Consider the following 69,722-nt stretch of genomic DNA (forward strand, 5'->3'; position numbering starts at 1 on the left):
ACATCCCAGCACAACAAAGGGAATCCAACAAAGCTTTTCCTCCACCAAGTTACACAACTTAAAGGATAATACAGGATTAAAACTCAGCCTTTAACTTTTCAAATTTGACAAGCTGTTAGCTCTCCTCCTTTGGGTTCCCCCTCAGGCGCCGTACACGCTCTCGTTGCTGTAGGTCATGTACAGGAAGAGGTCCTCATCGTGGTGCTCCTGCAACACAACAAAACACAATGAAACACTGCTTCTTTGTCTCATTTCGATTCCCTGGTTTAATATTATCCTTCACTGCATTGGAGCGTCTTTGCTCTATCACTGCACAATGTGAATGAAGTGAAACAGCACTATCATCTCACACAAACACCTGGAACACTTGTGGAGTGTGGATGAGCTCCAACTAACATGATCATTGTGGTGGCCTCCACCTGCCTTGAACAGTCCCATGTTTCAACCAACTCAAGCAAGGCTGCAGAGGCCCTTCATGATGCACAGTTGTTTGTGGTTAGCAGAGTTCACAGAAATGAGCCAGAAGATCAGTCTTGTCACACCACACGCAGCCAAATATGGCTGGTGAAAGAGCAGTGAACTCCACTCGCTGCCTGTGGTCCTTCCTTGTGTGTTGATAGTTTACTAACTTATATAGATTAAGTCCTGCCACACATGAGGCTGCATGCTGGAGGATGGAACCATTGGGAAAAAAGCCCTTCCATGCCAACCTCCTTGACCTTTCACAGAGCTGGAGAGCAGAACAATCAGGCTATTGAAGTGCAGTGTCTCTTTCAACCTTGAAAAAGATGATGACATCATGACTGCGCAGCTGGCACCTGCCCCACTTCAGATCATCCTTCCACAATGTTGCAAGGAATTTAGCCTGTTTTTTAACAATGTTTTAATACAAATGTTAATGTTATGGCATTAATGCTTTTGATCTGTGTATCGGTTGTTAGTGTGAGTTAGTGTGTCTAAATACACATTCAAGCGCCCATTTTTTGTGTGTGTATGTGTGTGATATTTAGCTATACTTGTGGGGACCAATACCTGGAAACACACTGTGGTGACATTTTGCTTTGTGGGGTCCTCGTGTGGTTGCGCCTCAGTTTGAGGATAAATACTTGAAAATAACAAGATCATTGTAACTGGGTTCAAGTGTGGCTCTGGTTACCAGGAGTCCTGGTTAAGGTTAGCCATTTGTTTTGGATGGTAAAGTTGATGGTGAGAGGCTGAGGATTACTATACTTGTGAGGACCAATCCTTGTTCCCACAAATATTGTGGGAAATTGTATTGTATAGCCTATATGAAGCCTTATGGATCTGGGGGAACATTTAGCCAGTCCCCACAAGTTGAGGATTAAAACTTGGAAATAACCGGGTCATTACAATTGAATTCAAGTTTGGATCAGAGTCCTGATTAAGGTGAGCCATGTGTTTTGGACGGTGAGGTTTAGGGTGAGAGGCTGGGGAAAGCATTATGTCAATGAGAGGTCCTCACAAAACATAAGAATATTGACTGTGTATGTGTGGGCATGTTTTGCCATGCTTAGTTCCAGGTCTTGACAAACCATCTTCTTGTGAGGACATGATGTCAGTAAAATGTGTTCATTGTATTTGGCTTTAAGTTTGGTTCAGAGTCATGGTTACAGTTAGCCATGTGTTTTGGATGGTTAAGTTAAGGGTGAGAGGCTGTGGAAAGCATTATAGCAATGAGAGGTCCTCATAAGGATAGATATACAAGTGTGTGTGTGTGTGTGTTTGTGTAGACTTGTATAGCTATGTTTCAGTATGTTTCCAAGAATTGAATTGGACTTTTTTTGCCGGTCCCCGTGAAGTTAAGATTAAAACTTTTAGGGTGAGAGGCAATGAAAGGTCCCCACAAAGATAGTGGTATACGAGTGTGAATGGAGGCGAGTGTGTGTGTTTCTGGTGCGATGCTGGATACCTCATACACAGCTGAGAGTGGGGAGCTGGACGGGGGCAGAGAGTTGTTGACGAAGAAGAAGAGAGCTTCCTCTGGTCTCAAAGACACTCGCTGACGAATCAGGAAACACAACTGCCCCACTGAAATAAAAAAAAGGAACAATCAAGGAAAGTCAGAGGACATAACACCCAGTTTCGTTTCATGAGATGAGGAAAAAAAAAAACAAGCAGGAGACAAACACTGAGACGAGGTGCCGAAACCAAAATACTCCTTCTGGTTTTCTTGTCTTTGGAAACATCCTATTTTGAAACAGTCTTGTCTGAGCTGCGCCACTTGGAGGTTTAAGTTTGATCAACTCTTATGGTATTTTGATATCAAATATTTAAATGTGATTGTTATTTAACTACAAAACATGTAATAAACAATGCTTAGGGTTAATACCCAGATGCTCCTCTGCAAAAATGTTTTTAAAAATTATAATTCAGACAATAAATTAGTTTGAACAATACGCTGCTATAAAATAATTTCACCTGTGCAATGTAGTATTTGAGGATGAAGTAAAAACAAATCGCCACTGTACTATCATCTAAAAGAGCAGTCTTTTAGTATAGACAAATAATAAAGCCAAATAATAATTTAATTTATGATTCATTTTGTCATATTTGTAAACAAAAAAAAGTTTTTTGGGATTTGTAAACTTTAATGCAGTTCTCCACATCTATTTTTCACCTGTCAAGTCAGACGGCACCAAGTATTTCTTCTTGTCCAACTCAGGGGCGCGTGACCTCGGCGCCCTCTCCACGATGATCTGGTGAGGAACAGACAACTAAGCTGATGTCGTGATTAAAAAAAAAATAATAATAATTTGAGCAGCCATACTCACTGGTATTTTGTCAGGATGCTTGGCTCGGACTCTCTCTCCTTCTGCTCTCCTCACCTCCAGTGGTACAGAGCGCTGGTAGTGACTCCCCATCTGAAGAGCAGTCAGTCACAAGTTATCAATTAAGTTTAACATGGTCTTGTTTGCCATTACTGCAGCTTAACATTTCTTTAGTATTCTTCTCAGTTACTACATAAAAAACCAAACAGTTATGTAATCAATATATGTGTAAGAAATATCTGTACGGCAATCTCCTAATGCTCTTTTTTTAATAAAAATAGATTTTAAAAACAATAGTAAAATGCAACATACTCATTTTTGTGCCGACAAAAGGTTTAATGCATCTAATGTCACAAAGTTGACGCACTTTAAGTGAAGTGTCAGTATGTAACACGGTAACACAATTTTACACACCTATATTTAAAATAGTTTTCAATCAAATATTTTGGTCACAACAACATTGTGACATTGCGGCGTGTCGTGTATCGTACTCTCGCATCGTGGCTCAAGTATTGTGATGCCGGTCATACAGTCGGGTTCTTGGCAACACAAACCCTTAGTAGTCAAAATGAAAATCTCTCAAGCAATAAATGTTAATGTACAAAGACTTTTAAAATTATTACCTCTGAGCTTAAAGTTGACACCAAAAATTAATGTTTTCAATATAGGTCTATGAAAAAAATAAACACATTTTAAAATACTACCAATTGAAAAGCACAGCATAGCTTGTATTAAATAAATAGCACGTGACAAAAAGTCACCAAAATGCTGACATTATTCAGAAGAAAATACACATGGGATTCATGTCCACAAGATCCAGTTAATGGGAACTAATCATCATTTTACTTTTTACTTCAACTTTTAACTAAATAATAACTAAATATATGTTCCTTAAAAATAAAATGTTATTTTAAGTCCTAAGTGTGTGTTTGACCTAACATGTAATATTTCTTACCCCTCGACAAAATATTACGTTTCGCAGCGACAGGGTTTAAAATAACAAAAATAATAAATATATAAATCACACAGTTGACACAGTGGATTGAGTCCCTATTTTTCCAACCAAAAATGATTCATATTTTTAGATTACTAATTGTAATTGTAAATAATCACACCTGCCAAGCAACGAACTTAGATTGACCGACTGTTGGAGCCAAGTCATAATAAAATAGTTTACTTCACTTTTGTTTGTGTTGATAGTATGACAGCATAGTATTCCTCACAAGCATGAAAATAAATGACAATAAGCGACACAGCCTCAGAGACAAGTCTGCGGTTGGAGCCGAAGTCCACGCTTGTGCTGTACTTTATCTCCAGTTTCACGTCTACAGTCTACATTTGGAGGCAGGGTTGCCTCACTTCCTGTCACGGGGCACCAGCCCACACACCTCAGGAGATGTTGACAGCCCAGCAGCTACTAGCTGGAGCAGTGAAGAGCACAAGCTCTGTTCAGGCATGCACGTCAACCGAGCCTCACTGAAACTGCTGCTGTCGACACAGACAGCAGCAGATAAAACCAGAAACAGCTGTCGCTGTTCGTGGTTACAAGTTCAGCAATACAATATCTGGCCTACACCAGCAGACCAGGCCACGTCACTGGTGGCTCATGGTCCGCCAGCTGGAAACCCACACCGCAGCGCTTCTAGGTGACAGGTTCTCCTTGAAACCCTTGTGTTTTATACACATACCAAGGCAAGCTACTGTTATTTATGACGTGTATGCTCATCATTGACATTTCTGGAAACCGCACCTACCAAATCAAGCTGTACACAACACGACGCGACTTAAATTACCTTTCTTCGTTTCGTTCTCTTTCAGAATAATGCAATAAAAGCTCAGACCTTCTCAAAAATCCATCAAGATTCTGGAAATACTTCAAATCTGTCTTCCGCTCGCGTCGGACTGCTCCACAAAAACAATAACAAACACAGCAGGAACCCGCCTACTTTTGTACCAACCAATGAGAAGGCGGATTTGGATGTCACGGTAGGTAGATGGCCAATTAGAGCGAAGTAAAGGCGTGTCAACGGACTCCTGACTGGTTGTAACGTGCTGTCAATCTAGCGTCAGGTTGCCGTTACACTATACCGATTAATTGTAAAATATTCGAGTATTCAGAATACTCCTCATTTTGTGGTGATAATAAACTTTTGATTTTCTCCAAATATTAAATATTATAAAAATACGAGAACAGTTAACAAACAGTAATAACCGATATTCGCAATAACCAATAGTAAAAACCAATGTTCCGGCAGAAATTATCAGGACTGTTCTATATACTGCGATATCTGTGTAATGTTTGACCAAATGACTACACTATATGTATCGGAAGCGATGTCACAAAATGGAAAGAAAATCATGCAAATGTCAAATGTTATTAGAATATATTGGAGGATCTTGAAATATTCATTCATTCATGTCAACATTTAACTGTAACTGTATTGTACCTACACTTCTAAAATAAGTAACTGTATTTTATAGAGCCATATGTAATACAATGTGCATCCATATTTGTATTGACTTTCTGGTGTCATTTTTTATTTATTTTAATTTTTGCTGTCAAATGTGCCATGGCCTTTTTATTGTGACAAAACCTTACAAGTAATACATGACCTTATTCAGATTAGATGATACAATTGAATAAGGTTAAAAAAGGGCAATGATGTCTGACAAAACTGGTTCGACATGTGTTTTCCCACTAGTGTGAGACAGCGCTTTGATGACGAGACAACTGCTGTCATTCTTGAAAGTGGGACACGTTTTTAGCTAAGAAATTTCCACTGAACCATATGAAAGTGACCTGAAATGAGACCTTCAGGTAAAGTTTTGCATCAACTAATTACGCCATGGAAATATTGCAGAATTTCTTCTTTTTAGAAGCTTTCCAAAGTACTCCTTACTCACACACAGGCCATTGACATAGTTCTTTCTTTGAATCGTGTCTGAAGAATTTATTGAAATCGTAGCACATTATTTTTCTTCTGTACAAGTACAACTTACTATGCAACAATTCGTGTCATAAGCTCATCTTTAACATTCTGTTCAATATACACAGCTACAGTGAAATACAGTCATTGTTGCAAAAAAACAAAACAAAACAACCAAAATCAAAACAGTAATCATTCCACTTACATAATATACATACAGTGTTTAAAAAAAAAAAAAAAAAAAAGTCATGTGATTCTATGTGTGTAGGCAGCTCTCAGAAATACTAGCATTGCACTGAAGTTTTCCAAAGTTGAGACTGGACGCTAACTGTCGTGTCCAATGAAGAGGTCATGTCAGCATGGAAGTGTGTCTGAATATTTTGAACAGCTGGCTCGTGTGCCTGGAGCGTGTTTTCTGCTCATCCACTTCTATGCTTCCGCCGTGGCTGTGGTCAGTTTGAGGGCGTCTGCCAGGTTGCGCTTCAGTACCCTGGCGTTTGTGATGGTCTCTAAGTGTGCTTCAGGTACCCAGCCACGGTGTCGGTCCGACAACCTGGTCCCTTCGACCCAGTCTGGAGACAACACACAGGTTTTTGTTATCACCAAATAACAATAACAATAATATTTATTCATAATAATGAATTCATGAAAAAGGTGAGTGCACTTCTCCCACCATAAACACCTCTGTGGGAAAAATGTACTCACAACATTAAATAAATCCAAAAAGAAAACATGAACACTTAAGATTTGTGCGCATCACAAACACGACAGAAAGTGCAGTCATTGGCAGCACAACCAGACAAACCACAATGTGTTACAGATGTCTACAGAGAGTCTAAACACTAGTGATGAGACAGATATTAAACTTTGTGGGTAGCAAAGAGTAGAGTTTGAATTTGGAGTGGTCTGCATAAATTGTGTTTGAGGCACAAGTCTATTAAAATATTGCACACTTCTCCCCCAAATATGTAAATAGCACGTTGCACTTACGGTCACTGCTCTGTTGGTGCGCCAGGATGATGTCAGCTTTTTCTAAACTCAGCTCATCAGGCTGCTGAGCAACAAAGGCTCTGATACACTGCATCTGTGTGAAATCTGGAGGACAGAGCGCAGACAATGACTTAGCACGGCGCATCATGCAAATAACTTGAGCTGAAAATGGCACGCTTATTTCAAATGTTGTACCTTGTGCACATGAGAAATCCACTTCAGGGTGAGGTCTGGATAGTGCAGATATCCACCGTAGCTTATCGCTCCTGGAGAGAAATAGATGTGTATTCAGCGACACTTCTGAATTCTACAATCTTAGTTATTAACTCAGGAGTTTGTTCATGTGTACTTGGCTTTTAACACAAAATGCTTCAAATATATATATATATATATATATATATATATATATATATATATATATATATATATATATATATATATATTTTTTTTTTTTTTTTTTTAATTTATTTATTTTTTTGACTAATGTATATATACAGTATATATTTAAAAAAAATTCAAATCCAGCGCTGTAGTTTAGGGGTTTGTTAGTTGTCTGAGGAAGGTCGGGATGAGCATGATTCAGTGACTGAAGTTTACATTTGGACAGGAAACATGAAAATATTTAGACTACGTGGACCATTGCTCAGGACAAATCACCGAGTTTACCACAGCATAGTGTCGTCTCCCACTTGTTGCAGGTCGATGACTAGTGCATAGAATTTCCAAATATTTTGAAAATAAGAAAATAGTCTCATGGAATTTATTTCATGAATCATAATACTTTTTGAACCCAAACTTACTTTACTTTAAAGCCAGATTAGACCACATTAGTCAAAATTACTCACGCGATAGACTTTAAATATGACATTAACTAGTATGAATTCAGCTATTTGATATATAGGGAAGTAAAGCAAAGTGTGAATGAGTCAATGAGCCCACGTGTTTCTGCCCTCATGTGAAAAATTTCCATACGAATTACTCATTTGAAAACAGACCAAGTGACGATTGGGCTAATAACCATTGTTGAACCAGTACTGCAACTAGGTGAACACACCTTCCCTTCAGCAGCGATGGAAGAGCTCAACAAAGGACAGAAAATTGTTTGTCATCTTACTGTGTGTCTGTCCTCAGCAGCAGACTTTTGGATGACATGTAGAGTCTGAAGAGGTTCTTCTGGAGAGAGTGAAGCTTGACACGGCAGTTCTCCACGCGCAGCTCTGACACCGGAGCGTGGTCGATCACGGTGAACCTCCCGCCTCTGTGATTCGACAGAGAGAAGAGCTACTGAAACCTCCGCACATCAGTCGACGTTCATGTCAGTCTGAACAACTGACCATTCAATGATAGTGATGGGTTCAGTGTTTCATCAATCACTCACTCTTTTTGTAGTGACAGAAGCAGGTAGTCATTGAAAAGGTGCAAGTAAACAATTCTCTCAGTTTCCTTTAGAGAGAAGTCCATCAGCTCTGTGACCGGACCCTCACGGACCAATCGTCGGTTCGGGTTTATGAGCGGAAGGGTCTACAAAGACAGAGGGAAAACAGACTTATCACACATGCAGCGATCCTGTATTGATAGAAACAGATCAACTGTATCAAGTATCTCTAGCAAAACACGTTTCACTTTAACATTGCCAGTGAAAGAAATGCTCACCCTGCACTCAAAGTCCACTTTGGCACTGAGATTCACCAGCGACTCGATGCTTTTCATTTGGGAGATGCTGTCGTTGCTCTCCTGAATCAGCTGAGGACAAACAGCATGATGACATGTCTGGAAATATTAAATAGCATCAGCACAATGTGAAGAATCTTACCTTCTCAAGCTGCTTCAAAGCGATAATGGCCTGCATGGCTTCTGGCGTGCCGGGAGTTGTTCTTTTCACAATATTCTGCAAACAGATATGCAACAGTTGAGCCAAAAAATGGCAAAAACAAAACAAGGTCGCTCTTCATCTCTCATATTGTTAAACAGTGTACATCCATGTACCCTGTCAATGAAGTCTACAACAGTCACTGTTGCACTGTTATCTACACACCTGGACCAGCAGCTTGATTCTCGTGATTCTCTGGAACGGAAGAACCAGAAAAGAACGTAATGGAAGTCTCTGGCAGACAGGACTCCTCTCCAGTTTCTCCACAATCCTCTTGAAGCCTGGGTTTTCATTCCTGTGATTGATAAAAAAATGCAATATTAATGTGAGAGAATCCATCATCATATTTCAGTTAACAGGCATTAAACTCCAAAATAAATGTTCCAAAATGTGTAATCTGGAAGCAGCCTGGATCTAAATCATTTCGTATAGCAGTGGTGACAGTGGTTTTTTTTTGGCTCTGGTGATATCTGGTGACAGATATATTACGTTACATCATAAATAATAGTCACACCAAATGTAATTATATTGTCAAATCTAGCCCAGAGCCGTCGAGTTTCGCAATCCTGTATTAGATGATTCATTCGGGTGTTGAACTTTAAACGTGCACGTATTGAACTGACGCTCTTCAAACAGAAATGGTTCCAAAACAGAATAAACAATGATGAACGTTTCTGAGGTGTAACAGTGAGTGTGACGCACATGAGTCTCTGGTAGGTGGCGTCCTGGTACGACTGGTTGGTAAGGTACGGCACGTAGACCATTTTGAAGCGTTTGCAGTGCCGAGCGATGATGTCACACACGCTGAAATGCATGATGTCGGACTCGAGGCGCTCCTCCAGCTTCGATAGGAAACTGCAACCACAGGAAAACAGTTCAGCAATGGACAAGCATTAACTTACACAGCAGTAACAGGAAATGTGTGACGGGATTAATGGCTGCCAAAGGCTTCCTCACTTGCAATAGATGAACGACCAGCTACCTTTGCTCAACACCGACTTCATTTACTAAACCACTAAAGTCAGGTTTGTTTTGCAGAATGAAAATGTTTCAGTAATAATGAGTCATAAAGTTGGGGTTCGTATGTTGTGTCATTAGATTTAATCACAAAACTATGAAAGACAAAGATGAACTTCTGAGGCGGCAAAAACAACCCTCACCTGTGACTGATAGCTCGGACGTCAGCCATTCTGGAAAACAACCAGTTCTTATCTTGTGTGCTCAACAGCGCCGCCAGCTGTTTGGACTTGACAAAGTGCTCCACAACGATGTCCAGACTGCGGCAGTAGGACGCTTCAGAGGTCACCACCTCGAACCTCACCTGGGGAAGACAGCGGGTGAGGTATGCAGAGGGTTAGTGTTTGGAACGCTGTGTAAAAGTGACCAAAATAACAGATCACATTCGGAAGTTCAAAAAACATCAGAGTTGTAGCACATACAAAATAATAATCACAGATCTCAAATATAAAAGAATGAGGAGTGAAAAACACAAACTTGTGTGTGTGTGTTGTGCTATAAAATGATGCTTTTCTTTGTAAACCAACTGTGTCTTCTGTAATGTGCGAGAGGAAACAGTTTCACTCAGAACTGTGGTCACCCAGATCACGTTTTATCCCCATAAGACGCCACCCTTTTCTTGTGGTCTCCCCAAGACTCCACAGCTCAGTTGTTCTGTGACACACTTCCTCTGCCAGGGACTTTTTGCTTGCACATTTCAGGCTTGGCAAACACCTGATGTGCCCTCAGACGGCAAGGCAGTGGGTACTCCAGGTGCCAGGAAGCCACTGTACTGCATTTTACTGAGTGTAATTCGAGCAAACTCTATGTAACTGAAGCTGGTTTCCTCGTGTAGTGAGAAGCATCCAAGTCCACCTCAGGCACATTTTCACTGCACGGGGAAATGTTGATTGTGCAATAGCATTTCCTGCTTCCAGAGAAGTGATCTGGGGAAATCCATTTGTCTTTCTCAGAAATGTGAAATTTAAGAAGATAATGGCACAAGCTGATTCATACAGAAAGTTATTTAATAAAGCATTTGCCTGTTGACTGCCCAAAATTCCATTGTTATATTTTCTGGGGCGATGTTTTCTTACAGACTTTAATAGTGACATTGATACGACCTCCTTGGAGATGGGAGATTTCATCACTTACAGTACTTCCTCATGACATTGATGCAAGAGCTGAGACAATCTTTTACCTCTTGCAGGCGTCTCTGATCTTCAGAGATCTCCTCCAGCTCCGTGCTGTTCCGGACCCCTGGCAGGTCTCTCCATAGTGTCGCCGACTGCGTGATGGAGACGATGGACAGTCGGGGGGATGAAGGTCTGCGTTCACCTCTTGGTGGTTCAGGCAAAGGCAAACTTCTAACGCTGCTGATAGAGCCATGATGGGGGAGCCACTGGGGGTGTGGGGCGGTCGGCACAGGAGGGAGAGGTCTGTTGGCCGGAGGGGGTGACGGAGCAGGGGAACGGCTTGTTTCTTCGCTGATGGAGACGACGTCAGATCGAGATTGCCGTAGAATTTCAGAGTTTTGGACCGCTTCGCTGTACTGCTGGTAGAGCTGGGCTGCGTCTGAAATGGAAGGGAGATGAGTTAAAACAAGATAAAGGGATTCACAGAGGAGAGAACATTACAATTCTGATATAGCTTTGTCAGTTCTCTTCCAATTGATGGATGGATGGATGGATGGATGGATAGATAGATAGATAGATAGATAGATAGATAGATAGATAGATAGATAGATAGATAGATAGATAGATAGATAGATAGATAGATAGATAGATAGATAGATAGATAGATAGATAGATAGATAGATAGATAGATAGATAGATAGAAGTGCTTGAGTCCGACATTCCTTTGAAAGAACTTGTGCAACATGGTGGCAGCAGCAGCTGTTTTCCCCTACCCCGGAAGATATGAGAGCCTGCAGGAACCTGTCTGGAGCACGCACATACACCCACACGAACCTGTCACAGGCTTTCCATTTTAGCAATTACTCAAGAGCGTCACTGCCACTGAAGTTTGAACTGATGGCATCAGTTCTTTGAAATCAGTGATTCAAACTGAATACGGAGGAATTATTGATAAGCCCTCAAGTGTTTCCATGAATCACGTGACTGAGACGAAAACAGGTGGTAGCATGTCTTTAAACACAGCATTCAGAAAATGAGATATTGGCATACAGCAAAAGGGACTCACTGAAAAACCTTGAGTTTCTCTTTTTGCGTCCGATGGTGTCCAAAACATTCCTGCAAAACAAACAAAACAACATACATCAATTCACGTTCACATTTAAGTACACATTTTTCCAATGATCATATTTCACCAACCGGACCTGACCTCCACACATCATCATTTATTTTATATTCAGGGAACATTTTGTCATTTGATCCATTATTTTTCATTAAGTTGAAGTAAAGACTTTTAAAGTTTTCGGATGTTTGCCGCATGGATAGCAATTTACAATATCAAAAGAAGAAAGAATTCAACAAGGCAGAGGAATCATTTTCTATGCAAAGTGTCAATAATAAATGTATTAAAAAAGTAATTGATAAGACATTGATCATTCCACTCGTCAACCATGTTGCAGTTATTTAAAAATAAAACAAATAAAGTCGGAAACTAACCATGCAGCAACTCCATAATACTACTGTTGTGTTAAAAAAAAATTTGTCGTGTTTATTGGAGTTTAAACTTTCATTTTCATTTGCAATAAATGCTTATTGGACACCTTGCAGTGTTATTGTTTTAATGATGAAACATGAAGGTAAGCACAAATAGTGAGCTTTGGATAAATGTAGTTCAACTCATCAACTATCATGACACCACAGCACATCAATAAAAGCATGATTTACTCACCTCAGTTCCACTTCTCCCCAACTTTTGCTCGGCTCAACATCATCTGGAATCAGAAAGTATTCCTTTGTGTTTGCGTTGAAAAACAACATTTCTTACAAACTAAAATCCCTATGAGTTGATTCTATTGTCTTGGTTAATAAATAAATAAATATTAAATAAAAATAAAAATATAGTCTTTTCTTCTAAGCAGCTTCTCTAGTATTCTGACTCGCAGACTGAGCAGACACACTTCTTAAGTCTGGGTTTTCCCATCCTCCCATTGACTATTCTCCTCCCACAGCAGGTTACTCAGCATTCTGACGCATATTAGCTGGCAGCTGTTGTCGTTCCTTCAATCAAGAACGCTGCTCGCCAAAACAAGTACTTTCTTTTTAAGTTTCTGAAGACATGTTGTCGCAACCAACAGGCGAAATATAAGACAAAAAATAAAGAGGCAAGAACCTAATGCCAGTAATTTGGTCACCTAATTTATGTTGGGAAGTCTGTTCTTTCAAAACAGTCCCTCCTCAGTTACAATGCTCTGCTGCTTTACCATAAAACCATAAATGAGTTACAACATGGTTTTTGTTTTTTTTTCTAAACCATGACCCTCTGTTTTAACATACACACAGACATAAAATAAAGTTGTTGTTTTTTCAATAAAGCTAGAAACGGACTCTCACCAATCGGTAAGATTAGCAGAAGCCCCAACATGCCAGCAGAACTATAAAGATAAATCCTTCAGCAGCAGTTTCGAAACACAACATGACCTTGTGCGCTGAAATATATGTATTATTTACTGAGAAAACATATCCATAAACGTGGACATCCACTGATCAAATACAGACAACACCAGAGTCTTCTGTGAAAACTGAACCAATGCATGGAATTATAGTTGCTCTGTGGGGATAAACTATTTTTGATTCGACTAGCATTGTTTTGATCCACAGGGATGACTCAACTACACAGCGGGGAAGTTCCATTTGAAGAGTAAATGGCTTATAAACATGTCTAAAGCACGCGATCCTTATCCATATGATGCAATCAATTTGATTTATTAAAAAAACACTTTAAGACTTTGAACCATAATGGGGGGTGAATTCTGCACCATGATCAACCTTGACACCTTGCGCTCGCCCTCCTTTTCTTGACTATGTCTCTGGACTTTCCACTGCATCTCTCTTCCGGTTCCTTTTTTGACGCATCCGTGACAGCCTACTTCTTACTTTCAGTCTCATCCCTTATTAGAAAAATAATTAGTTTTGTGTGTTCATTTTCATTCTCCTACAACATCTAGACCTTTGGACTTTTCATGTGTGTCTTCAAGTCACCATGTCAGATTTTTTTTTTTTGACATGATAAGATGTTTACAACACTCAGACTGTAATGTGTAATGAATAAATGGTGACCAGGAAGCAGAAGTGACCTCACTGAAAGACGACTCAAGTGTGGGGGTTTTGTGTGTGGTGCGTCCACATTCTTTACCTGTTGGAAGGAATATTCTGGTTCTGCGGTCCCTTCCCACACCATCTTCATCCTCAACAAGTGATTCACTCCTTCGTTCGGTTTTACGGATCCCCCTCCGTCTGAACCGAGCTTCAGGACCTAGATCACGGAAACTGAAGTGGCTCCTTGTCATAGCCTCCCCCTCCTGCTCTGTGTTCTCTCCACCATCAAGCTCAGTGCCATCTTCTAAACCAAGGTCACTCTCCACCACCGGCTCCTCCTCTGATTCCTCCTGCTCTTCTTCGACTCTCGACTCGTCACCTGAGAACTCTGACTCGTAATTAAGAATGGGGCAGCTATTAGGCTTATACAATGTGCTGCTCACGGATAAATACATTTCCACCTCTTTCTGCCTGCCGTTCTCTTTCTCGTCAAAGGATTTGACCTCATCGCTATCTGTCACCTCTATATCCACTTTCACCAAATCCTGATGGCTAGAAGGTTCAGTTGTTGCAGGAACCTGAACCTCTGGTGTTCCTCTGTCTGGGAGTGTGTCATCATTAGAATACCCGGGTGTGTCTGCGCGCACATCTCCGAACCGCTCACCATGCATGGCCTGGACTTGGCTACCATGCATGTCTTCTAGGCTCTGACCCATACCTCTCAATCCCTCCAACTCCAGCAATTCCTCGTCCTCCAGCTCTTCTTGCAGATCATCAGATAAAGAGTGGCTGTCCTCTGGCCCTAATTCCGCCTTGTCCGCACTAGACTCTGAGGTCATGCCTTGCTCAGATCGATTGCTCGCTTCTGAGTCTGCGTTGGGATCCTCTGTCTTCTCCTCAGACTTCCCAAGAATCTCCTTTATCACATCTTTGGCCCACTTAAGGTGAGGGGCTTGGGAATGACGTTTGGGCTCTTCAGACAAGCTCCACGCACCACTCATTCTGATCCTGATGGCCTCTTTTTCTTCTGGACTCATGGCCTCAATATCAATCCCTTCTAAGGCAGGAAGTATTTGCTCAAAGTTCAGCTCAGAGTCAGAGTAAGGGTTCGGTGGAAGGGCCTCCATGTTCTTCTCCCTCCACTCTATCAGGAGTCTCTCTGTCTGTGAGTCTCTTTTCATGGAACCAATTTCAGCATGGGGGTTTGCGTCTTGCTTTTGTCTGTCACTTGTGTCCTCAGAAGGCTCTGAAGACATGTTGTAGTCAGTATCTGTTCCTGGATTTTCCAAATCGGTCTGACCAGATTTTGATCGTGGCAGTGTTTGGCCGATAACACAGAAGATATATTTCTGCTTATTCTCGCGACTGTCCCTCTCTACACCCTCGTCCATCTGGGCAGCTCTCTGGTCACCAGCAGAAGAAGGGGAATCATCTCTACTGTTCCAGGAGTCTCGGCAGTCGACAAACTCCTCCTCCTCCTCCTTTTCATCTTCTCCATCTCCTCCACTGGACATGGTCACGAAGCCGTCCTCTCCCGAAACCGTTCTGTCTCGCTCTTGCCTCCAGTCAGAGTCACTTCCATCTTCACTCTCAGACCGTGGCCAGTAATCACTTCCACCCTCTTCTCTGTCACTTTCTTTTGAGTTATCAATCTGCTCTTGACTTCCCTCCATCCCTGCATCACTGCCCGAATGATGCTCTCTGCTGTCCAACTCTCTGCAGAACTCCTCCACATCCTCCCCATCAACACTGACACCCTGTGTCTGGCTTCCTCTCGCCCTCCTTTCCCTACCTGTGTCTCTAGCTTTATCACTCTCATCTGGTTCTTTGTTGACTTGCTGTTGATTACCCCCCTCTAGCATGCTCTCTTCCTGCCTTTCTCTGTCTCTAAATCGCGAATCTTCTTTCTCCATTTTGTCCCTCTTAGGTTCTAACCACATCCTCCGCTGCTCATTCACATTGCCCGGTGCATCTCGCCTCTCTCCTGCTGGTATCTCTCTCCTCCGTTGCTGCTCTTGGCCTCTTTCTACGGCTCTCTCTGGACTTTCATCATAACTGTCCCTCCCCTGTCTGAACCTGATGTCACTATCCATGTCACTGCTCCACTCACTGCTGCTCTGAGCCCTCGGTGGGACCCTCGGACCTTGTTCCTGAACTCTCCCGGACTGATTTCCCCATCTTGGATCAGAGTCTCGAGCTTGCGCTTCCCTGTCTTGCCTCTGGACTTTGTATGTGTCAGCCTCTCTTCTGTCCCCTCTCTCATCCCTTCGAACGCGCTCAGTTCGTCCATATTCCTGTCTTTCCCTTCTCCTGTCCTCCTCCCTGCTTCTTTCACTCCTCTTGTCTCCATCCCTCCGTCTGTCTTCCCTCCCCAGCCCGTCTTCTTCTCTATATCTTGGCCTCTCATAATCAGGCTTTCGCGATGTTTTATAGTCACTGTCCCCTTCACTTCTGCTGTGCTGGTAAATCCGTTCTTTATCTCTTACTCGCTCCCTCCTCTCATCACTGTCGCCATCACTCCTTGTATCTCTGTGCCTTCTTTCCCGATCCCTTCTATCCATGTCATCTCGTCTCTGAGGTGACGGCCTCTTCACCACTTTGCCTTCGTAGTCAGGTCTTGGCTTCTCCCCCTTTCTGGGAGCATCGCGTCCGCTTCTGTCTTGGAAATCCTTGTCTCTCCTCATGTCATTGCGACCAGCAAAGTTTCTGTCGTCTTCTTTGGCTCGACTTCGTCGCTCATCTGTTTGTCTATCGCTATATGTCTCTCTAGGCCGACCGAAGTCCCTCCCCTGGTCACCCATTTCCGATCTTCTCTCTGTCTTATACCTTCTTTCTTCATTTCTAGCTTCTCTCCTGCGCTCTGGGGTGCTTTTTCTCATTCTCGGAAAAGTATCACACTTTTTAAACTCATGTTCTCTGTTAGGTTCCACTGCAACGTTTGACCACGGCCGCCCGTTCCTGCTTCGTTCTCCCTCACGAAATCTTGCCGGGTCTTCCTCTCTCATTCTGGGTACAGGTGCTCCATCTCTTTCATAGGCTCTGTCCCGTGGATCCAATGAGTCTTTGTATCTGGCTTTATCTCTACGTTTGTCCATTTCTTGATCCCTTTGCCACTCTTCTTCTCGACGGCGATCTCGCTCAGTCATTCCTAACCGAGGACTTGGATCCCTGGAGGTTTTTCCCGTCGGCTGATGTTTACGATCTGACATAATCATGCCAGATAGACTGTCAAAAATGGAGCCGCTGGGTCTTTTGGTTCCCATCGTACCATTATTTGTAGCACCTAAAGGAGAGAAAAAACATCACAGTGTTGAGTGACATTTACTTTCAGAAAGGTCAGTGAAAGAGATCACAGTCTGGGAGAAAAAAGGACTTTAATAAAACGTGCATTTTTAACACGTAAACACTTGCCAGTCAATTAACTTTTATTAGATCATTAATGCACTTTTCAGAAGTGATGAATTCATTCTTAAGGATCGGGGAAAATGGATGGCAAAATAGGCATGAGCAGCAACTACTTAATAAAAGGCTCTTATTCTGTTCTTCAGTTAATTTTCACATTACAAGTAGCATCCGACTTACGACTGGGATCAAGCCAAGCCACTCAAAATAGCCGACGCAAGGGTTACAGTTACTACTGTAGTGGTAGCTGCTGGGATACTGTGCTGCCGTAACTGTTGTACGTGATGCCGAGCTGCAAAGTGCTGCGGTGCTACACATTGAATAAAAAAAAAAAAAAAAACGCATCTACTGGCCGTGGTCGTAAATATGGGTGGACGTAAGTAAGTTGAGCAGGTCGTAAGTCGGATGTTGCTTGTATTGGTAAAGGTATAGTGACAAACAGTGCTGCATTGAGGTTAAATATTTAGAGCAAAACAGGAGTAGAATTTTGTTTACAACACATACAATTGTCCACCTGAAATGCATTTAGTAAGTGAGCTGACGTGATGCATGACAATGAGTGTAGGAATCCCGCAATTGAAAGTAGGTTAACAAACACAAACAACTAGTTCTGAGAGCAACGAGTGAATGTAAATTTTAGACCTGACAAAAAAAGCACAAATTAACTGCCATTATCATATAGCATTTCTAATAATAATAATAACAACTGTAGTTGACAGAGAAACTCTTTTTTTTTTTTTTTATATTCGAGGGCCCCCAGGTTCATTGATTGAGGTCAACGGTCAACATTTCTGACCCTGGACAAATGATCTAAATGTAAAACTAAATTCAGAGAGCATGAATACACTTTTTACATTGTGAGAGGGAACACCGTCTAAACCCATAAAACTGGCATATTAAACAGCGTTATGAAGTCCCACTTTGCAAAATCGTGCTGAACTAGTGTAATTACGTAAAGCTTAGAACACATATCTATGTCAATGGAATTTAGCAGAGTAATCAACACTCCCGACCTTTGACCAGAGCGATGGATTAATGTCCTTAAACAAGCCTTTAGAACGACAATATTTGATGCCGCTAAATCTGTATTCACCATTGAGACTTCGGTTTAGTCATTTCCACTGGTTTGACGTAAAGCTGTGTTATAGTTTAATCTGATTTACAGTACACAGTGGAGCAGCAGGCCAAAAGCAAAGGTGACACCCTCCTCCAGTTTTGTAAGTATGCAGCACAGACCTGCAAAGAACTACATACCAAGAAGAGACCTTTCAGGGAGGGAAGGCCTGTTACACATAGGCACGATATTTAACATGTGAGTCACAACTCAAACCAGGTTGGATCAAACCAGAGGCCGCCAACATTTTCACTCTCATGTAGGTTAATATAAAGGAAATAAGAGGCACTCACCTGAATGTTAAGTTGTGGGAGAGCTGGTCTCCCCCGGGCCAGCTCAGCTCAGAAACATGAGATTGCACAACACACCAGAAAGTAGCTTTTGCATTGTCCGGCTGACACCACGATCATAATGGCTGCCAAGAAAACTTGTCCACTGTTTTTTTTCTCTTAAGTCCAAGTTAAAATACAATGTTTACGCCTTCAGCCCTGACTAAGTCTCTCCACACGTCTCCTCCTTCCTCAAATTCCCAAACAAGTCTCAACAGATTGACACTTATCTCTCCTCCTCCTCCTTCTATTCCTCCTCCTCCTACTCTCTCCTGTCCTGTCTGCTCCTCCACAGCTCTAATAAATCACTCCTCAACGTGTCCACTACCGCTGTCCGTTTGCTTCCCGTCCACAGCGTGAGTAAACCATATGAAACTCATCTAGAGAAACCACTTGGCTCGATCAAGAGTCCTGCCCCATTCTTCTTTCTGGAAACACAGGAAGTACACCTCCTTGGTGTCTGTGACTCTGAGCTGCCATTGGCTGACATGAAGTAGCCGGGTGTGTCTCACACTCACACTCAGCCAGGTAAAGTGATAAGAGAAAGGAGAGTTGGGGGAGGGGAAGAACAGTCCTATCAAACGTTCTCTGTCCTCTTGAGCAACTGGGAAAATAAACCACCCCTCAAATTTAATCAGCAAACCAGATGACATCATCATTCTGGACACACTTATTACTTAGGAGTGCCTTCAGGTCAGGATATAATAGTAATAATTCATCGAAATGGAGCTATGGTTTTGAACAAAAATAAATAAAGGGTTTCCTGACAAAGAATGCTGCATTTTTGGATGTTGCATGTCGAATCTTCTGTCTTTCATACAAAGTTATATCTAAATTATGATGATAGATGAAGGTGACAAGTGTGTTTTATAAAAGAAAATATCCATCAATAAATAGAATGATCAATGTGAAACCCTGCTACGCTCTCACATGTGTATCAAACTGTCGTCCTTTTCATCACTGAAAGGTCAGCTATTTATAAAAATGGAGGAGAGAAATATTGTCACTTATGTTTATATAATACATGTGATTTTTATTTTATTATTTTAGGGAGCCACTTTAAGTAATGGGGATGAGACATTCCTGTGGCCATAGTGTAGCTGCACCTTTCCTGGTTCTTGAGATATAGCTGTGAGCCCCAACTGTCTGGAGACTTTTCAGCGGAATTTGATAAGGTGAGATGTACTTTGCAGTAAATGAAATACATTTAGATGGACTTAAATAATAAGGAAGAATAAGAAAAGACTTTTATTGATTAAATGAAACTTCACTGAAGATTTCAATGGAAGGTCAATATTCATCCAGCAGGTCTTTTGGAAAACATGGCCTGGTCTGATGATCCATTGTTGATATGCACAACTTTTATTTACAGTTTAATTACAGTGAAAAAAACAGCGCATCACTGAACAAGCTTTTCACCCTTTTAGCTAGGTGTTGATTCACGTTCTACACACAGTGACCAGAAGAAAGTGAGCTCTTTGTTTTGTTTATTTTATTTTATTTTTTACTGATAGGTTGCCAAAGACAAGCAGACATTCAAACACAAATATGAAATAAGGATAAATAAAGATAAATTAAAAAAGCAAATGAAAAAAATAAACTAAGTTTTTTAATTAAAGTGATTCATTTCATTGCTAGTTTACTGTTCCGGTTTTAGGGGAATCTAAAAGAAAGTCATTATGAAATGCATTAAATCTACGATTCACCACTCTCTTTTTTAACCTGTGAATAAAAAAATGTACTGAAGATGAGAATATTATTGACTATTAAGCCACACTAAGTAATGCCCTCCAGCAAAACAGGTTCCAGTCTCACACCTGTGTGTTGCTACTCATGCATATCCAACCGTAGCTCCGGAGAGATCACTAAAATATATTTTCACTATCTCCCAAAACGGGGATACAGACCATTCAACATCTTAAAATCGATTTCTTTAGGTTTGGGACTGATGGGATGCTCTAAATATTTGCTTATTAAAGGGTGTATAATAGCCTTGGAAAAATATCAATGGAGTTACAGAATGGCATTTTAACCCATTTAGACAGTAAACCCATTTAAAAGATTTTAGATCTATGTTTCATGTTACGTTTGCTTCGGACATTAACCTTATGGGAAAAAAAATAGCAATGCAGGGTGTGTGTTTAAACATATACAACAATTGCTTACTGAAATATTAGGTACATCAAAATAAATATGAACCCAACCCCTCATGAATATCTTAAAAGATCATGTGGTGTTTTTGTGCGTCATTCAGTACATCAAACACAGTGCAGCAATGTTTCATTCTGAGTTGATCATAGATTAGAATCAGAGCCCACACAGTGGAGCCATTGAGAAAATCAATGGCTATTCAGTACCGTAGAACTACGGACAAATAACTGCATCACAACAGTATCAGTGAGATCACCGCTTTATGTCATTAATGCAAAACCAACAAAGGGAGTCAACTGTAGATTAGATTGATAGATAATGCTCCTGCGGAAAATCATGGTATAGTTGATTCACTCGGAAAATACCACTAGTTTTAGATTTGTGTTCAGCCTTTGGTTTTATTTTATTTTATTAACATCACTTTGTTTCGAAGCACTTTCCTAGTTGGTGAGACCCCCACTGATCATGGCAATAAATTCTATTCTGATTCTGATTCTGGAACATGGTGTCAACAAGGGAGTTACCAGTGACAGTTATGGAGAGGCAATAAAAAACATTCATAGAAATCATGATGCTACTTGAAAAGGAAACAAACTCTAAAAAAGTGTCTCTCTCTATGGGAATTGTTTCGATATAGACTACTTTATTAATATTGATAATTACGTGAGAGCGAGAACAACACAGGCACATGACTAAGAGGTTTCCTGCATTTCCTGTTGTGGTTTTAAACAAAGGTTGAGATGAAGAACATGTCTTGTATGAAGTCTTCCGGCCAAGTCAGACTTAAAAAAATCTTCTGCCATCAGCTGTGCTTTCCTGGTTTTGTTGGCGTTGAAAAGCCTGCCCTTTGTTGTTGTTTCATATAACATTGTGCTGTGTATTTGTGATTTTATATTTATAAAGTGGAATTATTATGCTGTATATAAAGCATTATGAAATATTTTAACTCCCCCAGATGAATAAAACAATCCAGATTCTGGTTTACCATATACACTCATATGACCGCACTGTCAATGCAGTACATTTTCTCATCTACTATGTTGATACTCATTATTCGGTGTTTACCTTTGGGGACATCTGACACTCAAACCTACCTGACTTCCTCCGTTTATCGGTCACGTGCCTCCTGTCATCACGTGGGTCGTGTTGCGTCCCACATCCGCACTCTGTAACTGTAGCCAGTTAGCATCTGCGATGACACCGAGTATTTCATGAGTAAAAACGCCTTTTGCGACCCGGACAGCATCACGGACGTTCACACTAAATGCCACAAGATTAGCGTAGTTTCTTAAATTTACTTTCTCTGTGTTGAGCGATTATTTTTTTGTAGAAAGTGTTCACAGAAGCGACGTTAGCGCGAGGAAGCTACGTATCTAAAACTGTACTTACAACAAGTCATGCAGGTGAGTGTCACAATAAACACGATGCTTTTGTGCCTTTTGTTCCTGACGTCTATGTTTTGTGTGTGTTTCACATGTTACGTTACATGACCTGTTTGTTCTGGACAACGTGTTAACTCATGCAGCGAAACGTTGACTCCTCCGCCGTCTGTTATTTACTTAAATGTATTTTAAATATTTGTCGTTGCTCAGTCTGCAATACTGGTTGATCCGAGTTTAATGACTGTGAGGTTAGCGATCTTAATAAAGGTTATTGTGAGGTCTAGATCATCATAAATATGGCTCAGCGTTGGTACATTACACGTTTTCTTCACTACATCAGTGAATATGATAATGATGAAGTCCAACATTGACAAATGTACCAGTGTAAATAAGTAAGTTCAACCTTTATTTGTATAAATATATCTCAGAAAAAGATGGATCTGAGCTACGTCCTTTGAAAGTCGGGGATTGAAAATGCAAACTTTCCCTTGAATCATTTAATCGAAAATAATTGGAGTTAAGTGAGTGTTTTACATGTCAACAGAATATTGCTCTGTTGCCTGGTTGGATGAGACATCCCACCCCTACAGTGAACTCTTGACTGATGTTACCAAGCAATTCCAAATCTCTTTTCTTCTTGCTCATTTCTACCATGTGAGGAAAACATTTTTAGACAATTTGATCCTATGGTCAATATCTTGAAATCATGGCCGCCGGTGAGAATAAAAAAACAACCTTTGAAACTGAAGATACTTGCCTGTCAGTACGTCAACAATCCTTTGATCTATTTTCTGTCCTACGATAAGAGAACACATAGATTCAGAAGGCTCTGCACTGAGAGTCATGGGGCCCTTAGCTCTTTTGCTAGACACTGATATTTCAAATGAGAGGCTGGAATAAAGAGGTTCTATCTTTCAGCATATATAATGAATCATGCTTTGCAAAAAAACGTTTCCTATGAGGAAGTCAGGAATCGCGCACAATCATAAAAGAGAAGTGCAACTTCTTTTATAGCATTTTGGCGAGGAACCATGCGTGGATGTGGAATCATCTCCTGATAATCTGAAGACTACGTCACATTATCTGATTTAGTTTAACTCCAGCGCTGTAATTGTTACAGAATAGGATGAATATATTGATTTACAGGAGAAAATTATTCAACTATCCCTTTTTTTCCCCAGGTGTATATTCGACACAGACCAGAGCGTGTCCTGGTATGGACGCAAATCTTGCTGCTCCTGTGTGGCACTGCAGTGTTTGCAAGTGATGGCACAAAGAACTGCAGACTCTTTTCCAAGTCTGAGCCAGAACTAAAAGCCCTCAGCATGTTGGAGCCGCTTGCTCATAGGAAGTAAGTCAATCTTTTACTCCACTTTCCCAACATCATACGGTTTTTGTTACAGTGATGTTGAAAGGGTGTCGTCGGTTAAGACCGAGCGTCATGGTAACAGCAGAAATATGAGACATAGACACTGGCATGACTGCAAAGTTTCAGTTCCGCCTATTATTTATGGCACAATAAGGTGGATTTTTATGAAGATGGGTACAACATAAATTGTTTAGTTACTGTATGTAATGAAATATTAAGTTTCAACCTGAAGAACTGAACTTCTGTCTTCTAAAAAAAAAAAAGGTACTTCAGCTGTAGTATTCATGTCGATTTTCTGCTAGTTCAAAAACTATTACTCAAGTTGCTTATTCGATTAGCTTACTTGCTGGACTATAGAGTGCAGCAGAGTATTAGCCACACCCACTAAGTTCAGAAATAGATTTTGTTCAGGCATAAAAGCTGCGGGTGCAGTGGTGCTGTCTGCACTGGAGAAGGGTCAGTGGAGCTTTCAAATACATGAGGATCACTTCTAGACTAGTTTTGAAAACAGGGTCCAGCATCGAGACTGACTCATGAAACAATGTTCTGAACTTGAATCAGGAACTCCTCACATGTTTTATTTACATTAAAGTGCTCAAAATGTGCTGTTATCGCCCGAAACCACAGCTGGTCTCAGCTGCTGCTTCTCGTCTTTGGTCATCGGCTCTGTTGGCGGATGTGCGGACATGCGGGTGAAAACAATGCATTTTGAGCACTTTAAGGACAATAAAATACTTGTGATATCATTGGTTTAATATGACGAGGCTCAACATTTTGGCAGTGTGACGCTCTTCAGTCAGTAAAAATCCATATGTGAGCCATGTTGTATAAGCCACAAGGGTCAGACTGCGAGAAAAAAGTAGTGACTTACAGTCTGGAAGTTTTGGTCTATAAACCTGAAGTCATTTCATGTAATTCTTTAAGTTATTTGGATCCCACTTCTGACTTCCACCTAGTTTGACTTCCATTGCTTTCCCTTATCCACTTAACATGACACTAAACATGTCATTTTAAAGGACACAAAGGACCTGTCGTCTTCAGGTCAAAACTTGCATCCTGTGCGGTGCACACCCCTGCTAAAGTGTCGTCTGTGTGCACTTCATTTGCTGTATTTCAATAAGTTCCTTGCTCTCAGTTTTACAGCCAAAACAACGGTTGGAGGGCAGAATTACACGTACGCCCTGAAGGTGTGTGGCGACGTCGGCGGCGTTCCAGGAGCCGGGGCCATTCAGGTGGACAGTAAAGGAGAGAAGACTATGGTTGGCTCGTACAACTCCACCCAGGCCATCGGAGGAAGTGAGCGTCTCAAAATCAGTTAGTCACTGAGTCAGATTCAGTTCTTGTTTTTTGAGAATGTCGACGAAAACAGTTCAATTAATTTGCTCAGTTTTGGCGAAAGAAAAGAGACAAGCGACACTTGATGAGTCAAACAATTGTTCCCCAGATTCATGCATTATTTAGTGCAGCTGTAATCCTTATCTTTATTTTTCACTTTCCACATCACAACTAATAAGTATTGCCTTCACTTGTTTTGCACTTTCAGCTGACTGGGTGATGTTGATCTACAGAAATGGAGACAAGTATGATAACCACTGCTCCAAAGAGTCCAGGAAGGCCATCATCATGATCTTCTGCAAGAGAAACATCGACGTGGTAAAGACATGCTCTTAGATAGTGATGAACCTTGCCACGTTGATCGGGTCTGGGACACTTGCAATTCATGTACTGAGAACATGCGAGTCAAGAGGGCCGATAAGATGTGAAAGGACTGAAGTTTGCCTCAGAATGTGGTGTTGATGTCGATGCCCCTCCTCTCCAGGGTCCACTGAAGGTGGTTCTGGAGGACAGAGACCGAGAGCAGGACTGCTTTTACCTCTTCGAGCTGGACTCTAGTGCAGTGTGTTCTCCGTTAGATTCACATCTGAGCGCCGGATCCATCGTGCTCATCATGTAAGAAGTTTGTTGTGACACAAGCACAGTGATGTTGTCTCAACACCACCCATGATCCACTTTCAGCGGCGTCTGCCTGCTGGCCGTCTACCTGGTCGGAGGGTTTCTGTATCAGAGGCTGGTCGTGGGCGCTAAAGGGATGGAGCAGATGCCAAATTACTCATTTTGGGTCGAGGTTGGCAATCTGGCCGCGGTAAGTCCCTTATCGGGGTCGACACCAGTAACTGGGTTGTAAAACACATGACTCGACTTCCACAGGACGGGTGTGACTTTGTTTGCCGATCTGAGAAGCGGGCGGATCCTCACGCCTACAGCGGCGTGGCTACCGAGCCCTCTGGGGAGGAGACGGAAGAAAGGGACGACCATTTGTTACCCATGTGACCTTGACACTTGAATACTGCGACGAACTCTGCACTGTGTGACAGCTTTCTTTCTCACATGTGAGTCTGCTTTCTTGGTTTCAGTCCAGGCCCGGTCGGGCTACTGCTCTCTGGTTTCACGGTGGGTTCCGCTCACCTACCCTTTTTTCTTCTCGGACTTATGGAGTCAAATAAAAAACCAACAAAAAAATAATCATTTTGAATGAGAAACAGCACCACAATATTTGATGACCTAACATGTGATGACATTGTGTTTCTTATTAAAGTGTCACATTATGTAATAAAAAAAGTTGATTTAAATTTGCAACATTTTGTGCTGCTTTTGATTTTTAATAATGAGACAAACTAGCAACCATTTGGAAGCAATATCATAAATGATGTTTCAGTTAGGATCAGTGCCCTGCAACACGTCAACCAATATTGTGGTGCTACCTGCTGCTTCACTTATTTACCTGAATGTTGTTTACGGGTGATTTTTTTTTTTTTGGTTGAAAAACACAAGCACCAAAGATGGAGGAATGTGACCCACCTTCAATACTTTCACCGATCTGCTCGACAAGTGAGCCACATTTCAGTCAACATCATTGGTTCTTCCACTCTGCATACAAGGCTTCATTTCTTTACGCTCCTCATGTCTGACTGACTGTCTTTCTTATATTTGAACAGAGATGGGGTGCATGTTTTCAACTGGGGCTGAGGAAAAAAGTAATAACCTGTTTACATTTGATGTGTTACTCCCGACTCCAGAAAACATGATCCAATTATGGAAAGCTCCTTTTACATTTTTAAAATGTATACAATCAATTTGAAAAAAAACCCCCCTCACATTTATGTTGAAATAATCATATCACAATAATAACGTATTACTTAGAAATGTGATATACGTCTTAATATATTAATTTAAAGATGATATCAAAAGGAAAGGGAGTTTCATTCAACTTGTGTTCATAACATTAGTGAAATGAAAATCTCATCATAATGCATTAATATCTGAGTTGATAGTTTTGCAAACATCTTCTGAAGGCTTCAAAACCAGAGCTTTCTTTTGATATTGGAAAGCGAATGATAATTCATTGAGATGTCGCAATGTTTCACTCTCTAAAAGCACTTATATACTCCTTAAACAGCACTGAGTCATTTCTTACTGTATTCATTTACATTATGACCACCTGTTTAGTCTCCAGCTCGCTAAATTGGAACTGCTACAAGCACGGTGTGGTGTTGCTGAGGAACACTGCAAGACTGGTGGTCATTTTATTTGTTACCATCTTTTTATGAATTGTATTTCGAGTTGACCTGTGTGCTGTCCGGGTTTTCAAACTTTAGATAATACAGCATATGATCACTGCATGTTTGGGAGCTACAAAGAAAGCAAAGCAGTTTGGTTTAAAATTGTGATACACAATAACTGATACATAATAAAAGCGTGATACACAATAAAATGTTATTTGAGTGTTTCAAGGGATTAAACTGAAACACTGCGCAGAATTTTAAGAACAGCGACTTAAATAGCTCATGTTGTGTATTTTTATTTCTTTTTTTTTGTGTGTATTTCAACTTTGTTTAAACTCATGGATGGGGAAATGTTATGACCAATTTATGGCGGAGAGTTGTTTGTTTCCATTCAAAATGAGAGCAGTGAATTCGTGGTTCACACCAAAGTGCACTCGCCCAGGAGGATCTATTGAATGTAAAGATGTTTAAATAATAATAAACCAAAAATATATAAATGCCGTTTTGTGTTTGTAATACATCTCTTTGAATGGTTCTGTTTATTGACTGTTGCAATGATGGTGCCTATTCATGGTATGTCGCCCTGAGAAGATGATCCAAAACAAACCGATAATTATTATAGAGAACGATGAACAAATCCATCACCAATATTACGATGCCAGTGAGGATTAACGTGAGGTCCTGACAGGTGGTGTGTCTGCTTAAGCGCAAGTGTATCACTAGGTTATCGTTGGCGCTCTCTGGTGTCGATCAAGTGAACTGCAGTTGCTTGTGCGTTTAATATCCGGACTTACGTTTGGGTCCTAAAAGGTTTAGGAATAAAGACTATTAATGATCCAAACTGAATTCCACCTCTGCAAATGATTGAAGTAAAGTAAGAGTAAAAATTGATGTCCACGCAGACTCGTTTTCAAGCGCCATTGTTTTCGGCGGAACTATTTTACTGTAACACAGTCCGACCTACAAGGTTAGTGTGTTTTCTGTCCAAAAGTGTTGCAGTCAGCCATGAATATTGCCCGGACTGTTGCGATATACGTATCATAAGTGTGGGTATTAATATTGCCGATTTGTTTTATCGAGCGCTGGTAACTTTACGCGCTTGAAATTGCATTGATACTATGAAGTGTATTCATGTGTTTTTCTTCAACTAAAATCGTTATCCAGGTGCTTTGCTGAACTGGGTTCAGCAGGATGGTTCTGTGTGCGGTTGAACGGTGCTTGCGGAAGAGCTGCGGAGTCTGGAGCAGGTAAGATTCCCAAGCACGGCTTAGTGCCTGTGCCTAATATATTCATGAGAAAATAAACCACTTTTTATTGGAGTCCGGTTCGTGAAGTAACTGAGAATCTGAGTCATGATAGTTGAAAAGAATTTGTGAACAGCCCTTGTTGTTTGTGGTCTATTTATTTATCAGTTACTTCTATTATTATTGTTATTTTTATTCTTTTTTTTTTGCTTATTCTATCTTATTGCACAATGTACCAAAGCACTTTCCCAGTTGGTGGGAACTTCACTGACAATAAAGCTTATTTCACTGGTATATACCAGACTGCACTCGAGCCAGAGGAGGAGCTGTGTTTACTCCAGCCGTCATGGCTTCAACCAGGACGAGATCAGAGGGAAGCTGTCGGCCTTTCCTGGTGGTTCCATCGACCTCCTGCAGCAGGAGTCAGGCATCGCTGTGCTGACGGTCAACAACCCGTCCCGCATGAATGCCTTCTCTGGTAATAAAGCCACGCCTCCTTCATAAGCAGCTGCACATCAGAACACCGTGGTCTGTGGCTGCAGGAGGTATGATGGTGGAGCTGGAGGAGAAGGTGACGCAGCTGGAGAGCTGGACTGAAGGTAAAGGCCTCATCGTCCGGGGAGCCGCCGGAACTTTCTGCTCCGGTTCTGACCTCAACGCTGTCAGAGCCATATCTAACCCACAGGTGAGATACCAGATTTACACTTCCTGAGGTCAGTGAGTGATGAGCGTTTGGTTTGGTCTAGGATGGGATGAAAATGTGTATGTTCATGCAGAACGTTCTGATGCGGCTGCTCAGGTCAGTGTGAAGGCCTCTGGAATTGACCTTAAGGTTGTTGATCTAAAAGTCAACCACCACGTCTCTCCCTGCAGGCTGCCGCTGATTTCAGTTGCCCTTGTTGAGGGAAGAGCTCTGGGAGGAGGAGCCGAACTCACCACCGCCTGTGATTTCAGGTGCATTATAGCAGTGTTTTTCAACTTGTGTGCCGCGAGAGACTGTCAGCTGTGTGTGTCCGGAGATAGAAGTGGCCAATATGATATTAAATTACAATTAGAATGTGTCGATGAGCAACCGACGTGAGGCGATCACATGGATTCACTGACATTCTTTCTATACACTATACTGTAGAGCTGCTGTGTGTCGAGGCGCTTTGTCCGTCAGTCGAAGCAGCGCTGCTGTGGTGCGCGGCGCTCCTCTTCCCACAAGAAGCCGCTGACATGCGCAACTTCCAGCTGTTTTTAAACCTAATGCCCCTTTAACTTGACCACACACTTTCACCACAGAACCATGGAGGGAGGGATCCTTGTCAGACCCGCGACGCCAAAGACTGTCTGCACCACAGAGCTAATGTGACGTCTCACTTCAAAACTTTGATACCCATGAACTGTCAAAGTTTGCTCTGTGTTTTAAAAGTTGCCGAAAAACTAAATGCGCTCCAAAATGTAAAGAGAGAAATAATTGTTTTTATGAAGCAAGTTCAGGCAAAGAATGCTAAGGATTAGTCTGGAAACTCAAAACTACTATAAAAACATGCAAAAGAGAAGTGATAACATCGAAACAGTTATTTAAAGTAAGTAAATAAATAAAAAAAATCATGATATATTTTGCCACGTGTATTACCTTTTAAGGGCTTTATAAGTAAATATGGTATGGTATGGTAAACAGCCTGGCAAAATAACAACCCAGTGTCAGTAGCTAGTTTTTCACAAATGAATAGGGATTTTCTATAGGACTTTATTACTTTGGAGATATGCCTTGGGATTTTTTTTTCAAAGAACCAATGGTGGCGTGGGTAGAAAAAGGTTGAAAAACACTACATTAATGAGTGCTACATGAACTTTGACTTATTGATTTGATAGGTGCTGCTAGTCACATGGTTGTGTTTCTACTTCTATCTCCTTCAGGTTAATGGCACCTGGCAGTGTGATCCAGTTTGTCCACAAACACATGGGACTTGTCCCAGGATGGGGAGGCGCCGCACGACTGGTCCACATTGTCGGAAGCCAGAATTCACTTAAGCTGCTCGGTGGTGCCCTAAAAATAGACCCTGATTTTGGGCTGCAGATCAAACTGGCGGATGGAGTCCTGGAGGAAGGAGAGGCGCCGCCGCTGAGCCAGGCGGAGACTTGGCTGGCTCGCTACACCAAAGGTCCTGCAGCGGTGAGCCAGGCCGTGAAGCAGGTGGTGTTGTCGGGCAGAGATCTCCCTCTAGCTGACGCTCTCAGGACTGAGAAGGATGTTTTCGGAACGGTGTGGGGAGGAGCCGCTAACTTGGAAGCACTGGCCAGGAAGTCCAAACATAAATGAAACCCACTGGTGTCAGAAATTTATGTGACTTTTCACAGACTTAATAAACCCGTATGATTGTGACCACTGGTTATGAGTCACAGAATGGGCTGCAGAAGGTAAATAAGAGGAACATTGATGTGCCCTGGTGAAGGAGTCCATCCTAATTGGACATGCAGGGTGACAGACGGTGTCTTCTGTTTCACAACCTGGGATCAGTGTTTGCTGGACAGACGCCCAGCAGGACGCTACTGGAATATTGAGCAGCTCCAAGCAGAAGCAAACCATCGGTTCCACCTGTCTCTTTTCCGTCCACTGGTTGTATAGTTGGTGCTGTCATTCGCACAAAAAAAACGTTGCATGTGATATACATCAGCAACAACCATAAGTATCTTAAAACAGCACGTGGGTCGCACTATAACATTAATATTTCATTTAAAATGCTCCAAAATAATCAACAGCTGTGGGTGTTTTTCACAAAGAAACAATTGTCTGCCGTTTTTAAAATTTTATTCTTCAGGATGGAAAGTCTAAAAGTGAACCGATATTGTAAGCGCAAAAAGAAATTCAAAGTAAACGGACACTCCTGTAGTTCTCAGATTTACAATCATCTGCAAAGAAAATAAGACATCTTACCAGTCAAAATAGAACATCTGTCAACCAGCAGCGTTGAAAAGAACTCTCATGCACAAACACTTGAGTGACACTATGACCGACCTAATTTCATGAAACGTGGTGAGTCGCAATCGAAAGCCTATAAAGTCTTCTGAATGACTGGGAATTAAATCTTCGTAACAGTCCAAATTGAGACAGAAAAGATCAAGGCTTGCTCCAACATTTTACTGCCAAGCCAGAGGTTAGCTCACCTGCCAAATGAAGTCCTTTCTGAGAATATTTCTTCAGTCATACTCAATAACACGGCCTGTGTTAGCTGAGAGAGTCAAGGATTGTTAGATCGAAGACAAAAATGGAGCCCATCACTGATTTATCTCATCTCCCCGCTACTTTTTCTCAAATCTAAAATAAACATGCTGAACACACCGACGTCAGATGTCCAGCCGAACCATTTCAACCCACACGACGGTCCACATGGACAGAGAGGACTTCAGTTCGTACAAAAACAACTTATTCTGCTGTAGAAACTTCACTTTTGGCCTCAAAACAAGAACATAGCCGCCTATTGACCCAGAGGAGAAAGTCTCAGCCACGCAAATCTGCAAAATCCCAATCCGCAACAAGTTGTCTGGGCTTGTTGCTTCGCTGCTATGGTACCATCTGCTCCGTGACTCAGTCAAATCACCACAAAGTAAAGAATAAATTAAGAGAATGGAACACAGCCACTTGTGGAGGACAGGCTTTGTTTGTATCTGCCACGACGTTACACTTCAGTCATTGTACACTGACCGTCTGGCATTCTGGACCTTCCGCTGCTGCCGGAGGAGGATGGGGGGGAGCTGGACTCGGCTCCCGGGAGAGCTCTGTCCTCTGGGTTCAGTCTTTGCCGTCGTGGTCTGTCCTCCCAAGGCTCCACCTGCTCTCCATCTCCCCCATCCTCATCGTCCTCATCCGCCTCGTCATCGCTCCACTCTCCGGATCCAGACTCATCTATAGAGATGTGGAGGTCAGATGACCTGGAAGGTGAGGCCTCTTCATCCTCCTCCTCCTCCTCTCCCTCACCTGCCCCAGCTCGCTCTTGAGGGGGGGTGGGTCTGGGGCTAATCTGAAGCTGTGAAAGGGCATCCTCCAGAGATGGGCTCCTGCTGTTTCCAGGCTGACCACCTAGTGAGATAGGCGGTCTGGCAATAGTGGGAATGGATGGCAGTGTAGTTGCGGCCAGCTGTTGTCCACCAGCAGCATCGGCTCCATCGGCGGAGTTTTCTCTGCCAGCAGCCCCAAGCGCCCCATTGACACCCTCGGTGTCTAGTCTTAGTCCAGCCACACCCTTCTTGGGGATGTCCAAAACGTCCCTCTTCATCTTGCGTCTACGGCCGTGTTCGTTGCGCCGGTACTGAACCATGTTCTCCAAATCGGCCACATACAAAAACCCGGCGATGAGCATTTCTGCCGTCTTCTTGCCTTTGGAGAAAGCATCCTCCAGCTCGCGGCTGGTTCTCTCGTCGTACTGCCACCAACCATTTCGGCCCTCGTAGTACCACGCGTGGTCACTTGCCGCCCCTCCTCTGCCCCCGGCTGAAGCTTTCAGTTCCTCCGGAGACAGGAGTGTCGGCCGCTCCAGAAAGTCATCCGGCACTTCCTGTCTGCAGAGAGCGCAGCGCTTGCTCTGCCAGGACGCTCCCTTCACACACAGGAAGCAGAAGACATGGTGGCAGGGCAACTGAACCGGGTGCACGCAGCTTTGGAGACATATGGCACACTCTGGGACGGAGAGCGCTGGAGATGGGTTGCTGGAACCAGAACATGCGTCTGCGTTGTTCCCACTGCCACCACCACTGCTGCCGCCACCTTTTTTACTGGATGGCAAGGAGCCAACAGAGTGGTCCACCTCCCCACAGCTGGCCATCCTGAATCCTAAAAAACAGACAGATTTCTAATTGCTACATCGAAATATTGAATATTTGTGAGAAAGATCTTTATTGTATAAATTGCAAAGAATACTTACTGTAAGTTCCTCTAGTGCTCTTAAATCATTGGTAGTGTTGTGGACTCTAAAGTGAACACAGCAAGAGGAAAAACATGAATTTCAATAAACCTTTTTTTTCATTTTTGATGTTGAATTCCTTTGTGCATTGGGGACAAAAGTCTTACAAAGTAATAGAGTAGAGTAGGCTCAAAAGCTAAACTCACCTTCATGTTATTCAATGGCTGTTGGTGTTGACTTAATATTCAAGTTTACAATTTATATCATTTATAGCAAAGGCAAGATCACATTTTTTTTCCTCAGATTTTGTGGTGGCGCAAGAAATCTGTTCCGCTTGACCCAATTACTGTGATTGAAAGCCTGCAGTCAGTTTAATTCCTTGTGGATGATTGTGGCGGTCGTCCTTACAATACAAGTAATCTGTGCTGATTGTCATTATGTTGTTTAGTGCTTTTTGGTCTCTACAACCCACAAATATATCACAACTACTATATGTAACAACCTATATAACCATGCTCCACAGTTAAGGAACAGACCTACAGGATGAACTCAAACTGTACCGTATAAAACCAGCCTAATATACAATGCAAACTGCTATGTCTTGTGTAAAAATCTAGGCAGCAGGTTGGCGTAACAGCTGACTCCTTATTCAGACGTTCCACAAACGTTTCATTTTTCGTAGCCACCAGAACAGATGAGGTGCTCGATGACACATTGGCACAGTCCCAACTAGGCTTGCCACCGTCTATGCAGAAAAATAAGGGATACACCCAGTGATGGGCTGATGAGGCTTCACGAAACAGTGTCCTCATTTTCAGAGCCCACTAAATGGACCCATGTGCCCAAATAAATACTACAAAGGGAACAACAATGTCAGTGCATTATAAAAGCACAAACAATACATAGGAAACTTAAATGACGAACTACTTGATTTTTACGTAAACATCCACGCAGTTGACCTCCCCGAATCACATCTCGTGACAGTTCAAGAAGTGACACTTCATTTACACGTCAAACATGGGGAGAAAGCCATATCAGGTGGAGACCAAACATCAACATCTTTACTAGGCTCATGTCACAGCAGCATTGCACCAAGGCTCCTAAACAGAAATGATTATTGATTTCTGACTGAATTAATATGTAGTTTATTTGGAGCATTTCTTCCGGCACAGCAGGGAGTCTCCTTGCAGGGTCTATACAATTGTAGGGGAATTAATTGGTAGAAATAATGATGTACAGACGAGTAATATGACAATACAACAATCAGGTTTGAGTGGTTAAACAACCACTGAAATATATTTGCAGTGTTCCATTCTCTTTGTGCAGTTGCCAAACACCATTCGGAGGAGTGAGTTGTTTATCTCCAGGGCGAACTGCGACAGACGAGTAAACATGTAATGAATATGTAGCCACCTGAGCCACTCAGGAGCATATCACAGGGCTGGGATGGGCTCGGCACCTACTTTACTGCACCTTGCAGACATTATTAGGTTCGAACACGCCAAGACGTTCCTGTTTGGTTCAAGGTATTGCGACAGTCTGTCATAATACAATGGCAAAAACACGAACAGTTCCGCAACAGGACCTTAAAAACAGGCTTTATACGAGATACTTAGAAATACCCCGGTCATATATTGATGCTACTAATCTAAGCTGGTGATGAAAACGCGCGAATGAGTCTAACAGTAAAGAATAAATGTAGACATAAGATGAAGCTGGTAACATGAAGACCTACAGTAGCTACAGCTGACTGTGATACTTTGGCTCCAGCAAATAGACGGGGTCCAACGGACTGCGCTGGCTTGCTTAAGCGGGGCTATTCTATTCTTAAACGCGTTTATACAAGAAAGGAAACTGTGCGGATATTAATACTGCACCTTTAGATTAGGGTGTGGGTACAAGCAGCGCCTTGGCAGTTCATGTAACGGTTCCAATATCCGAGGGAGATGTAGCAAGCGGCTAATGTTAGCAGGCTTTGTTTTCCTCCCCAGCAAGAATAGGATCAGAACGACGCACGCCTGCGTGATGACGCAAATCAACGTGGTCTGACGTGCACGGCGTATGTTCTACGCATGACAGCTGGCGACGCTTCCTGTTCGCTCTCGGCTAGAGGACGTTGGTGTCACAGAGGAGAGGGGCTCTTCGGGTATTCGTTACTTTCAGTGAGTCAGTAGAAGAAGAGAAACAACCATGTTCTCCCGCGCCGTGAGACCCACCGTCAGCCTGGCCAGGAGCCTGTCCACCTCGTCGCAGAACAACGCCAAGGTGGCGGTGCTCGGAGCTTCCGGCGGCATAGGCCAGCCGCTGTCGCTGCTGCTCAAGAACAGCCCGCTGGTGAGCCACCTCTCTCTCTACGATATCGCCCACACGCCCGGGGTGGCCGCGGACCTCAGCCACATCGAGACCCGGGCCCAAGTCACCGGCCACATGGGGCCCGAGCAGCTCGATGCCGCACTCAAGGGCTGTGACGTGGTGGTGATTCCCGCCGGGGTGCCCAGAAAACCCGGGATGACCCGTGACGACCTGTTCAACACCAATGCCACCATCGTCGCCACCTTGGCCGATGCCTGCGCGCGCAACTGCCCCGGAGCTATGATCTGCATCATCGCTAACCCGGTCAACTCCACCATCCCGATTACGGCAGAGGTCATGAAGAAACATGGTGTCTACAACCCCAACAGAGTGTTTGGTGTCACAACCTTGGACATTGTCAGAGCAAACACCTTCGTTGCGGAGCTAAAAGGCCTGGACCCAGCAAGGGTCAATGTACCGGTCATTGGAGGTCACGCCGGGAAGACCATCATTCCACTCATCTCCCAGTGCACACCTAAAGTGGAGTTCCCTGCCGACCAGCTGTCCGCACTGACCGGCAGGATCCAGGAAGCTGGTACCGAGGTCGTCAAGGCCAAGGCTGGTGCCGGTTCTGCAACCCTCTCCATGGCATATGCTGGTGCTCGCTTCACCTTCTCCGTCCTGGACGCCATGAATGGAAAGGAGGGTGTGGTAGAATGCGCTTATGTCAGGTCTGAGGAGACAGAGTGCAAGTACTTCTCCACACCCCTGCTTCTGGGCAAGAACGGCATCGAGAAGAACCTTGGACTGGGCAAGCTGTCTGCGTTTGAGGAGAAGCTGGTGGCTGACGCCATGGATGAGCTGAAGGCCTCCATCAAGAAGGGCGAGAACTTCGCTGCTAATATGAAGTGAATGTCAGGCCTTCGCCAATAGCTTAAAAAGTAACTTAAAACATGCTTCTGGGTGCAAAGCATCAGTCTGTGTTTCCTTTGGTTTTAGGAGTAGTCTGATTTGGTTCAGGTATTCTTATCACAGTTGGTCTCCTTCCTGTCATAATACCCATGGTTTATGTACGGCCTGTACTGTGGTGAGCCATATATGATCATGTACAGTTTGTACTTTGGGGGACTTTTGTGCTGAACAAAGAAGAAACTGCTGTCACCATTACAATCCATGTTACTGATGAGAACAAAACATCACTCCATCAATAAACAGCTGAGCTCCTGAAGTGACCTTGGTTTATTATGGATTTCTTTGGATGCCTCTTTGACAATAATTAAGTGGATGTTTGACACTAAATAAGAAAAAAAAAATAGTCGGTTTAGGCATTTAATTTGAAATTAAGATCACATGAACAGGATCTAGTCTACTTTAAAGTTACGCAGATCTGTATTCTGTGTTGTTAAGTAAGCAAGTTGGATCAATGCAGACATGCGTAATTGTGTCTGGGAAAGCATGCCTAACGACCTTTGACCTTTCTAAAAATAACAGGCTTGATACCAAAGTCGCAGATAAAAACAGACGCGGGTACAAACCCAATATAGTTTTATTTGACATACAGGTGCTGTTGGTTTCTAGTTACTGAGAGCACAGACATACAGGGCACATGTTAGGGGTTTTAAAATTCAGTCACTTGTGTTTTAAATTGCAATGAAATGGCAAACTTACTGTCCCTATGAAAATCTGCACCAGAAATCAGGAGGTCTAAAAAAAAAAAAAACATCAGGAACATCAATAATGAACACTTGCTCTAAATAATTTTGTCTACATTCAAAAAACCAAGACACGAAGCTGTCACAGCGTCCCATTAAATAACTCAACATTAAACATCTCAGTCTGTGTGTCTTCTGTCCTCCACACAAAGACACCCCTTTGCTTGTTGTTTTTCAGTACCAACAAAAGTCTCAGCAGCGTCTCTTGCACTTTTCCAAAAGTCTTTCAGAAGTGAAGAAAACATTTGAAGTCCGCGGTGGCGCCGAGCCGTTTGGCTGAATGGGCAACGTCCCACTTGTGCATTGACAGAGTCTTCAAATCATACAGGTAGCAGCATCACCCCTGCAGCGAGGGGCAGAGGGGGAGAACATTAGGTGGAGAAGGCCTGGAGGAGGGGGGGGTTGGAGGTCTTTGACTCGCGAGTGTCCAGGACACTACTGCGAAAGGTCTCCTTGGGGAAGGAGTAGATCTGTGTCGTGGCCTCTGCGATGCCTGTGCTCTGTTTTGTTTCTGCTCTCCTCACGGTCACTGGCGTCTCTCTCCCTGTCCCGCTTTCTCTCCCGCTTCCCCTCTTGGCTCTCCTTATCTTTACGGTTGTTGCGATTCCTCCTTTCTCTTCGGTCAGTCTTCCGCCGTATGCCTGCAGATAAGAGGGTGAGTTGTTAACAAATCAGAAGTCCTCAAAGGGCAGACAATAAAATAATGCATGCATGTGGATCCTTCAGCAAGGACCAAGGGTCAACAATTGACTGGCAAACAAAACAGTAGTTGCTATGCTGTTAACTGGAGTGCCGTAAAAATCACACACAGACAATTGTATTGTTGTATAAGCGGCCAACAATGTTAATCTTTGAGTTGAACAGCTTATGTTTAGCATAGGTCAGTGACTGAACCATGTTCATAATTGCCAATGCTGTAACTATGTTGTAGCCACCTAGTAGTTAAGTTACAAAAAGGAAGATGCTGTTTTTAATTGGATTTATTCATTACGTTTTGGTGTATTGCATCCCTCATCTACTTATTTATTTAAATACAATTTAAGTCTTTCATTTCAGTTCCTTTATTCTGCAGAAATTGCTCAAGTGCATGCTGAAACATGATATTAAAATTGAAAAATAAGAGACGAGAAAAAATGTAAATAAATTAAAACACTTATTAACATATATTTCGAACAGTCAAGTGTTAAATGAACAATAAATCAATTCTCAAAAATGCAACTATAATGTTGATTAATTTCTTTGATATGTGTCATTGTCTTTGTTGTCATTGACTGCTCTGACGTATTGAATTTCCAAATCAAATCGTTGTTACATTATTTCTAGTTTTATGCAATATTGTATTTTTGACGCTAGAGGTCAGTGTTCAACAGCACAACGGCAGCTCCAGAGTCCTAGTTCATCCCCTGAGGGTTCCAACTTGCTACTTATTGCCAATGTTTTGGGTTTTCAGTTTTATCCAACAAGTGAAACCCTTGAATGGCTTCGGGGTTTAATCAGCTTGAGCAACAGCATAAACAAAGCCACGAGTTGTTGGTATGCTGGAGGTTTATCTCGCCTTGAGCGGCAGTTATTGACGACACAACAAGATCTGCCTCACGGAGGTCCGGCTAGTGAAGTCAGAAACTTTTCCCTTCCTTGTGGCGCATGTGTGGACAGACCTGCCGGGCCGCTGGGCTGTGGCTGAGCATGGATTGTGAAACTGCTGAAGTAGACAGTAGGCACAGACGCCGAGCAAGGGAGGAGGAAAGAGATAAAGGCAGAAAAAGAAAGAGTCCTATCTGTCTCCCTCCCGTCCGCTCCGGAGTTCCAGGCCTCCTTCACAGCCAGTTCTTATGAAATAACTTTTACTGAACCAGGCGCTCAAATGAGGATGTTTTAAAGAATTAATGCATACATCAGATACATAAGGAATATGATTTGACCACAGACAAAAGCAAGCAGCCTGTACAGAGGAGTGATGGACTGATGAATGGAGTATTCTGGTCCACTGACTCTCTGGAGGTCGGCCCCCGGCCCTCTATAAACACAGGAAGTCCCCTTTGCTCTCATTGTTGCCTCGCTGCAGACACCATGACTATTTACAAGTTGAGCGTATTAGTCATACTGTAGTTGTAAAGACAGGAGAAACCTAATCCATGCAGAGGTCAGACGATTAGGAGAGTGTTTAACAAAGCGCTGGACGTGTCTACGTTGGAGATGAGTCTGACAGCCGCAGCGTAAACTGTGTTGACAAGTGTTTAATGGACCTCCACAGAGACACCTCTGCCAGTTCTGGAACAGCCAGTCGATGTTAAACTCCAGGCCAAGTTTTAATGAATAATGTCTGCCAGGGAAAATTACAGGAACTAGAGAGGCTGATGTGACACATCGTCCATGGATGCGCTGCATCTCCACTCATCATAGCAGAGCACCATTAGTAAGAGCAAACTCTGTTGTGAAACCGATGTCGGTTACTGCATTTAATGAGTATTTCCGTTTGTGTTTTGTCTTATACACTATGAGTAAGAGTGTCAACTTTGCTTATACTTTCATGTCTGGCCGAGGGGCCACATGCTGCCCTTTGCCTGTAGTTATCCGGCCCTAGAATGGTCTGTAAAAATCCCACATTTTTGTTGAATTTAGTCACTCTATTTTAAGAATTTCTGATTTCTGATTCATCATTTAGATTCTTAATATGACTGAGTCCATTTCTTTGTTATCAGTCTTAAATGTGGATCTCTTTCTTTAATTTATTTTTTAACTTTCTTTTAAAACAATGTGGCACATATTTACATGTTTTTTGAGCTCTTCTTTAAAAAAAAGAAAACATTTAAAAAAAAATTATCCTGAAATAAGTTCAGTTCTTTGATATTGTCGACAAATAAATACAATGAAAATATAAATAAATATATTCTAATTCATTCCCCATCACAACAGTTATATAATATGGCCCCTTGTGAAATGTATTTGCCCTTTTTGCCCTTTTTGCCACTTTTTGCGCATACACTCCAGCTTCCAAATTCACCTTCGAATTCGCCTTCATTTTATTTATTTATTTATTTTTTTTGAAGGGATCATATCTACACCTGCTAACTGCTGCATAACTTCATTATTCTTGCCTTGCAAAGAGGTCTATTCACTTTCCTCATACAAAATTACACAGAAAAATAATTTTTTACTGCAGTAGTAAAATTCTCTATTTGTCATTCTCATTTTTAAAAATTCTACTTCTACTTATTAAACCTGAGATATTTCTAAATGATGACCATGTTTTTTCTTCCCATGGTGGCATAATCTGTTTGTGATGGAATGATAAAGCTTCATGAAGCTTCATGAAGGTTGGCAATCTTTTTCTGCGTCCAGTAGGTGGCACCCTCAGTTAAAAAAAAAGATGTTGGTTCATGAAAGTAGGTTTCCCAAAGCTGAAGATTATAGACCAGCGCACCATCTAGCAAAAATATGGACTTCATGAAGCGTCATCTCCAGCTTCATCATCTCTACAGCTACATCTTTCCGATTCAGACTAAAAAAACGAACTCCAAGAATGTTTCATGTTTCTCATGAAGGCACTGTTTAACTAAATAAATATCAATTCAGCAAATCTAGCTTCTTGTACTGTGTACGCACCACTCACAAAGCAATGGTGTGAAAAGATGATGTCACTGATTTCAATACTAACATCACATTAAAAGATCCAGGATGTCAGTGGATGAACGCGAGTCTAAACCAAACTACGCCGGCAACATTATGGTGTAAGCCAATCAAACGCGAGAGCGAGGGCACTGAGGGTAAGGGGAAGTGTGTTTAATTGTGTGGGTGCACGCGTCCATCCTTTTGTGTTTTTTATGGTGGCACATCCTCAGTGGCGGGTGTTATGTCGTCCGGAGAGCTTTTGGCGGGAGCCATGCTGGGATTAAAGGCTATGAACTGTCCTACAAATGGAATGCATGTCTCATAGCTCCAGGATGTCATGATGGGGGTACACTGAGAGCGTGGGTGTGTGACTGTAATGATTCTTTTACTGAACAACTGGAGACATACGCTAGTATTTTTATGATTCAAATGTTTTCCTTGTACTGGCAAACAAGTCTAAAGAGGCCACACTTACATCTGAGGAAGTCAATACTGTAAGTGAATCAAGTGCCTGTGTGTGGGGGCGTGTGTGTGTGTGTGTGTGTGTGTGTGAAGGAGTTAGAGGCAGCTTAGCTTTGCAGGGGGCGCTCAGTATATCCGGCTCCATAGATAGAGGGGTGAACTGCAGGTCGATGGAAGGACAAATTAGCCTGCGTTAACTTGAGAGAGAATTCGGCGAATGAGAACGTGTGTGTAAACATTCGCAATCCTGAAGCTGGAGATAACAATGCAGAGGCTGCCAAGTCTCTGACTCTGAAAATATGTGTTTCTTTCAAGGTCTTAGCGGACACAATTAGCCACATGCATCATACAGAGAACTTTTGAAAAATATGCATTAGCATTCTCAGTGACACTATTTCCATAAAGGTTCTCCTAAAAACTCTACTAGTAAAAATCTGTTTATTGACCGACACAACACAAGATGTACTGACTTTGAAGTGCAAACACGAATCCACTCTTATCAAATTCTCTCCCATCTGTGTCACTTTTCCAGTTGTGTCAGGTTTTAAGTCAAGTTCTTGACATTTATAAGCCCAGGAAAACAGCCTGTCGTGTGCAAAACTACTAAATCTATGTGTTTTGATGTCAACACGTCTAATATTTGGTGCTATTTAATTCAGTAGTGAATGACACCTATTTATACAAAGCTCTTGTGGTCCAGATAAATTGACTGTGCAGTCTTGGTCTAGCCTCAGGCTTATGTTTGTCAAATAGTTCTAGTGCCGAGACACTGCAGTCAGGTAGAGCTTTTGTATACAAGTAGAACTACTATGAAGTATCAAGAATGAGGTGTTATAATTCTTTTCCAACCAATCACACCACTAGTAATCGTCTGCCAACATAAAATGAACTCATCTGATCCATTGTAATACTATGAATGTAACAGATCGGGACTGAGGACTTCAGTGTAGCTTCTATTTTCCACTAGCTTTGTCGGGTTTAATTTGCTAGCGGGCAGAATTCCTACAAACAAAAAGCTTTAAAATAAGTTGGTATATTTTTTAAAAGTTATTTTTTTTACACAAATCATTGGAGCAAAAATGGAGTTATGTAACCAGAAAATCTCGATTACTGCCTCCTACTTGAATGATCAGAAGCCGTCTTTGGAATGGGCGACTAAATTTGACCCAAAAGTAGCTTGTTGCCACTGCAGTTACGTAGCCGGACGATTGGCGCTGTAAATCTGGCGACTAGAATCTTATTTCCTCAAAACAGGATCAGCACAGTGCACCCCTCTCTCTGGACCTTCTCAGCTCCACACTGTCCAACTCATACTTCTCCATGACCTGAAGCGAGTAAATGCGTCAGAAGAGGGGAAAAACGTTAAAGAAATGAAGGAGAAACAGAAGTGTGAAAAGTGAGCAAATACCTGCATAAGCACTGCGGAGGAGGAAAGTGATGTAGCGAGGAGAGGAGAGGGGGAGGAGAGGGCAGTGCAAAAGAGGAGGGAAGGAAGAGGAGGAGGATGTATCAGTGTCAGAGGGCTGCAAGAGGATTACCGGGGGCTCTCCGAGGTCGGACCACTGACCCCCTAGCGTGTGCAGAACGTAAACAACCATGAGAGGATGCGCCAAAACAGATAATTAGCTCTCATTCACCGCAGAGGCTCCCAGAGCAGGGGCCACTGGGTAATCACTCACAGGCCAAACTAGATAAACAGGTAGAGCCTGCTTTCTTCTTTTCCCTCTCTCCCTCTTATTACATGTGTATGATACCGTAATATATTGCAAAACAAACTAGAATCCCCGGGCCATATATTCTCACTGCCAGGGCGAAACATATTGACAATGGTCCCACAGAGTCACACAGAAGTCCATGCTGCATGATAGGATTTCATTGGATCAAAATGGCGGCCACCTGTGGGATTTCCCTCACGCCACAGACAGCACGTCACCTTACTGTTCCCCAGAAAAAAATGGGTGGCACTCCATTACTTTCAGCGCTTGGAATCCTAGTCCATGTCACTGGGTATAAATAGTACCTCATGTGATCATGTGCTTGACTCATGGTGCCACGTTTTTGGCGGCATTTGGAGTGTCAACATTGGACGCACTTGTCAAGACCTTGAATGTGCTGCTCTTTTATGCCCATATTGTGTTTTTCTTTCCTCAATATTATTCCCTTACATATGGTATGTAACTCTTTTGGCTTTTAAAATGTTGTTGATATCAATGAGCTCATTGGTACTGAGGATAGCTGTAACTTCTCTGCACTCACTTGCAGAGCAAAGAATACGATTCCCCTCTATTTAGCTTCAAGTGTTTCGTGGATCCAGATCAGGCATGGGCAAACTATGGCCCGGGGGCCACATGCGGCCCGTTAAATGTTTTAATCACGGCCACCGAACTTGAAAAAATTAAATGAATAAACCTTGTTAATGTTGTATTTTCCATACAATACTGATGTTTTCCCACTAGACGGCGTACTGTCGATACATTGGCTTGGTTGAGGTGAAGCGTTGGCCTATCACCGTATTTTACGCACTATAAACCGCACTGGAATATAAGCAGCACCCACTAATATTAAGGAGGAAAATTGATTTTGTTCATAATAGCAAAGGCCAGGAAACATCTGCCTGGGGGCGAGTTTATAAAAGAAAATATGGTGGAGACAACAGGTATTTTGTGCCCGGAGAGCAAAGACAAATTTGAGAAAATCAGCTTAACACGACGGACTGTGACTTGACGTGCAGAACTAATAGATGAAGATATCACCACACATTCACATTGTACTCTTTAGCACTGGATGAAAACAATGGCATCTAAGACACTTCTCAGCTCCTCATTTTTATCCCAGGTAGCAACGACACTTTTGAAATAACGGAGGAGTTTTTGACAATGGAGTCCCTGAATGGACGAACACGAGAAGAGGACTTGTTTGACCAGGTGTCAGCTGTCATCGAAAATGCGAAGCTTCCTTGGAGTAAGCTTGTCAACATCACCATCCCAAGATGTGTATTTTTTTTTCCAATGAGGTGGGTTTACCAAAGCACTCCGTCCAGCTGCTCCTGGTCCGGCCCCTTTGTCAAATGTTAGAACCCATTGTGGCCCACGAATCAAAAAGTTTGCCCACCCCTGATCCATATGGTAACTCTGAAAACCATACCCAAATCACCTGTTCTTTCAATGAAGCCCATTGTTTTTAGTTACTTCGTCCAACATGATTGACAGTTAAAGGCAGACGATCACATAACCTGCTGCACGTGGTCATAATGGACACTCACTCACTGTTATTTTTGTCACCGTCTCCTTTCCTTCTTAATATCGCAGCCCCTATGTCTCACCCATCAGCAGAGCTGTCGACCATACTAAAGTCTCGGCACCGACTTGACTGACTGGGATGCGCCGACAGAGAGCTTACATGGGGGTGGTGAGGGGGGGGACACTGTTTTCTTTGGTGGGTGAGGGAGTGTGTGTAGAGGATGAGGACAGGGGAATGGATCAGCGGAGAGATACAGAAATTGAAACACCAAGATAACAGTGGTAACGGAGGGCACACTGAGGAATTCAAAAGTTCCTGACTTGTGACAACTGCTTAGTGTGTGTGTGTGGGTAACTTTACAGAAAGTGTGTCTGAAGTTGAGATTGTACATGGGTGAGTGTGTGTGTTGGCAGCTGTGGGGATAAACCAATACTGATCCCCTGGTCGCCGCGTGCCTCCCAGGGGGAGGATGTTGATGTTGAGCTGGCTGTTTCTGTTCCAGAGCTTTTCTGCTGCATCACACACGTACGGAAACACAGACACACACTGTGTTTGTTCTGTAAATGTGAGGCCCCGAGGGGCTGGATCTCAGCCTCCCCTCATACCCCGTCTGCGATCTGTCATTTAACACTACGAAGCCTAGGCGAAAAAACATCCAGCCGTAGCCGCCGACCACCTCGGTAACCACACGCTCGCAGTGTACACATCGCACAAAGCCATGGTAAATAGCCACACCGCACTGTGGGCTTTTACGCAGAGACAAGAGTGACTGAAAGCAGTTTTCACTTTGTTCATTAGACAATGATCACGCTATTGCCCGTTTACTAGGAGCAGAGAAAAACCTTTTTTACTGTTTAAAAATCCAAAGAGGCCACATGGGAAAACACACAACAAAAACCATTGCAACATCGCACATGTGTGTTCCCCCCACTATCCACACTCTAACCACAATGACAATCCTCTGAGTAAACAGTCCTCAGCGGAAGAATGACTCGCTCTGATTGTACAAGCAGCGACGTCTGGAATTCATAGAGGGTTCAATTTGTGCCATGTGTCGCAGATACAAAGTTGGGAGAGAGTGTGATGGGTCAGCAGCGAGGACACGGGGAAATCTGCCCTGTATCCACTTTTCTAATTGAAGTTTTGACAACTTAAGCTCTGATGATGGATCACGAGGATTTAGGGACAGAGCTTGGCACAGATAAATGCGAACCGCGGGGACTGCTTCCTCGCGTTCTTCTTCTCAGTGTGTGTATTTACCTGGACATTTTCTTCTCTTCACCAGACACTCCTTGATCTCAGAGATGTCGGGGCACGGCTTGCCAAACGGAGATGGGTACTGCTGGACCTGCCTCGTGCGGGTCTCCTGACCCCGCTTGAAGCCACAGGTTCTGCCGGAGCGAGAGCAGGGACTCCACTCGCTCCACTCCCCCACCTCACAGTGAACTGTCGTGCAGATTCGGGATAGGATCATCGGTTTCTGGCTTAAACAAGAAAAGGTCTCTTAAGTCTGTACTGACTGACCTTGAGGGGTGCACTCCATGAGTTTGTCGCTGGGCTCAAAGTCGTCTGGACACACGTGGTGGCACCTTCCATTGAGCTGGTACAGGCCCGCCCGGCACCTTGTACACGTCTCACTATTCACGCAAGATTCACAGTCGGCAGGACACTCTGCAGACACACAAGTTAAACAATTCATTCCACAATCTCTTGTTGTGAGTAAAAAATGAATTTATGAGTTAAATCCAACACATCTTTCTTCTCGGAATCTGGAAATAGCTCTGTCTCTTCATCCACACACTGTTATGCAGTGCTGGAGTCTACTTGTACTTAGTACATTCATGAGTTGTGGCCAATGATGTGCTTGTTCATAGCTCAAGTTTATATTGTATAGGTGTTGTGAGATTCGCCTTATGTCCTCCTGAGGGAGAGCTGCAACTGGAGGTGCACGAAGAGCATTCCAAAATAGCGTCTAACTTGCTTATACCAAATGGGAACTTATTACATATGATTTTAAGGTCCTCATACAGTGACAGTAGGTTGTTTTAAATCAGGTTTTGAGCCAAAAATCTCAAGTGGTTTACCTGCAGAAAGAAGTTCATTCAGTCTGATTTGAACAACAAGCAAGTGAAGCCTCTCCACACTTACTGAGAACACACTCTCTGTGTGCGTCGCTGCGGACCAGCCCGTCAGGGCAGCTCTCCTGGCATTTACCCAGGTGAAGGTAGAACCCCGGTCGACAGCGCGTGCAGAAGTTCTTGTTGAAACAGGAGTCACACTCCGACCTGCACTCTGACAGAGAACCAGACAACCAGTGTTAAATTGTTCCTAACAGTGTGTGTTTTAAATATACAACGTGTGGGAGCATCCGGGTGCTTACTTGTGCAGGTGTTTCTGTCTGGAGAGCGAGTGCCGTAGAAGCCTGGAGGGCAGGACGTCATGCACACCCCGATCTGCTTCATCCCGATCCTCTCCAGGTGCATGAAGAAGCGCGGCCTGCAGGACAGGCACCCATTGTAGTCAGAGCAGGTCAGACAGCCGCCCTGCTGGCACCCCGAGCTCACACCAGAGATCTCTGTTAACACAAAGAAGTCTGTTAGAGCAGTGGATTTTTGCTTATACACAGAGTGCTGTCAAACCAAAGTGCAGTTGAACTGGATGACTACATGGTGGATAACAAAATGCCAGAAAGAACACATACGCTCTGCATGAATCACACACCAAATTCAAAGCAGGAGACGGGGTAAGAATCATATTTGACTCATGATACTTCTGTTTTTATGGACCACTTATAATGAATAAATATTTAACGTTGAACCATTTGCCAAATCCATCCAAATTTCTGCTCTTCCAACACAAATATTTCTACCATTTAATAGAACAATTCATGCTTAAACATGGTGATTTCTCATTTGCAGAGCAAGAAGTGTCTATATTACTTTATAAAACCATCAGTTGGATGCAAGACGCGTTTCATTTCATTTCGGCACCACGTCTTGGACGTCTCGAAACAGGTTGCACTCACACGCCCTAAACTCACCTCCCCGATAAAAGGAAAAAGTGGGGTATTTAAAATTATTTATTTGTGCAGCATTGAAGCCCTGCTGTCACATGATACATATTTAGCCCTTTCAGACTGGGATTAAATATATAATTAAATAATCATGTATGTTAGATTACGTCTGTGTTTGCAAATGCAAGACAATTCCAGAACACGGATGTGACAGACACCAACAATAGAGCATCCTTTTTTGTATTTCAACACTAACAGATCCTCTGGTCAGTTCTCTGACCTGAAGCTAACACTGCCTCTCATACATGGATCCAGCAGGCTCCTGTGGAGGAACACAGCCTCAGACTTGGAGGTCGTCTCCACACATCCAGTGCCACATACTGAAGTAGCTCACACCTAATAATGACCATCATCCACTATTGAAAAGTCAACATCAAGAACCAAAACACCAGTTATTCTTCCCACTGCACTCATGATCCTTACACAAGGTGAATGAAGATCTTCTGAAGTCCCTGTCTCTTACTATAAGTGGAGAGACAAAGGTAGCCACACACAAGACGACAATCCATTTTGCGGTACCATTTACTCGCAGACAACACTGAATGGCATATATACATGTATATATATATATATAACATATATATATTGAGAGCTGCGTCTCGAGTCATCTCTCCTCCCCAACAGTGGTTCTTCATAGTGATGGGCTAATGACGCTTCATGAAACAAGTGTCCTCATATACAGAGCCCACTAGATGCTGCACTCTGCTCATAAATGTTTAGATTTGAACAACCATTTTAATGAAACCTCAGATTTCACACCAAGGGTGTCACCAACTGAGCTTTGAAACTGTTTCATGAAGCCCCATTAGCCCATCACTAGTCCTTGAATCAAGCTTGCTGTCCTGCTCCCGTGCGTGTGAACAAAAAGCCCTTATGATTGAAGCCTTCATTCACCTGAAGACTCACTCGCTGGCCCAAGCCAACCAACACAGCACAAGTTACATGTTGACAAAAACAATGGTTGGGGTTACGATGTGTGAGGAGGCGACACATGCAACCCATCGTCACTCCCATGGCATAATATATTGACTTAGGGAAAGTAGACTTTTGCATTCAATACTGATGACAAAGGCAGCCTTCAGCATTGCATGTTGATGCATTAGATTACCAATTTAACACGTAAAAAGATGGAGGTTTGAGTTAGGTATCCATTGAACCATCCCCCGAAACACCTATGCTGAAGAAGGCTGCCTTTGTTGTCAGTATAGTATGTAAAATGTCACGTCCGCACTGTTCCGTTCATTCTTGTATTTCCTCCGTGTTCTATGTCGTGCTTTTATTTTGCTACTCTCGGTTGTTCTTGTTTCCTGTTCCTCCTTTCTCTCCAGCTTCACGGGCAACACATCTGGCATTCATTCCCTGATCAAGCCTTCCAAGAATATGAACCCATCAACGCCAGTTCCTGTTGCCAGATGGTTGCTTCTCGTTCCGTTACGGTAACTCGATCAATGCTTCCATGCTCTCGATTTCCTCCCTGACCTTTTTGTAGATTTTCTCTGTGCGCTCGATTCCCTGTTCAGCCGCCTCCTTTAGTTCCTCGTTCCTCCTTGCTCCGTTTCTGTATCTCCACTTTGCCGTTCAGCCCGCATGTGAGCAGTTTTATAGTCTCACTTTTCATTTCTCTCTCCGACGTAGTTTATTCCTGTGTGTGTCTTTCTCCACCACCGAGCGCCTTCTGTTTATTGCCGCCTCGTGAGCTTAACTCCAAGGGTGTTTTGCGTTCTCCCAGTTTTAGGCTTGAATTCTAATTCGCCTCTCTTGTGTTCTCAGATTCTTCCCCAGTCCCTACGTGTTGTTCCTGGTCCGCGTTCTCGCGTCTTTTGTTATCATTACTTGTCTGTCTGTTTATTATCTATTCTTCGATTAAATCTCTTTAATTTAATCTCGTCTACAGTGCCTTCGGTTGACTGGTACTTCCTGCACTTGGGTCCATCCTTCCGAAATCATGACATAAAAGTGTACTTTCCCAATGCCATGGGTGTGAGGATGGGTTGGGTGACTCACTTCACATGTTGCTGCTTGCTATGTACAGAATACCTATATGACCATGAGCTTTTTTCAAGGTGCTGACATTGCTAAATTGTGAATGATCAAGACATTCTCACGTTGATGGCGTAGTAAACTGGCAATCGAAATGTGGACTTTCACAACCAAAGTATATCCAGAGAAAAAACCATGAAAACAAGCTCATGATCATATGAGGTAGTAGATATACCAAGTAGCATGACACTGAACATTAGCAGCCGAATGTTAAGGAGCACCGCCCCTTTACTTTAACCATTCTAGAATCTTTTTATATTTTACGTGCTGAAGCTCTTGTTGTGGCATGAGAAAAGACAATGTACTAGCCACCCAACAGGTGGCAGTGTTTCCCTGCATGCTCTGCCCTCCAAATGACCTCAAGAACAGATGTTACCTGACCGTGTGAGGCTACCTGACGTAGATTCACCCAAGAAAATGACATTTTATCAGCAAACTTTGCCGCATCTGACGACTGGAACTCCTCCACAACCAAACTCCAAACAGGATCGATGTCAGGCTTCGAAGAGTTACATGTATACTGAGAACCTGAGCCTCGGATGAGGGCCTCTCGGCCATGCGGCAGGATGCCACACCAACGCTTCCAGGGAACACAGACGTACAGCCTTCTCTAAATACATGAACCATGTCGACCAAATAATCCACGGCCCCTTCCAGACGAGCTGCTATTCCAACTGGAATAGCCTTTTATGCCAGGGCTTCAAACTGCCCTAATTCCTCCTCTCCTGAGCCAATATAGCTGCCAGCGGACAATAGATCATTAAAATGGTGTTTGAAATATCTTGACACTCTTTACAACTGCTGTCCATTTGCCCGCGCTGGATCCTGCCAAGCTGCCCTGATTCACAGTAGTCAGAAGCAGGAATTTTGGCGGAAGACTCGCTCTTGCACCCCGTCTTGCATATCACACCAACAAAGTGAGATATGAATAAACATACGCACAAGCCTGGAATCACGCAGGCAGATGTTTTGCGGCAGAAATATGCAATAAAAGCGATGTGATCTGGAATTTCATCCGAGCTGCTAATTCATCTTGTCTGAGCCGTGCATGAGTTCAGCGTTGGCGTGAGCGCTTTCTTCTCACTCTGACGTAAATACAGATGGAAATCCATCCATCTCTGTCGTACGGCTTCATCGGTCTTGTAGCGTGACTCACAGCAACTTCTGCACTTCACACCCTGAAGTCCTCTTTACATCATCGCCGACAGGAAGCAAGAATCCTGGCCTCAGGCTTCGCCCGGTCGACTGACTGGTCAACGACCTCCAGCCATCTCTGTGTCCTTCTCCTCTCTGTGTTCTCATTCATTCAACAGACACTGTCTTCATCATGTGACTCAACCATTTTATCAGACTCAAATTCAATGGTCATGTTTTACATGATCTTAGCCGGACATATGTAACATCTGACATACCGTGTCAATATCTGGTCAACATTGTAACTCAGTTGCTGCAACAACTGTGAGATGGAAATTGTTGAAATTGTAGAAAATTATTTGAATTCATGTTTGCCTGATCGAATATGGATATTCATTGTGTCTCTCATATTAATACGTCAAAATGCTGGCATCACCACTTCCTATCTTTGTGTGAATTCCTTTACTTTTATGTTGATTTAACATACTTTCGGATTCTTTTTGAAAAGCACAGAAACAGGGGTCTCCAGTCCGTCACATCAGTTCTGCTACTTCTAGGTTTTGGACCGTAGAGGGCTACACATCGCTATAACAAGAGATAACTACAAAATGCCACCCAATCTTGAGACGGGTTTGGAACCTTCTGGTTTTGATGTCTCATTGCATCTTATTCTTCAATCATTCAATCAAACATTATTCTTATTACAACACTGCAGTATCTACAATGTTTTGTTTTCATTCTTATTACTATGTAAAGCCGGGATCATGTAATAATTGTCAGAATGTTCTGACTTCAAAGTCTGATGCTTTCATTGATCCACATAAATAAACAGAGACATTTCATGGTACATTTATATAGACATGCATTTTCATCTATGTATCCCATTGCATGTACCTGCCCACAATTTCATTATACTTTCCTTCGAAACGGATGACTGAAATCTAATTACAGACCCATATAACATGGGAACAAACATGGATATCGAAGAATGAAATGTCGACATGACGTTAAAGGGTAAAATATTTCAAATTCGGGAGGAGATGTGAATGTTTTCCTATGCTTTTCGTCTTTTGTTTTTCTAGCCTCATTGTTATTTATATTGTTTCTCTTCAGCCACTTCAGCATAGCAACAACAACAACAACAACAACAACAATAATCATCATCATCTGTTATTTATATTGAAATTAAATCTAATATTTACAAATCCTGCACAGAATTTTTTTCCCATCATGCTTTAAGGAAATGTTGGCCACTTTCTTCATGACATTTAGTCATATTAATTTTGTAAACATGTCTTTTGGATTCCTCCTTTTAAATATTATTACATCTGTTAAGCAAAACTGACTCATTCTGACAGTATATTTTCTTATTATTTAATCATTTCTTGTTGCATAAGGTATTTTTATTTTCCATATTCAGCAACTTTTGGCCGAGGTTGTACGTCAGTGCTCGCTCTACTATGCGAAAAACATAATATTAATAATAATATAGTATTTACAAAGGAGTTGCAGAATCTGTTATTATTAAAAAATAATTACTGTCTTGGCTTTCGAAAAATAAAATGATACGCTTAAAACCATCATGACAATATTTGTTAAAACAGATCCCAAAACACTGGAAGAAAATCACCTAAATATCACCAGAAATGATAAAAATCTCTGTACAACAAGTGCCTTGTTTTGCCGTATTTCTATGCTAGCATTTAGCATTTAGCTTCACTTGAGCTTCAGAACACAAACCAGGAATGAACAACTCTTGAATCTTCGACATTAACCAGATGAAATGAATATGATTAAAAAAAAGAAGAAATTCTCCTACATATTTAAGGTTCTTTCCACATTCTGGAGAGCAGATGAGAGCAGATATGCGAGAGGAATAAAAGTGAGCGGAGGGAGGTTTCGGCCACAGGTGGCAGGGATAAAAACATCACTCCTCCGCTCTATTATTGTTGATCACAGACAGTCTGCTGCCACGCTGGCAGGAGATACACGGAATATTCCACTTATCACCGCTCCTCTTAGTCACAGGACACATCTGGAGACCCTCGGAGATAAAGCGTGTGGAGGAGAAATGAGAAAGAAGACTTTATTGATACATATTTCACGTCGTCAGAGATAAGATGGAGGATAGAAATACAACTGGAGAATGTTTTCCCCGCCGAGTATTCTGCCTAAGACTGTTTCTGCTGAACAATAAATGTGATTTAAATGGATCGTACAGTGGAGATAAGACCCTGGTATTTGCATTTGTGGGAGTGCCAGACAGTTTCATGACGAAATTGAAAGAATCATTCCAGAAGATTGCAGCGTTAACTATTGTGATGTATTTATTAAGGCGAGACAATATGTTCTCTTTATCAAGATTTGGATTTCTCCAGCATGTTTTTGAGCTAAAATGGCTGTTAACTATTTTATTTTAGGACACAGACTTGCATTTCTACTGACTTGCGTTTGAGTTCTCGTTTTCCATTTGTGAAGTACGCACACAAAAAAGCTAAATATTCCTATGAATTACAAAACAGATCTATTAAATCTCTACAAACGTCAGATTGAACTCCATGAACTTGTACTGCACAGAGTGGAATATTCTTAAGTCGGAATTCCGTCAATTGTCACTGACAGTTGTTCGATGCACATCAGCGAGGATCGAGGTCTCGGTCTTCGATTTTCGGTTTATAGCGGCGCGGAATTGACGTTATTTCAACGGAGGTGTAATCCCTCCTTTGGCCACTAGCGGGCAGCGCAGGCGACAGAACGGAGGCTTCAGGTGTCCGCCAGTTCAATTCGATCTCCAATTAACGGAGCGGCGCACAGTGAAACTGGAGCTCAGGTCCATGTCAGCTGACCTGGTAGCCGTATTAAAAACGCAAAGTAAAGCAATAAAATAGACGATTTTAATGCGGGGGAGTATGAGAATAAAGCCCCAAATGAAGCGACATCGTCGCGTAAATATCCACACCAAGACAAATCGCTTCAAAGTTTTGGTTTAAACGGGAGCTTGCGCGCTTCTGCGTTATCTCAGCAGCGCGCTCTGCTGCGTGTTAGCGCCAGACTTTACTCACGTTTATGTTGCCGGTGTCTGGAGCTGCTGTGCTGCTGACATCCAGTGTATTCCATGCCGTGCAAGATGATCAAAACAAAGGAGATCAGTTGTAATTGCATAGTAGCCCACGGATGAAGCCGCCAATGTTCACCGAAACACTTCTCCACTCAGAGTCTCCTGACGCGCTGCCTCTCACTGAGGCAGATGGCTGGGGATGGATGCTTCCTAAAACGTGCCGGACCCGGGTGACATGCTGTGGTGATACACATCGGGCCATTGATTGATGAAACTCGTTTGTATAATCATCCTTCAGAAGGTCTGTGTTCGCGTCAGACCGAGTCAGGACTCCTTTATCCGTGATGCAAATATGACCATTCCCTCCGATATGATCTCTCAAATAAGGCAAAAAACGTTGCGTAAAATTCCTCCAGAGCTTTCACGCCACCGGTCCTGCTCCTCTGCTGCGCCGTGGATCCAGTTGTCCGCTTCCCTCTAGCATCCACAGAAGCCCACCAGAGCAAGAATTACATCAGAAGAAGAAGAAGAAAAGGCACCAGAGGAGCAAAGAAATACAATTTTAAAAATGGCACAAGTTAAAAGTTTGCCCGAGCGTGGAGCGCGCGACGTTTCACTCCTCTGCCTGAAACTCAAGTGCGCTTTTACGCACTGAAACTCATTCACTCCCTCCTGCCGACCCGCTGATGACTTCACCTCCCTGCACCCCCAACCCGTTTCTGTCCTATGTTAGTTTATTTAGAGCGAAACCCCCCGCGTTACAGAGCGAGAGAGAGAGAGAGAGAGAGAGACGCTGGAGTTATTTCAACGCTCTCTGACATTGTTCCTCCAGCAAATGTCGACAGAGTTGACTTAAGATTTAAAGTTCATTGCCGTGGGAGACAGACATAAAAAAAGAAGAAAAAAAATTGAATTATACGGATGCATGCGTTTTTAGCAGCACTCCCACATTTTACTTGATTTAAATTATTTTTTATTATTATTTATTCTAATCAACAACGTAGAAACGCTTTATAATGTAAACAAATTTTTATCTAAAAGGCAATTAGTCTAATATACATAGAAGTCATAATACATAAAAGTCATGCCTTAAGTTTCTGAGTCAAGAAATGATGTTTCAAAGGAGACTCTTATAAGAGTATAGTTTAATTCTTCATTGCTGCTTACCTTGGTTTTGCAACCTGATAGAAAGGATAAAGTAAATTATTATATACCTAAGATGAAATTGTGTTTTTGAAGGTTTATTTGTGATTTTCCAGCTTTTTTTCTCCCAGTACAATTTACTTTTTTGTTAAGAGCAGTGGCGCAGGAGAAAGGAGTCACCACGCAGCCATGAGCGTCGCCTGGAAGTTGGTGGTTCTTGGGGATTTCAAAGTAGCCGGATAATTCAGGAAACATACTTTGTAAAACAAAAAACAGAGTTTTTTTGGTAAGTGCTTGAATAATATCAGGAGTTTTTTGGAGGGCATTTTTAAAAGCCCCGGAAACCACCCTGATCATCACTCACAGCCAACTGAAATGATGCTGACCTCTGCACAAACAAGTCGACCAGCCCCTCCAGTGCAAACAGCCACTACACTTTCACTTCAGCTCAGTGCAGCTGCTCTTGTGCACGATCCTTGCTCAACGGTCAAAATACCGAGTACCTTTCTGAACTCAACATGAGATCCACCTGCCAGTTCATTGTCATGCATTCTGTTCCACGTGCCGCTATTAAGCATCCACCATGATGTGAAGTTAGCAGACATAACCCCTCGCTGCCTGCTTGTTTTGGACTCATTTGGGACTGATACTTTGGTGAAAGTGACGGACAGAAAGCCTTGCATTTCACGTTCATGAAAAGAAAAAACACTGTGGTCTCCTCTAGAGGGAGTTAGCTCCATTGAAGCTCTTTCCAAGCAGACAAGCATTAGCACCAGTAAATTATGACCTACTGTAGCACTTGACCCTTCCCTGCTGCGGGGAGCGCGCTGCTGGCCATCGCTTCGTTGCCACGTGTGGAACAGGGAAATAAAGGAGTGAGACCAAGCCCACATTCGACACTAACTTGAAACGAATGCCTCGTCTTTTAGCCAGATCATGAGCTCAGAGATATTTACTTGAAACAACACGAGGTTTGTGTTTCAATACTTACAACAGTACTAATCTATGGAGCTGAAGTCCAAGTTCCACTGTTGTACTTGGATCGCAATAAGGCCTGCTTTTAGTTAAGCCAAGAAGAAGCGTATTAAAATCAAAGGTGTTCATCATTTTCCTTATAGGAAGTCATCCCTTGTAGACTCAGAGTAGAGCTGCTTTCCAATAACCTGTTGCAATTTTTTTTTTAGAAGAATGTAGTCAAGGCATCTTGTGGCCGTGTAGGGCTGCAGTAAACCCCGCATCGGTATAGCACTTCTGACAGTCACATGACACGAACTCCATGAAGTCAAAACCTCGCATGTCAGACACGTTAGTCTGTCGGTATAGACCACAAATCTTTTTTAAATATTTAAACAATTGATGCACAACTGCTGCCACCTGCAGCCTGATAGCAAAATGCTATCAATCATTTTTCAAATGCCAACAAAAGGGATTGAGAAATTAAATGTAAAGACATTGACAATATTGAGTTGTAAAATCACATTGGGGGTGGAAACCGGCAACTTGTTGTTATTACATGTATTACAGACTTCAGTTAATAATAATAACAATAAAAAAAACAACTAATAAAAGTGACCCCTCTATTTGAAATCGGAGGCTACAGTTCTCTGCTGTAAGCCAAAAACTCCTGTGAACAAGTTGTTTTTAAATATTATAATGATAATATTATTATTATTGCTTTTTTTGCCACTCAGAGTAGAGCCACCACTTTTATGACCAATGAAGGCGTATGAGTGAACATGAGTTTACATCCTGAGATAGAATGTGCGGCTGAAACATACCCCCCTCCCTTTTTTTGGTTCCTGAACGTGTGTCCTCCCTTGAGCAGCCGCATGAACAAAATAAATGATTTGATATGAGGATGCGTGAAAATGTTTAAAGTGAGAGTCAAATGAGTTCCAGCCTCAAAGCCTTCGAGTCTCGAATAAAGAGACTTCTTTTTGGGTCACAATTTATTATTCATCAAAAGACGATAATTATAAAGAAGATTTCTGGTGAAGTTCTGATCCGCCCCACGAGATCCCCCTTCATCCCCCCTTCCCGTCGGGTCTGTGTCACAGTCTGGTGTAAGTGATATAGAAGAATAATGCGGCTCTTTGTGTCCCACCCCGAACCAGACCCATCGTCCCCTGTGGCGAGGACTGTGTGTTTGGGTGCGTGTGCGGTGTGCACGAGGGGCTGGGGTGCGGAAGGTTAAGGTCACTTGGTCAGTCCCTGTGACCGTCCAGTGAGAGATTCACTCAGCGCCTGTAAATGAAGTCGGGCAGGTGCATGAACCCTCCCGCCCGTGGTAGACCGTGTAGTTCACCTGACATCATGCTTCGTCATATTCCTGCCATGAATAAAAAGCGCTGCTCAGTTGCAGTGTTTCAGGGTTCATTCGGGTGAAAAGCCATATTTGTGTAATACTGGAACATAACCAGAGGGGGCAACAAATGAAGCAAAAACAAGAATAAAGCAAGATTTAAACTTGTCTTGATATTCAATATGTATAGAAGTTGTGTTTTATTTGTATTGTAATTTATGACCGTGTGTAGGTGGTGGTCTGTCCTGCCCCCTGCTGCCTTGCTTGACACAAACAAAAGCTAAGCAAATGGGACTCTTAATAGTGTATTACTTTAAACATTTGAAGCTCTCATGGTATCAGTGATCAAAACCATCCTTCTCTGTAGTTAGTTTCACAGGAAAGTGTGCAGAGATGATAAGCAGAACTGTCATGCAGCGCCATTTAGCGCCTATTATTGTCAACTGAATGCCTAAAACTGAGGATCAATATGGCGGGAGATTCGCTTTTTAAGACATTTCATTATAGGTAATTACAACATAAACATCATCTGTTTTCGACTGACATTTCTTTATGGTGGAAGAGACCCTCTATATACTGTATGACACATTTTCATTATGTTGCCTAAAATATTGAACCAAAATCTTCATGTTATGGAGCTGGTATTTGCCCCACCAACCCTAAGGAATAACTGAAATACTTTAAATTCTGTGGAGAAACTAGAATGTGGCAGGGTTTGACCCTTGCGGAACCCCACAGTGAAGAGAATTGCAATCTGCATTTACATCATAATACACAGTGCGTGTTTCCTACATGTCATATTCAGACCTCAACATTTTTTCTGGAGTGACTTTGTCAACACTCCCTTAGAAGAGAACGGCCCCAACAGTTCACAAAAGTAGCATGTCAACTAAGCTTCCAAAAATTCAGCAGAAGGGGAACAGACCTGGAAATATTTCTGCAGATCAAACATTTCAGGAGTCGCAAATCTCTATGTGCTTGCACTTTCAAAGTCAAGCTTTTACTGTAATCCACAGCAGTGTTGCAGCAACACAGATCACCAGTGGCTGAGATCATAAAAACCACGGTCCATTCTCACGTGCCGTGCTGTCAGAGTAAAGCCACATAAAGACACGCATTAATGGTCTAAAAATAAACGATTGGAATTCTTAAACCTATGAGCAGGGATTATTTGATTTCTATAGAGGAGGTTATGAGACAGCGCTGGGGAGAAGGTGAGTGTGTGTGGCTGCTGTGATCAAGGGGATCATTTCATTGTAATGGGGATTGAGATTGTAGTGCGGGACGAATAATGCGTCAGGACAAATGCTGTCAGCTGAACATACAGAGGGAAAGAAGGTCAGTGCTGTACAGGCAACGCTGGGTTTGAGTCTCATTCTAGCTACATGAGAGTCAGTTGAGATTCTGTGATTTCGAGTGACTGCAAGAGTCCTCTGGTTTCCAACATATAAAGATGAGTTTCGCTAAAGTAACAATATTTTCGAAACTGGAGAATATCGAGGCCAAGGAGTCTTAAAGGAGTATTAAAACAATGAGGTACTAAACTGACAATCTTAAAGGCATTCTGATCGAAAATGAGGTCTACAGTCAAGCAGGTCGTAAGTCGGATGTTACTTGAATAATGAAAAAACCTTGAGCAGCAAAACAATTTCATAGAAATGTATGTTGTCAGTTGCCAAATTTCAAAGTATGTAATGGTGTACGTATCTTGGAAAACAGTGTAAATTAGCGACATTTTGAATTCAAAAGTCCAGCCCCCTTTTTTCAGACCGAACCCAAAGCCACGCCCTCCAGCGCAGAGTGACTCTGATACGCAGACTTTTTCCTCAAGGCTCATGCATAGATAAGAAAAAATAACTGATTTTTACAGTGCTTAAATGTTTCTGTTATTATTAGTTATTATTATTATTATTTATATATGTATACATAGTTTTAGGTTTATCATCCTATAGTTTAAAAAATGGCTGCCTCCTATAAAATGTGACAGGGACTACAAAAATGGTATTTTGACTCTGGTATGGTTTCAACTGATCCAAAATATGAACTACTGAAGCATTTAAAACCTGTTATTTAAAGGAGGATTAAAGACAGAACGAGGACTGTAGCGAAACAGAGCATTTTGTGTTATCTATAAGTGATATCTCGGAACTGGACGAACATTGTGGTGACGTCTCGTCTTGCTAGCACTGTAGATAACAACAACATGGAAATGCTTAGAGGGGCCCCTTTAAATGTTCTGTTTGACTTTATTATTTTATTTCTTTATTTCTTACACTCCATTCTTTGCACATTTTTCCATTTGAGACCCCAGACGGAATCCCCTCAGCAGCCATGACTCATTTAGCCGAGCATCGGCTACACATTCCTTCCTTCGATGAGTTTGACAGCAACACTTTATGTAAACCGAGCGCTTAAGTGAAATTCCACGTCCGTGTTTTCAAATGAGCGTCCGTCACGTTTCTTTCAATCGGAGAAGAGTGAGAGCAGCCGCCCTCAGGCTGGAGTGAGAAGGTTTGCATGTTCTCTCCCTCGCTCACTCCCCCTTTCATGAAGCTCCGAGGAGACAATGAGGACATACTGGGCGTCAAACACTGCAACCCAGGAAATTTTAATCACCGGATTTTTTTCCCATCAGCTGTTGCTGAGCAACAGGTGAGGCGGACCACAGGTATTCTGAAGTGTTCCTTCTGAGGGTCCAGATTAGGGCATGTATAGAAGCAGGGTTATTTTATTAATCTGCACAGGGAGTCTTTTCTCTCCTCCCTGGATAAAATCCCTTTACCCTTTCTTTGTCGCAGGCGGCCGCTCTGCCCTCTGCTTTTGTCCCGCGATCTTTCCTCTCCGCAGGGGCCCATGTCAGCCCGCTTCACTCAACTTCGTACGGAGGTTGATAAGCATCAGACTCGAAGCCCCCGCAGAAACCTTCCCGAGCTGAACCTCAGCGAAGTCCGATTTATCATGCAAATATTGTAAATGACTGTGTTGACTTCTTACACAACACATGGTCCCGAAAACAGCCCTGGAGAAACTTCAAAATGACTCTCCATAGAAAGTTGAAAGAAGGCAGATGGCCTGAGCTTTATTTTTCTAGCGAACAATTTCCTCTCAATCGAAGGGCTTCTAATGGAAAGGCTCTGAATTAAAACATGTGTGAAAGCACAATTTAGCTCTCGGTTCTCACTCACGCAGAACAACCCCAGTGAGCCAAACCGAACGGAGAATTTGTCTTTTGATGAAGTAAATTAATCCAGACACTTTCCAGCCAGGAACAAAAAAAAGAAAAGCTCAGTGTTGGCCACATATTCCTGTCTATGGCTAATGTTAGCATTCCAAATTCAAGAACTCTTGCCACAGTGTGGTTTTGACAGTCAAATCACAGATGTTCCAAACATTAAGTTTCAGCAGTCCTGGCTTTTGATTTGTTTAGATATCAATCCTATCAGAAGCAATATCAATCTTCAGCTAGCTTGGCAACTTAAGTGAAGACCCACACAGTCATGCATGTCAAGTACTTATGTATTTCTATTTATTTTTGCTTATTCTTCAGTTATTATTGTCAAGTTAAATCTTACCAACCATAAATGTGTGACATAAACACAGAAAAACAGAGCAATTCTGCAGCAAAACAAAGATGGCAGCTGTTGAGTGGGACACTATTTATTCATAAACTCAGACTGATAAGTCGATTACTGAAAGTGTTGAAGACAAACTGGCAGTGTCATTGAGCATTACATTTATTTGTGAAAATTAGATCATGTTAGGGAACGAGCACAACAAAATGAAAGAGTGAATAAATGAATAATACTGAGACTGAGTCTGTATCCTCGTCACACATTGGGGGTTTCCTCTGGGTACTCCTGAAAGTAGGTAGTGGTAAAGCAGTAGTTCAAAACTGTGAGTGGTTGTCCCCCTATATCTGCCTGTTGATGGACCGGTGACCTGTCCAGGGTGTCCTCTGCTGTCTGGCTCATTGTAGGTGAGATAGGCTCCGCCCACCCCTCGACCCTAGTGCACAGAGATTGTGCAGTTATACCCATTAGAAATTGAAGACTTGGATCTAGGGCAACATTGCTCAGATGGTCGAGTGGTCGGCCTGTGACTGATAGGTGGCCGGTTCGATCCCTGATGTGTTTGTGTCGTTGTGTCCTTGAGCAAAACACTTAACCCTGGTTTACTCCTGATGGTTCAGATGCCGCGCTGTGTCACAGCCTACTGCTGTCAGAGAGTGGGTGACTTAGTGTAAAGCACTTTGGTTGATGGATAAGCATGGAAGGCGCTACATAAGTAAGAGCCATTTACTATTTTTAGTTTTCGGCTTTTGAAATTTCATTGATATCATTAATTGTCAAATTAAAATGAGGTCAATCTGGCAGCCGGTAGCAGTAGCACAGTGGAACTTGCACGCAGCACTATTGAATATTAATAGTCTGTTTCTGGTCTCTAGGTCGTGAAATCCATTGTACCATTTTGTTTGAGTATTTTTTAACAGACAGACTGATGCCAAGATCCCATGACCTCCAAGCAGGAGGTACAAAAGAAAATCCAGCTCCAGCTCATTCCCGCCATGATCGTGATTTTCAGCAGTAGCGTTCCAAACCGCGCACAACGCAGCAGAAACAATCTTAGCAAAGGTCATAATCATACTAAGGATTAAAATAATAAATAAAAAGCATAAACAGAAGGATCTTTTTTCCGAGAAAAATCTCAGCTGTTATTTGCTCTTCAGGGATGCTAGTCATCTGTCCACTAAACAATAGTGTAATAACCCCCGGCACGAGCCAGTGAATCCACCTTTCAGTAGCAGTTCAGCCTGACTTGGGAGCTAACTGATGAAAGTTGTTTTTTTACTTTGATTTAAACATCAGTCCCAGCATTTATTAAAACCCGCCTTCCCCCCTAGCTCACTGTGAGGTCCGCCTGAATCGGATACACATTTATTGAATTTACCTTGTCGCAGCTCTCATGGTGTTTAACTTTGGTCCTTCCAACTACAGAGTAGAAAAACTCTCCTTCCAGAGGCTCTAATGCTAACAGGTGTTGATTATTCTTACACCAGCCTTCCATTTCAAGTCGAAGAACCAGTCATATTAAAATACCTAGGCCCAATAAAACAGTGGGATTCAAGAGCGGGTGTTTTTATAATGAAAGCCGACGCTTATTCCAGCTAATGACCAAAAAGTGGGAGTCTTCCACAGAAATGGTACATGTGTGCTGCACACAAACTCCGCTATGTGATCTGCGCTGCACCTTTCTTGGCGTTGAACAACCGAGAATTAATCAAACTTTCAATGCGTTCAATATGTATCGCGACCGAGTGGATGGACAAAGTGAAAACCTGTCAGGGGAAGCTGTTGTGTTTCTCTGCTCATGGTATTTCTTAATTCCTCCTGGCCGGGGGCTTTAGATGAATATGAAATTCACAGAGTGAGAGCACACATCACCGAGGCGAAACGCCACACGTGTTGGACGTATGTGGTGCATATGAGGCCATTAAAGCACGACTGCGCCTGCATTTTTAGGGAAAAAAAGGGGGACGACTGACTACAGTGGCTGTTTATAGCCAGTGATAATGGCCTCCATATAAAAGCAACGGTAGGCTAATTATACTTGTGACTCAGTGACACTGGACGTTTTACAGGGTTTAAAGAAGCCCCCCAACGTTTTTTTTGTTTTCTTTAAGTACTTGGGAAGTAACTTTTTTTTGGCAAAAGTTTCCCTCTTGTGAAGGTCTACAATAGACATGTTGCACAGATCAAGCCCGAAATGGTGCTTTTCGGTGGATGCAAATTTCCCCCCCTTTTTTATTTAAAAAAAAAAAAAAAGTTAAAAAGTTACTTGCTTGTTCGTATTGATTCCTCTCAACAAAATTTGTCATCTGGTGGGGCATTTGTCTCTTTCCTGGGAGAAACCACTACGGTGCTCCCAAGCCCCTCCTGTGTCCCCTCCCACTCCTCCTCATGCAGAGCTGTGCATCCAAAAACCACTCCTCTGTCAATTTCATTATATTAGCAAAACTGAAAACAAAGTTGCCAGTGGTCATATGTTGCAAAAATCACACTAAAATGCCTTAAATTTGAAGGCCTCTCGTGTTTCCCGGCTGACAGCTGCACTTCAGAAACAATCTTAGCAAAGGTGTTGACAAGCTGTGAGCCACTTGAGCTGAGTGATTCAATTGAATATTGTGTTTTATAAAGCTACGTTTTCCAGCTTGTCCTCGTCTTCAGTTGTCGTCGATCACATGACCGGAAGCAATAGAAATGAATGGAGAGACCATCAGAACATTCATAAAGCCAAACACACTGATCCAACATTTACAACAATGATAATGAGGACTTTATGGATTCTGGGGGTGAACTGGGCCCCTGAAAACCTCTGGGCAGGTGGAGGAATGGAGAGGTGTGTGGCCAACAGAAGGAAGTGATTGGATGGGTGGTTTATCATACTTTACATATGTATCTGAGGGGTTTTATCGTCCTCAGTGCTCAAACACAAACATCTCTGGAGGACCACATTTCATTTTTAGACAAGGCTGTTTTTAGACATTATCAAACTATTCCTGGACTAATTGAAATAAAAAATCACAAGGTTAAAATACGAATGCAAAAGCACTGCGAAGATCAGAAATCACTTAGTTGCAAGACTCGTGGATTCATTTCAATGTCATTCATCATCAAGACTGGGGAGCAGCGGAACGTTAGCAGGTGGAGGGTGTTACATTCAAATGAAAACAGGACGGGGTTTCGGGGGAAAACATTCACTTTATTTTAATGTGGATGAAAACAATGTGGATTTAACCCTGGAGATATTTTGTTGCACTTCTCATTGTTTGTAAATCCAATCTATTTTGAGATTCCTTTTCGTAGAAAAATAAAAGATTCTTTTCAGTTGATGTGGCAACACTTTGTTTCACTTGACTGGGGATCTAGATTTTGGATTCTAACAGGGGAAAATAAATGAATAAAAATAGTCATAATTGACGGCGCCTTCTCACGATGATTTTCACTGTTCACCCATAACATTGTGTTACTTTTTCCACCCTAAAATATGGTCCCAAGTCAAAGTCTTATCACTTGTTTTTTTAAATATGACTTTATAATGTCAGATTTCTCCTAACAACTAATGGATCCTTTTTTTATTGACACTTGGCTCACAAAAGCTGCCCACGGGACAGTGAAGTGCCCCCCCGCCCCCCCGCCCCGGGTAGGAAGAGAGCAAAAACCAGAAGTTCAGTTGAAATAATAATATTTCACAGAGGAATATGACTTCATTCATATCCACTTAACACTTCAGCTGGACTCAGCTGCAGTGCCATTCCATAACTCGGGGAGTGAATATTCTGTGTTGCCATCAATCAATAAGCAAAAACAAATGACTTCCAGCAGACGCCTCTGATTCATGTGTTTGTTGCAAGTTGTTAAATCACGGTTAGTAGGCCGTGATCATTTTTAACAAGATGAAACTTGTAGCTCAATTCCCTGCTGCTGTGTGTTTTCGGTCCGCAGAGATCGAAACATCTGCAGTGAGAGGAATTTATGGCCTCTGTGGTCTTCTACCTTCAACAAGTCTGTGAATTTGTTATAACTTACACCATTAAAAAGTACTTTTTGACACCAGAACCAGTCAGCCACTCTGTGAAAAAATGTAGTTTTGCCAATAAGTGGGGAGGCAGAGTATTATTTTAGTTTTGAAATACCATGTCAGTGGGCTGCTGGAATTTTTAAACACAAATCCCACTGGATCGTGCGTCATAAAGGTCATTTTATTGCGTTGATATCGCGGTTGTTTACTTTCAACATTTCTGCTAAACTCTTGATTCTGCAATTTAGAGACGTTGACAGAAACCAAATCTGGTTTCTGGGGAGGAAAAATGACATGAAAAGCAGTTTGAAAAGTGACTGCAAAAGTCTCAGTGGAGATGAATGACTGCAGTTATTACTGTGAACACGCTCTCAACAGCTCAAGTGCAGGATTCTCCTCCAGCTAGTTAATCAGAGATGTTTTCCGTGCTGGTGGTTGAGTTCTCTAGATTTATGTGTATGAGGGGGTGTTGCATGAGAACAGAAGAACATAGCTGAGGTGAACCTGGGGAGGATGAGACTGACAGCTTAGAGTGAAATCCATCTCTCTCTGGATCTTTTTATGTCACTCAAGATGTCCCACTCTTGATTTGTACTGTCTGGATGTCCATCTATCACTGGTCCCCCCAAAACAGCTGCTGCACCGTGACATCTTACAGCGGTTAATATTAGCACATAAATTTCTAGTGTTTCTCAGTTTGGCAGGCAATGCTGACCGCATGTGAGACAGGATGTTGGGGGCCTCTTAATGTGGAGAGGCTGTGGACTGTCTTTTTCTCCCAACTATTCAGCCTAAAATATTGGGTTCAAACTGCTGGTTTTTATGATCATACAAGATAGGGGGTGGGATATTGTGCTTCCCATGGCCACAAATACAAATAGAAGGAAAGAAGGTGACACTGTCATCTGATGGAAGGAAGCAGGGAGATTTTTAGGATTATGTCAAATAACTTCTTAAATAGGATGAATATTTTTAGTGGAAGACCATGAGCCATATATGTAAATAAAAGGCAATATTCTAAGAAAATAATGTAAACAATGAATAAAAATATTAGTTAAACTAATAAAAGTGAATCCCAACAACAACAATAATAATAACAATAATATAAAATAATAAAAATATTGATATAAAATGTTATTTTTTTACGCCTCAGAGGGGCCAGAAAAATGCACACGAAGGGCCGGCAGTCAGTGTGACCTCAGTTTGGAATGAGCCAGCTTGAGGAGCATCCCATAACAAGATGGTGAGAAGATGGCGAGACGGTCACTTCACTTGTTTTGCTGCAATGAAGCAACCAACTTCAAAGGTTTCACTGGTGTGAAAAAGAGTTGAGTTTTGTTAGCAGCAACTTGATGTAGCTTCATAAGTGATACAGTGACTGGCAGCGATCATACTCAGGCAGTGAGTGTGTCAAATAATGGCTCATTTTCCGCCTCCTTTTCCTGGTTTAGGGCGTCATGTAGGGTCACGGGAGGCTGTTGCTTTGCCAGTTGACAGTGTGAGCAAGTCAGTGGCAGGCCACATTTGACATAGTAGCGCTCACATCTATGACTAACGTCTGTTTGTTTTTGAACTGCGGGAGGAAAATAGAGTTCCGAGACCAGAAGTCAATTTATTGTTAGCTAATGTGCTCCTGCTATGTTTTAAAAGTTCACAAAACAAGCCTCTTTCTACCTTGCATTTTCCCACCACGCTCACAGGTTTGGGCATCGGCTGTTTGTGTTGCTCTCCTCTTGTCAATCGAGTTGCATCTTGCTCCCTTCAACTCCTCTCTCATCCCACTCTCCCCTCTGTCTCTCAGAGTCACGGCTCATTGGAAAACAAACATCCTGACCCTCCACACGCCCCTAGCCTCGTCCACAAACCTGCCCTCCATTTCTTTCTGCCTCTTACCCCTCCATCCCCTTCTCCTCGCCGCTCAGTCGGTAACTGTATCCTACCTGCAGCGTATCCTTTACATGCATTCATCAACGTCAGCCGTTTTGGTCGTGGGGGGGCGGCATGGAAAAACAAAACACGACATTAAATTAGCGGCGGGGAGACGGTTACCGTGTGGTTGCTAGTGCGATGTGAAAGGGAGGTGTCCTGGAGGGAAGGCATGCGTGGAATCAGCAGTATGACCCCCTCGCGACTCACTCACCGGCTCAGGACAGCTCTCCTGGTGGGACGATTGATCATTGTTATTGCAGTTGCAGTTTGATTAAAACCAAAATGTATCAACAAATCCTCGCCAGGCAGACGTAAGGTCCGGATTAAAACCCGCCATGGAACTTGTCTCAACCCGCTCTGCACTCAGTTGCCTCGGGTCATGTGACGTGGACTGATTGATTGGAGAAATCTTTAAACATGAAAATATAACCAGCAAATTTTTCATTTTCTCAAACGCCGCCCTCGTGCTAAGGGTTGCTGAGTTCAGTTGGCACCAAGTCCAAAAAGAAAGTGTCAAGCATGAAGAAAAGATGAGGGAAAAACCAATCCTTTAAAAGTAGGAAATATCCAGGAAAAGATAGAATGCAATGAGAAACAGTGAAATGATCCTTTTATTATAAGCCAAACAAGTGTGGAACGTGAATTCATTAAAGATATTAGGAAAAAAGAAGATGCCCAAAAGTGAAGAATACATAATAATCAAAAGCAGAAATAAATTCCTTTTATCTGGGGCAATAGCAGTGTGTGGAAACTGTAAAACTAGAGGCTAATATTCTGAAAGGGTCACTCTGCAGATTGGTAGACACATATTCTTATAAATAAACTACTTATTACGTGTGTGTTTTAGTGGCATATTGGGCGATAATTATTCATTCTAAAGTTTTTATTAGTGTGTTGTTAAGCCTGGCAACATTTCACAAAGGAATGGTCACCAAAATTTCAGTGTAAACAACATCATGACAGGTTATTGACTGTTAATAAGATTTATTACTAGTTAATACGTGTTCCTCCTAACCAATGAAAGTTAATATTAAGTACAAATCAACACACGTGTAATAAAATAAATAAAAAAGTATATATATATATATATATATATATATATATATATATATATATATATATATATATATATATATATATATATATATATATATCTGCAAAACACAGTTATAAATAGAAAATAATTTCTATGATTCATATTCAGTTTGAGGTTAACATCCACAGATAAAGAAGGCTGCATCCAAGTGTGGAGCGCTCACTTCACTTCTGGCAGACACAACATCCACCGAGGCAAACCACCATGTCTCTGGGCTTTCTGATCCTCAGTGACCCTCCATGCAGGTGAAAGCGGGGCATATCCTCGCCCTGTAGAAAAGTGACAATCAAAATTAATCCCATATTGGAGAGAACACTTGAAATCAACCCGCTTGCTTTGCGGTTTCCCAATATAAAACTGTTCAGCGGAAAATAAAAGGACATATGAGCCAGGCAGCCAGAGGACGTGAGGGTGGCGGGGATTGAAAACAAGACTTTGCTAAACAGCTATTAAATCTGAAATTGTTGCACGGAAAGAAGTCTGTTTAACCAAGACTGATCCAGTCTGTTTTTGTGATTAAAAGCAGCACAAATAGTTGAAAATGGAAGTAAACAGCTAGATTTATTTGCCCTTCATATTCAATAAACAGCTTATTTTACGTCTTTGGAGTCTCAAACCTTAAAATTATGCTCTGAAAATATGCAAACTACCATCAGACCGTGGATATTGTGATCTAGAAGCACACTTTTGGGACTGTTTAACCTTAAAAAATGCTCAGAAAGCTCACTCAATTTATAGATATAGGTGATTTTTATTATTGATAAGATAATACTCATATTATGCCAGTATTTTAAGGCAGAACTTCGTCAGTCAACTCAATGGGTGGATCACAGACAGCGCGAGCCTGACCTAACTCTCATGAGTCAGCGTGAAAATCAAACACTTAAAAGCCAAATGTTTGGATCTTTAGGTCAAAAAGCGATGAAAGAAAGCGTCACGTTCTGCTCGACTGCAAATGTTTGATCTCGACCGATCTGGAGTGCATTCAAGAATGACATGTGACACTTTCATCCTATGCAATCTTTCCAGAAGACGTGTGATGGGGGGTTTTTCAGAGCCTGAGTCACTGAATGAAGTCAGAGTTGAGGTTGCAGGAATGCGTTTGAGGTCACCAGTGAACAATGAGGGCATGACAGGAGGTACGAGAGGATGCGTTTCTCCTGCAGTGACATGAAAGCTGGTGGTGAAAGGAAGCTGGCAGCACTTTTTTTTCAAGTGTCTGTGTTATGTTCAATACTTCACAGATATGAGTGATTTGTTAATATGAGTAAAAAAAAAAATTGCCAGGCATTTTTCCATTTTTAGGCTTTTACTTAAATCAATTTCAAAAACATATCCAAAGCTCTGTGATCTCCGAGGCCATCACCTACCACATTCTTGACATCCAGCTTTTTTATATACAAAGGAAATGATTTACAATTCTGAGAACAAAAGTAGAAACAGCACAGGATTTAGAGAGAAGCTTTGGAAGCTGTCGTGAACAGTAGAGTGTTCCCAGCTGGCCACTGCTGCAGAGTAGCTTGGCAGCACCGCAAACCCTGCTATTCTCTCTATCGCTGAGGTACAACCACCAATCGCTGGACAACACTGTGTTATGTTTGACCAGGCCAACGGCGGATTTGAAACGGCTGAAGCCAATTTTTCTTTCACTCTTAAACAATAAGAATTTATGAAACACTCACATGAAACCAAAACTTTGGGATATGAATCATGTCACACAACAAAATAAGATAAAGGAAGGCAGCATCGTGAATCATGGAGAATGTGTGCACCTTGCTTTCCAATGGAAAAGCTATCATGTGCCAGATCT

At 42.4% G+C, this 69,722-nt stretch overlaps 7 protein-coding genes across 9 annotated transcripts in view; 3 read left to right on the forward strand and 4 right to left on the reverse strand.

Moving 5' to 3' along the window:
- zgc:92606 (uncharacterized protein LOC100000242 homolog) overlaps positions 1 to 4,730 on the reverse strand; it is a 4,959-nt gene extending 229 nt beyond the window's left edge. Inside the window, exons 1-5 of the mRNA XM_053881185.1 lie at positions 4,583 to 4,730; positions 2,793 to 2,882; positions 2,639 to 2,717; positions 1,931 to 2,049; positions 1 to 207 (exon numbers count right to left, since the gene is read on the reverse strand). The exon at positions 1 to 207 is cut by the window's left edge and continues 229 nt beyond it. Coding sequence (XP_053737160.1) covers positions 142 to 207; positions 1,931 to 2,049; positions 2,639 to 2,717; positions 2,793 to 2,882 — 354 coding nt within the window. The 5' untranslated portion in view covers positions 4,583 to 4,730 and the 3' untranslated portion in view covers positions 1 to 141. The remainder of the gene's footprint in view (positions 208 to 1,930; positions 2,050 to 2,638; positions 2,718 to 2,792; positions 2,883 to 4,582) is intronic.
- Positions 4,731 to 5,732: 1,002 nt separating this feature from the next.
- On the reverse strand, positions 5,733 to 19,166 carry arhgef5 (Rho guanine nucleotide exchange factor (GEF) 5). Of its 2 annotated transcripts, none has more exons than XM_053881724.1 (15): positions 18,611 to 19,166; positions 14,520 to 17,084; positions 12,435 to 12,477; positions 11,775 to 11,824; positions 10,774 to 11,147; positions 9,737 to 9,897; positions 9,279 to 9,431; positions 8,742 to 8,871; positions 8,520 to 8,594; positions 8,360 to 8,449; positions 8,085 to 8,227; positions 7,821 to 7,964; positions 6,902 to 6,972; positions 6,707 to 6,811; positions 5,733 to 6,288 (listed from the first exon to the last, which is right to left on the reverse strand). In XM_053881724.1, exons 2-15 carry the CDS (start codon positions 17,062 to 17,064, stop codon positions 6,146 to 6,148), a joined length of 4,227 nt encoding a protein of 1,408 aa, XP_053737699.1. In that variant the 5' UTR covers positions 17,065 to 17,084; positions 18,611 to 19,166; the 3' UTR covers positions 5,733 to 6,145. The 2 variants fall into 2 exon arrangements, with proteins under 2 accessions (XP_053737699.1, XP_053737698.1); XM_053881723.1 differs by having other exon boundaries at positions 13,899 to 17,084.
- Positions 19,167 to 21,931: 2,765 nt separating this feature from the next.
- On the forward strand, positions 21,932 to 26,178 carry m6pr (mannose-6-phosphate receptor (cation dependent)). Its single transcript, XM_053881057.1, has 7 exons — positions 21,932 to 22,200; positions 23,361 to 23,530; positions 24,684 to 24,844; positions 25,092 to 25,201; positions 25,368 to 25,498; positions 25,565 to 25,691; positions 25,757 to 26,178. Exons 1-7 carry the CDS (start codon positions 22,195 to 22,197, stop codon positions 25,877 to 25,879), a joined length of 828 nt encoding a protein of 275 aa, XP_053737032.1. The 5' UTR covers positions 21,932 to 22,194; the 3' UTR covers positions 25,880 to 26,178.
- A 1,852-nt stretch (positions 26,179 to 28,030) lies between these two features.
- Positions 28,031 to 30,996, forward strand: echdc1 (enoyl CoA hydratase domain containing 1). 2 transcript variants are annotated; one of them, XM_053881151.1, is made up of 7 exons: positions 28,031 to 28,078; positions 28,276 to 28,358; positions 28,658 to 28,833; positions 28,898 to 29,040; positions 29,102 to 29,154; positions 29,229 to 29,309; positions 30,261 to 30,996. In XM_053881151.1, the coding sequence occupies exons 2-7, from the start codon at positions 28,303 to 28,305 to the stop codon at positions 30,661 to 30,663; spliced, it is 912 nt and encodes a 303-aa protein (XP_053737126.1). In that variant the 5' UTR covers positions 28,031 to 28,078; positions 28,276 to 28,302; the 3' UTR covers positions 30,664 to 30,996. The 2 variants fall into 2 exon arrangements, with proteins under 2 accessions (XP_053737126.1, XP_053737125.1); XM_053881150.1 differs by having other exon boundaries at positions 28,042 to 28,157; positions 30,261 to 30,994.
- A 96-nt stretch (positions 30,997 to 31,092) lies between these two features.
- Positions 31,093 to 35,784, reverse strand: LOC128768332 (E3 ubiquitin-protein ligase rnf146-like). Its single transcript, XM_053881146.1, has 3 exons — positions 35,119 to 35,784; positions 33,263 to 33,308; positions 31,093 to 33,171 (listed from the first exon to the last, which is right to left on the reverse strand). Exon 3 carries the CDS (start codon positions 33,161 to 33,163, stop codon positions 32,021 to 32,023), a length of 1,143 nt encoding a protein of 380 aa, XP_053737121.1. The 5' UTR covers positions 33,164 to 33,171; positions 33,263 to 33,308; positions 35,119 to 35,784; the 3' UTR covers positions 31,093 to 32,020.
- mdh2 (malate dehydrogenase 2, NAD (mitochondrial)) lies at positions 35,310 to 36,765 on the forward strand. The gene has a single exon (XM_053881148.1). It carries the CDS (start codon positions 35,432 to 35,434, stop codon positions 36,443 to 36,445), a length of 1,014 nt encoding a protein of 337 aa, XP_053737123.1. The 5' UTR covers positions 35,310 to 35,431; the 3' UTR covers positions 36,446 to 36,765.
- Positions 36,766 to 36,982: 217 nt separating this feature from the next.
- On the reverse strand, positions 36,983 to 54,484 carry rspo3 (R-spondin 3). The gene is made up of 6 exons (XM_053881149.1): positions 53,869 to 54,484; positions 46,940 to 47,134; positions 46,708 to 46,851; positions 46,084 to 46,230; positions 45,820 to 46,005; positions 36,983 to 37,886 (listed from the first exon to the last, which is right to left on the reverse strand). Exons 1-6 carry the CDS (start codon positions 53,966 to 53,968, stop codon positions 37,681 to 37,683), a joined length of 978 nt encoding a protein of 325 aa, XP_053737124.1. The 5' UTR covers positions 53,969 to 54,484; the 3' UTR covers positions 36,983 to 37,680.
- Between the last annotated feature and the right edge of the window lie 15,238 nt (positions 54,485 to 69,722).

This window comes from Synchiropus splendidus, chromosome 12, assembly GCF_027744825.2.
Source record: "Synchiropus splendidus isolate RoL2022-P1 chromosome 12, RoL_Sspl_1.0, whole genome shotgun sequence".
NCBI classification, from domain to species: Eukaryota; Metazoa; Chordata; class Actinopteri; order Syngnathiformes; family Callionymidae; genus Synchiropus; species Synchiropus splendidus.

What these genes read in the sequence shown, in the direction of transcription:
- echdc1 (XM_053881151.1), top strand. Translation starts at nt 28,303, where the DNA reads ATGGTTCTGTGTGCGGTTGAACGGTGCTTGCGGAAGAGCTGCGGAGTC. An exon ending in AGCTGCGGAGTCTGGAGCAG is followed by an intron (nt 28,359 to 28,657) that starts GTAAGATTCCCA and finishes GGTATATACCAG; the next exon opens with ACTGCACTCGAGCCAGAGGA. An exon ending in ACCACCGCCTGTGATTTCAG is followed by an intron (nt 29,310 to 30,260) that starts GTGCATTATAGC and finishes TATCTCCTTCAG; the next exon opens with GTTAATGGCACCTGGCAGTG.
- arhgef5 (XM_053881723.1), bottom strand. Translation starts at nt 17,064, where the DNA reads ATGGGAACCAAAAGACCCAGCGGCTCCATTTTTGACAGTCTATCTGGC. An exon ending in TGGGGAGAAGTGGAACTGAG is followed by an intron (nt 11,825 to 12,434) that starts GTGAGTAAATCA and finishes TTTGTTTTGCAG; the next exon opens with GAATGTTTTGGACACCATCG. An exon ending in GCACCAACAGAGCAGTGACC is followed by an intron (nt 6,289 to 6,706) that starts GTAAGTGCAACG and finishes TGTTGTCTCCAG; the next exon opens with ACTGGGTCGAAGGGACCAGG.
- m6pr (XM_053881057.1), top strand. An exon ending in GAGCCGCTTGCTCATAGGAA is followed by an intron (nt 23,531 to 24,683) that starts GTAAGTCAATCT and finishes CCTTGCTCTCAG; the next exon opens with TTTTACAGCCAAAACAACGG. An exon ending in GCAAGAGAAACATCGACGTG is followed by an intron (nt 25,202 to 25,367) that starts GTAAAGACATGC and finishes CCTCCTCTCCAG; the next exon opens with GGTCCACTGAAGGTGGTTCT.
- rspo3 (XM_053881149.1), bottom strand. Translation starts at nt 53,968, where the DNA reads ATGCAATTACAACTGATCTCCTTTGTTTTGATCATCTTGCACGGCATG. An exon ending in AGACAGAAACACCTGCACAA is followed by an intron (nt 46,852 to 46,939) that starts GTAAGCACCCGG and finishes GTTCTCTGTCAG; the next exon opens with AGTGCAGGTCGGAGTGTGAC. An exon ending in CATGGAGTGCACCCCTCAAG is followed by an intron (nt 46,006 to 46,083) that starts GTCAGTCAGTAC and finishes TCTGCACGACAG; the next exon opens with TTCACTGTGAGGTGGGGGAG.
- mdh2 (XM_053881148.1), top strand. Translation starts at nt 35,432, where the DNA reads ATGTTCTCCCGCGCCGTGAGACCCACCGTCAGCCTGGCCAGGAGCCTG.
- LOC128768332 (XM_053881146.1), bottom strand. Translation starts at nt 33,163, where the DNA reads ATGGCCAGCTGTGGGGAGGTGGACCACTCTGTTGGCTCCTTGCCATCC.